General features: G+C 44.2%; 1 pseudogene across 1 annotated transcript; it reads left to right on the top strand.

Moving 5' to 3' along the window:
- Positions 1-27,429: 27,429 nt before the first annotated feature.
- LOC116900010 lies at positions 27,430-31,738 on the top strand (annotated as a pseudogene). The gene is made up of 3 exons (XR_004387909.1): positions 27,430-27,470; positions 28,214-28,559; positions 30,561-31,738. The product of XR_004387909.1 is annotated as a histo-blood group ABO system transferase 2-like (transcript).
- Positions 31,739-65,136: the final 33,398 nt, after the last annotated feature.

Here is a 65,136-nt window from a genome sequence, read left to right as displayed (position 1 = left end):
GGTTAGAGCATGACAGCAGAGGGGAAGCACACAGTCCCTGTGAGATGAGATGTGGATGACACTGCCTGTGTCCTTGGGGATACCTGTCTCAGGACACCTGGTTCCTGCACCACACCTCGTCTGCAGAGTTCTTCCCCCGCCCACAGGTGTGCAGAGCTGGGTATTGTCTCCTGAGGGATAGGTCTGCTGTCGCCTGAGGTCAGGCTGTGCCTAACAACTTGCTGTGCAGAGCCCTGAACCATCCTGGGTCCTGATATGAACCTCAGAGGGTGAGCAGAGGAATAAGGAAGGGGCTGGCAGTGGGTGCCCTCCATTGATTGCTTACCATCTGGACCAGGCTTTATTGCTACAGGGGTCAGAGGCTCAGAGGTGGCAGGGACAGGAATCCTGAGTGTCCTGGGATCTGTGATTCTGCATGTGTACTGTTGAGAGGTGGGTAAGTGGGGCAGAGACTAGCATCTTATTGGAAAGTCCTAATTTGACTAAGGCAGAACTGCTGTGGGAGGTCATTGAATGCAAGCGATCTGTCTGTTCTTTTACTGAACATACTCGTCTCCACCTGCCTAGGTACACCAGAACAGAGGTGGTGGTCAGTGACTATGAATCAAGCCTTTCGGGAGCTCATAAGAGTCTGGGCCACCTGTGGAGAGAAGGGGAAGAAGGGCAAGGGTAGCAGTCCCAGGTGGCCGAGTTGCTGGTAATCCTACAGGGCTAGAGAGGAGGGGTGATGGAAGGAAAGATGGGGCTGGCCCCCCAGCCCTCACCTGGTCAAGCCATGATCATTTTGATAGCAAAACAATATTGAGGGTATTACACAAAGAAACACAAAAACAAAGCAAAATTAATCTTGGAAGAGAATTCCTTTTTTTCCAGAAGTGTGTGCTACCTGTGAGGAATACGTGGGAGTACAAAGTCCACTTAGTTTTCACTCTAGCTCCAGTGGTGACCGTGTGTGACCCCACCCATGGGCCTGGACCTAACAATCCGGTGACGCTGGCTAATTCTTTATCAGCACAAAGGGTAAGGGCATGATAGACTCCACAGGCATGTACAGTGGAGTTTTAGAAGATAGGCGAGGCTATGACTTTTGATAACTAACCACCTTAGATAGCAAACACCCGTTTTTCACTCTCCATCTTTTCTTGCTGTGTTAAAATACATAAAATAAAATAATCATCTTAAACATTTACCCTCATGACAAAGAAGACAGAGTTTTCTTATTTAGTTTTCCTGCATGATGTGTGCACATGGCCATGTGTGAAGGGTTCAGAGGGCAACTCTGTGGAAGTGATTTTCTGCTAACTCATGGGTTCCAGAGCTCAGACTCAGGCCGTCAAGTGTAGGCAGGAAGGCTCTCCCTACTGTGCCATTTTATTGGCCAATCTTAGCAATTTTAAGTGAAAAGTTCAGTGTCTTTAAATTCATTCACTTTAAGTAGGACTGCATAACTTTCTATTTTGGTGAATTTGATGTGGGGAGGAAGCTCAGTGCTGCCCTCCAATACCCCAGGGAGGCTCCTGAGGCCCTGGTCCAGTGTGGATGCAGCGAGACCGTCATAATTTCTATGCTGGACAAAGGATGGTTCAGTTTCTGGGATGGACCTTTGGATGAGATTGAGGTTGGGTTAGGAAACAAGTTGTTTCCAATTTGTGCTTGAAGCCCCTGGGTTGGGCAGCAGGAGTGGGGGCAGGGATGCTCAGGGATCCACTAAGGGGCTGAGGGGCAAGGGAGCAAAGATAACGCATAAAGGAGGGACCTGGGCAGGAAAGTCAGGGTTGCATGGAGGACTGAGGTCAGTCTTGGTTGGTGGCTGAACTCTCAGGGGACAGAAAGAGAAAAGACAGCAAGGCTGGCAGGTGCCAGGGCAGCTGCTTTAGAGGCAGGCAGGGAGGATGAACACCTGGGAGAAAGGCCGGGGCTCTGGCCCTGGGAAGAGTTTTCAATTTTTTCCTACAAAGGCCAGGCCAGGCATGGGTGGGGTGGGTAGATAGAGCAAATGTCACTTTAAAGAAAACCACAGACCAGGTTCATTATTGTTTTCCTCATGTGAGAAACTACTAGAACACAATGTATAGCAAGGCAGAGGGAGTGGCCTAGCATTTCTTAAGCTGTAGCCCAGGTTAATAAAAAATGTGAATGTTCCAGATAAAGGGGAGAGGAAGGAACCTTGGGAACAAAAGAGGTGTGCTGTGGGTATTGTAGAGTCTCATCACTGGGCTAATGATGTAAGATCTGTTCTGGAAAAGAGGATAAATGTGTTTGTTATGAGACATAGAAAGAATATAAAGAAGTAACTTGGGTGGCCTCGAAAAGGACAATAACTTCTCATTTTTCGTAGCCAAATTGATCTTTTATATCATTTTCTTATGCAGTATGAAATTAAGTCAATATGTGGTATAAAAGACCTCGGAGATGACAAATTTGTTGTTCATCTTGTGATGTTAAGGGTAGGGGTCAATTATGCTAGAATGCCTGTAGGAAGTCCAGGTGTGTTCCAAATGTAAAGGTATGCTATTAAGCCATATTCAACTTTTGTCATTTCAATATTTTGAAAAGCTTTCTTATTCATTATACAATGAAATGAGATTAAGCACTGAGGATACACATCGAGTTAGAATCTCCATTAGCGACATTCAAAAATGGGGTGAGGGGGTTGGTCTCTAGCTGTGGAAATGTATTAATATCACAAAATAGCTTTGGAAAATTATTTCATGTTTTAAAAGACGAGGTTTGAAGCTGTCTCTTGTGAGGGTTTAGGTAGGGAACATGCACCCACAATGCATCTCAGCTATCGGAAGGGTGGTGTGTAGATTATTTTATTTTACCTGTGTAATTTACAGAATAACCTTTTCAAGGCAACTAAAAACACACTGGTAATGTTTGCACAGTGGATTTTCTACTGTAGGTGAAATGCATATTATCCTATAATGTATAACATAAACTTGAAGATGTTTTTGCAACAAGGCTTCTGCCACCAACTTTGACCTTTGTTGGAGTTGTTAATCTCTCTCTGAGGAAGAAATTTCTACTGGTGTCCCTGTAGAAGTTGCCTATGGTTGAGAGCAGGTACAAAATGATAAACATTTTTCATACTGTTAGGGTATTAAATATAAAAGCATTCTCTGAAATCTCTCACGATAAGAGGTGAATCTGTAGGAGTGGCTGTGGGGGAGCAAACAACATGGTTGCAAAGGCCCTACGTGCTGCATGCAAGTCTTGTAGTGACTGTCATTTTTCTGATTTTGTTGGTATGGTGAAAATAGGATTCCAAAGACTGTTGGAGGGTTCTCTATGCCCTTCATCCAGTTCTTGCTAGAGCAAGACTTTCAGATGTTCCATTTCCTTCTTTTGTTGGCCACTGATCAACCGAAACTGAGGAATCGGTCAACACTGTGGTAGGAAAAACACACATCTAGGTTGGTGTGTCACCAGACAGCATTCCAACACGTTTGGATATCATGAACCAAACTGAGCATTTTAACCCCAAATCTCAAGGGAGAACACTTAACCATCTTAATTTTCCCCAACCATAGGAGCTTAGGTACCTCAATGCTATCAGAAAAGACAGTAACTTATACTTGAGATGACAACTCTCATTACCCATATATTAACAGGATCATCTGCCAAAAACAGCTGTATAGATTCTGTATGTCCTTCCTGACTTCTCTATTTTAGCATCTCAGAACTCTTTGTTTTCACTTAGTTGGGGATCCAATACCAACACCAATACCATTATCAATACCAACACCAACACCAACACCGATACCAATCTAAGTGGAGGACTGTGACAGAGTATGACATTTTTGCGGCAACAATATTGGTAAGACCAGACAAGGTTTTATCACTTACATAAAGAGTTAAAGAGGGTTGTTCCCTGGTGATGTGATGTGATCTCTTGTGGTTTGGTTTTAGTTCTATTTGTATTGGTTCAGCTCCCTAAAACACACAGGAACCTGCACTCTGCCTGTAAGGGCCAATAGTAAACTCATGGTTATATTAGTTTCTGATTATATTATAATAAAGTGTTTTCAACATTATCCAAATAAAAATAGCTAAGAATAGTCAAAGTTTAACAGTACACATATACTTTATATATTCTTCAAAACCATTAGAAATCCACAGAATTTAAAGTCATGTCATTATCATTAGATTTTTGACCAAGAGACATGTCTGCTCCTGAAAGCGCCCCCTTCACAGTTCAAAGAAGACATTGAGCATCGTAACCTCCATATGGAGTTACTCCAGTTGTGACAAGGTAGCCACTGGGCAAGAATTGCCCTCGTTCATCTACAGACAAAAAATACTGTCCAGGAAAGAACTCGTGATGCAGGTTACTTGACAGCTTATCTTTACCAAGAGAGGGAAAGCTAAGCCTTTGTAGCTCCTGCTTCACTTAGTTCTGTCAGCTGGATCTGTGCCAGAAGGCTGAAGACAGATGCTCAATGTTTAGAGGAAGGGGGCCTGTCCATGTAGTTAGCTGTCTCTGCAAGTGGTTAAGTTTCGAAGGCTATATCTTTGTGCTTCCTATGTATTTGGGTGACGTTTAATTTGTCCTTGGATCTCTGATGGGGTTGAAGACTAGTTATAGACTCACAATCAAACTTAACGTTGTTTATCGTTAAGGAAGATGATGTAGATTTGAAAGGATGGTTTTCAGACCGTAATGCAAGTTAAAATCAAAACAAAATTCAGGTATAGAATTCCAAACTCTTTAAGTTAGAATAATGTATGTAAATTGACAAAATTGATGGGCTGGATGTTATTAGTGTATATCATACCTTATAGTTTACATATCAGTTATTACTATAGTCAATGTATATCTGAGAGAAAAGATGTTTTTAACGGATGAAGCCTGTGAGATGTTGTGGATTGGTTCTAATGCTATTTGTATCAATTCAGCTCCCCAATCACAAAGGAACATGCGTGTCTGCCTGTAAGATGCTGAGGGTCCCTGAGCCCCATTGGCTCTAATTGGTAAACAAATTTTCCAGTGGCCAATGGCTGCGCATGGAGACAGAGGGGGACTTTAGATTTGTGAGCAAGGGAACAATGGGTAGGAGGAGGTTGGAGAATCACCATTGCTGGGAAAGGAGACGGTGCTGGCCTGAGAAATGGAGGGCAGAGAGACAGACACTGCCAACATGGCAGAGTGTGGCCCATAATGGCTGTGTCTGTTATGGCCAAGATAGAATGCAGATTTTAATAAGTAATAATTCAGGAATATCGGATGGGAGAGTGTGTTAGCTGGGGGGAGGTTTGGAAATGCCTAGCCATTGCACTGTTTAAGGCATATTAAAATAGAAGACTCTGTGTGTGTGTGTGTGTGTGTGTGTGTGTGTGTGTGTGTATGTGTGTGTGTGTGTCTTTCATTTGTGAATCCAAAGCATTTGCACAGGTAGTAAGGAGCTCAAGTGTACCCACTGGTGACTTTAAAGTGGATTAATTGGGTTGGGGATTTAGTTCAGTGGTTAGAGCGCTTGCCTAGGGAAGGCGCAAGGCCCTGGGTTCGGTCCCCAGCTCGAAAAAAAAAAAAAAAAAAAAAAGAACTAAAGTGGATTAATCTATTACTGCTTCAGTGACCACATGATATGACACTTCCTACGCCACAGAGCCCTTATTATAAACTTCTTTGTTCATGGTGACATAAGGTAGTAAGAGCAGTTGAGGAATAGAGCATTCCTTGTCAATAGACAGCATTCTTCTTGAAGACATTAGTGCCTTAATTTCTAGTCTAAAATCTTCATCAATTACACCAGCAGTACCGGGAACCACCATTAAACCTATACTACCATCCCCCCAAATAACCCCTCTGGGGCTTGGGGAATAGGTCCCCAAGTTCCTGTAGGCACTGCTTGTATGCCCACTGCATTTGTACAAATCATATTCCCAGCTGCTGGCAGGTCTAATCCTGTGCCCCCTGAGGTTGATGCATGGAGAGGTGAAATGTTTCATTGTCCATTACCCCCTGACTTGTTGATAACTTTATTCTGGTGCCGCAGGCATAGAAGAAAGGAGCTGTCAATCTTTATCAAGCATGTTCTCCACTGATTGGCCAACAAGTGCAGAATTGGCATGTTAAAATTCCCGTTACCTGTTAGGGAGCCAAGGAGGCATCTGTACAATCAGTCCTTCTGCAGGTGTCCTGGCTTACCACATCTAAAGCAAATCAGCCCACCTGGTCTCAGTTCTTGCTAGTAACAGACAAAATGTTTTTGTTGGCTGAGTTTGTTGACAGGTGGCTACCTATCTTTTTCACTGACTTTGTAAGGCAAAAAAGAAAGTCAACAAAAGATTCTGAAAGGACCATTAACATTTTGAGGAAGGTATGGGTAGGTTTCAGGCCGTTTTGTCATGATCACAGTGTAGTCACTAAAATAGGTCTCTTTCTCAGGAAAGGCTCTTGACAGGGAGCAGTGTTGGTGGCAGTGGTGTCCCCATCCCCTGAGAGGGCACATTACCAGCTGAATGAGGGAAGCGTGCAGAGAGGTTCTTCCCTGGACCCTCATCTGAGCCACTTCAGGAAGCTGTTGTCTAACCAGTTAATGCTTCATGGAAATTCCTTACCAGAAATGTGTCTTAATTGATTTTAGATTTTGCCAAGTTGGCTGATATGTTTAACCACCACAGAAGGGTTGGCAACTTTTATGTGGTTGGATTTTATGAATTCTTTGTGCACTTTGGATGATAGTTCTTTATCAAGTAATGTCTTTTGCAATCAGTTTATGAGTTGTCTTTCCTTTGCTCCTTTGTTAGAGCAGAAAAATATAATTTTAAGGAAAGGCAGCTTTCAGCCATCTTTTTCATATACCTATCCTTGAAGTTGTATCTAAAATGTCATCATCAAAACTCCCATCGTCTCTGTTTTCTCCTGAGTAACTGAGTAACGTTAGTAACTGACTTGCATGTAACTGAGAACTGTATGGAGTTAACTATTACAAAGTCTGGGTAGTGTCTTCCTTGTTTGCTTCACATGGTAATGTTCAAGGGGTCAAGCTCTGTTATTTCTCCACAATATTGGCCTCAATATTTTGCTTAAGGTCAGTGCACCGACATTTCTAGGTCTATTTCTGGGCTCTCTATTCTGCCCCATTGACCTATTTGTCCAGTCTTTCAAATATCATGCTTCCTCAGGTAATTTGAGTCCTCAGGATCTATCCTTCATCACTATGTTGTTTGTCCTGGGACCTTTACCTTCCTGACATAAAATTTAAAATCAGTCTTTTGTTGAGTCAGAGTGTCTTATCTTAGGCTGATGTAGGAATCACTAGGTAGCCAAGGATGGCCTTGAAATCTTGATTCTCCTGCATCCACCTTGTTTTACTGCTGTGAACAGACACCATGACAAAGGCAACTCTTATACGGACAACATTTAATTGGGGCTGGCTTAAAGGCTCAGAGGTGCAGTCCATTATCATCAAGGCAGCATCTAGGCAGGCATGGTCCAGGAGGAGCTGAGAGTTCCACATCTTCATCTGAAGGCTGATAGCAGAATACTTGCTTCCAGGCAGTTAGGAGTCTTAAAGCCCATACCCACAGCAACACACCTACTCCAACAGGACCACACCTTCTAATAGTGCCAATCCCTTGGTCGAGCTTATACAAACCATCAGACACCTGCAAAGTGCTGGAATCTACCTAGTTTTGTGCATCGTAGGAAAACCACTCTAGCAGCTGAGACAAACTTCCAGCTCTCAATCAGTCTTTTGATATTTACGAAAGAACCTGCTAGGATTTTGATGGTGCTCTATTGACTCTATCGAAGTCTGGGATGGGCAGGTATCTCGACAGCTTTGAGATGTCTCACGTATAAACTGTGGTCTCTTTCTACTCATGTGGCATGAGATAGAAGGCAGAATGGATCCTTGTGACTGGCCTGGCTGGTGTCCAGTTCCCTTGTGAGCAGGCCAGGCAGTAGAAGCCTGGGAAGGAGCAGCTGACTAGGAGAGAAGTGAAGGTTGGTGGTGAGACCCTAAGGCTTCAGGTTTCTGGCACATAGCATGCAGTGCAAGATTGAGACCCTGGGTCCCACATCCAACAGGAGTGGGAGGGTGAAGGCTGACAGCCATTAGAGGAGTAAAAATATGGGTTAAAAATTAATCAAGTTGCGGGGCCACCAAACTCCATTCTGCTTGACCCTGTCACATCTGGGTGATTCTGTGTTCTCACCTGCTAAAAGTGGTTTAGGAGAATACGGCCAAGAAGCAGAAGTGTAAACAGGTCTCTAATAGCCTTGGAAGTACCACCCAGAACAGGGCACTGGCTGGTACCTTGGCCTTTGAGCACTAGCTCCTCCTCCCTGAAGATACCCTTCAGGTATGGTGTCTGCCTGCCTAGAGGCCCTATCAGACAGAGGACAAAATCTAGGTCACCAGACAGGACCGTGGGGTTGGAGATGCAGAGGGTTGCTGCTGAGTCCTGTGAACTGGAATTGCAGTGCGTAACCAGCCGCTAGAGTTAACGACTTTTCAGGGAGCTGAGGTTCTCTAGGTAGGAACTGCTCAGGTCACTCTGGAGTGGGACCAATGGGGGTAGGAGCACGCCCTGGGTGGGGGTATGTGCCCCAGGATAAAGGACTGAATGCCACAGGCCGGGAGGGGCGGTGCTTCTTGTGCACCACGTGGACCTCTGGAGCAGCCAGCTTGGGCTCTGTTTGCGGAACGCTGGTTAGTAAGAGGCGCCGGGTGCCGGAGGGTCTGTGTTCCTGGGCGCTATTCCTCCCTGCCTGTATCCTTCGGGCGTTGAACTCGGGTGCTGCAGCAGAGCAATGAAGGATCTGCGGTTCGGTGAGTGACCCTATCAGGGCTGCGGTAAGCAGCAAGATCTGTTTTACCTGGAAAAGCTTCTGGTTTCCGCAGGGAACTGGGAGTTAAACCCAGAGTGAGCTTAGAGGAAAGGAGAGGGAGAGAGGGGATCCCTGAAAGTCAGGCGAGGACCCTCCCCTACCTGAGGTGCATCAGGCTTTTCTTAATAAAAGTTTTATCGTCTTGTCACACCTTCTGGTGCTTCTGTTTTCCTCATATAGGACATTTTGTATTTCTCTTTGTCCAGATTGCTCCTTTTCCAGTTAATTTAGGCTGTCTTGAGATCTCTTCTGCCACACCATTAATTCAAAATGCTTCAATTTAACCTCAGGTATATATTTTGGACAAGTGCAGAAAGCAGGCGCATTCATCACCAAAATGTCTCAAGAGTGGCCCTCGGGCCACTCACCAGTATTCTTCCCTTCTGAAACTTGAGCTGGGCTCTCATGGTTTCTATCGCTCTCAGCTGCTGTCTTCCGTGCTCCTACTCAGATGCACATTAAATCCCCTTAGAGAGTTCAAATGCTTTTCTAGTCTGAAGTTGCAGAGTTCACATTCGGCCAACAACAGCATGGCCAGGCCTGTCACAGCAATACCCCGTTCCCTGGTCTCAGCTTCCGTCTTAGTCACTGTTCTTTCTATTCCTGTGAAGAGACAGCATGACCATAGGAAGTCTGACAGAAGAAAGCATTTCTTTGGGGCTTGCTTACAGTTTCAGAGGCTTATAGTCCATTATCATCATGGTGACACCCATGGCTTTGGAGCAGTATCTGAGAGATTGGGCCTGACATTTGCCTTTGAAACCCCCAGTGACACAGCCACTCCAACAAGGCCACACCTACTCTAATGAAGCCTCACCACCTAAATCTTCTCAAATAGTGCCCGTCCCTGGTGACTAAAGAGTCAGATACATGAGTCTACGTGGATCATTCTTATTCAAACTACCACAGTCCAGTTTCCCAGATATGATTTTATGATGCCCATAGAATCCTATACTCTCAACTCACACCCATAGTCTTATAGCGTGCTAGGGTAATTTCATTTTTATTTCGAGGAATAAGGCATTTGTCATTCAGTGCTGGATGGGTGGTGCTGGACAGATGATGGAGCATTGGCAAAGCATTGGCAAAAACCTCCAACCAACAAACAACCCCCCACCCTGATTTTTACAACATGGAGTCACTCAGAGCAGGACACACATGATTCCAACAGTCACAGTGTTGGTGCTCAGTCAGCCATGCTGTCCTTGGGCTCACTGTTGTGTCAGGAAGCTCTTGGGTTGTGAAGGGGCGAGGCACTCCCTTGTTGCTAAGGGAAGGTTTGGAGAGACACAGTGGGAAGTGTGAATGGAGCTGTGGTTATGTAACTGCAACCTCTGCTCTGTCATTGCTTTCCTAGGCTCTTCTCTGTCCTTTGTCCCTGCACCCTGTCCTTTATTTATCCTTTTCCTTCCCAATACACATGTGACTCCAGTTCATGATATGGTCCAAGCATGTAATGGACAACTTGACATCTAACATCAAGCCTTGAAGATGCTCAGAGTTTTTTGAAGAGTCGCCTATTCTTAGGTGACTCCCATTGTTTAATCTCTACTTATTTCCTGTGAAATTTGCTGAACACTGGTTGTATCAGCAAGTCAGGGACCGGGAAGTATTCCTGCCACACTGAGCAGGAATAGAACATAGGCTTACAGACATGAGTCCGTGTGAGAGGCCTGGCGTGTGCGAACCTAGGAAGTAAGTGTGCTATGAGAAGAGCCACTGCCGGGAAGGCCCAGACCCAGAAGCAGGTGCACTGTGCTGGGAGATAGAGAGGAAGTCCATCAGAGAAAGTAAGCCTGGGGTTTAGATGCAGTGGAGGCTCGTGAGCTGGTTAGGCATGGCTGCTGCATGGAATGTCTTCTTAGTAACTGCTGGCTCCTGGAGAACTGACCAACCAGGAGTTTAGGAAAGTGACTGCTTGCTGGGTTTCCCTCTCTGCTCTGGGTTTCCTTGGAGCTTAATAAAAAGGCTAATTGAACATCTTGGGAGTGATCACTGTATGAGGAGACCTGCTTGTCCAGGGCTTGGTTGAACACACTTATAAACTCAATTCCATGGGGAAGTAGTGAGTGATGCTTGGTGATAATTGAAAACAGCGTAAGAGCAGCTTACATTGATGGATTTCTGTATGTTGAACCATCCCTGCATTCCTGGGTTGAAGCCTACTTGATCATGGTTGATTGTTTTGATGTGTTCTTGGATTCAGTTTGTGAGAATTTTACTGAGTATTTTTGCACCGATATTCATAAGAGAAATTGCTCTGTAGTTCTCTTTCTTTGATGGTTTATTTTGTGGTTTAGGTATCAGTGTAACTGTGGCTTGATAGAAAGAATTGAGTAGAGTTCCTTCTGTTTCTATTTTGTGGCATAATTTGAGGAGTATTGGTATTAGATCTTCTTTGAAAATCTGATAGAATTCTGCACTAAAATCATCTGGCCCTGGACTTTTTTGGTTGGGAGACTTTTAATGACTGCTTCTATTTCCTTTGGGGTTATGGGGCTGTTTAGATGATTTATCTGATCCTGATTTTAAACTTTGGTACTTTTTATCTGTCTAGGAAATCATCCATTTCATCCAGGTTTTCCAGTTTTGTTGATTATAAACTTTTGTAGTAGGATCTGATTTTTTTTAATTTCCTCAGTTTCTGTTGTTATGTCTCCTTTTTTTTATTCCTAATTTTGTTAATTCTGACACTGTTTCTGTGCCCTCTGGTTAGTCTGGCTAAGGGTTTATCTATCTTGTTGATTTTCTCAAAGAACCAGATCCTAGTTTTGTTGATTTTTTTTGTATAGCTCTTTTTATTTTTAGTTTGTTGATTATAGCCCTGAGTTTGATTATTTCTTGTCAATTACTCCTCTTGGGTGTATTTGCTTCGTTTTGTTCTAGAGCTTTCATGTGTGCTGTCAAGCTGCTAATGTATGCTCTCTCCAGTCTCTTTGTGGAGGCATTCAGAGCCATGAGTATTCCTCTTAGCACTGCTTTCATTGTGTCCCATAAGTTTGGTATGTTGTGCTTTCATTTTCACTACATTCTAAAAAGTCTATAATCTCTTTATTTCCTCCCTGACCAAATTATCATTAAGTAAATAGTTGTTCGGCTTCCATGTGTATGTGGGTTTTCTGTTGTTTTGTTGCTATTGAAGACCAGCCTTAGTCCTTGGTGTCCATAGAATACATGGGATTAATTCAGTGTTCTTGTATCTGTTGAGGCCTGTTTCGTGACCAATTATATGGTCAATTTTGGAGAACATTCCATGAGGTGCTGAGAAGAAGGTATATTCTTTTGTTTTAAGATGAAATCTTCTGTAGATGTCTGTTAAATCCATTTGGTTCATAACTTATTTTAGTTTCACCGTGTCTTTGTTTAGTTTCTGTTTCCATGATCTGTGCATTGGTAAGAATGGGGTGTTGAAATCTCCTACTATTATTGTATGTTGTTTAATATGTGCTTTGAGGTTCAGTAACATTTCTTTTACAATGGTTCTCCTTGCATTTGGGCATAGATGCTCAGAATTGAGAGTTTATCTTGGTGGATTTTTTTCTTTGATGAGTATGTAGTGTCTTCCACCTTTTTTTGATAACTTTTGCTTGAAAGACTATTTTGTTGGAAATTAGAATGGCTACTCCAGCTTTTTTCTTGTGACCATTTGCTTGGGAAAAAGGGGGAATAACAATCAAAATGTATATAAGAAATACTCAAGTTAGTAAAGTAAAAAAAAAATTTCCCATCCTTTTATTCTGAGGTAATGTCTATCTTTGACTCTGAGGTGTGTTTTCTGTATGCAGCAAAATTCTGGATCCTGTTTATGTATTCAGTCTGTTACACTATTCTTTTTATGTTATTTAGAAAATACTTTATTAGTTTTTGTAATCAAACCCACATAGATAAGACCTTGCATATTTAATACAGTTTGTTACCCATGTACACATGGAAAAAAATGAATTCAACATTTATAAACCAATATGATTGTTAATTTCTGTACAATGCTAACTCAATACAGTAAACTGGGGTACTTTTTTCCAAATTTGATAGCATGGCTAAAGTTTCCAAAAATTTAAATATATATATATGTATATATATGTATATATATATTTATATTCAATGATAGCAATGTGTTGTGCATCAACAGCAGCCACAGCTTTTCCAGGTTCTGCAGTCTTTTGAACAAAATTGTAGAGACATCCAGCACACTCCATTAAAAAAAAGTAAAAAACAAAACCCCAGAAAACAGCACAGTTCTGTTACTCTTGTGGTACCTGGCACCATTTTTTTCTTAACGTTAGCTTCTCAATTGTCATCTGGAAAGAACACATTCTGAAGAACATCATTAAAAACAGGTCTGATAAAGCACGGTCACTACTACGTATCATGAAGTAGGTACAAACTATTTTACATTCACAGAGGTATGGTACAGTACTGTCCACCATCTATAGTACTAGAGGATACAGTTTAAAAGGCATACCCTATGCCTTTGTTTTGGGGAATCAAGTCCCTTGATATTGAGAGATATTAGGGACCAATGATTGTTGCTTCCTGTTCCTTTTGTTGTTAGAGGTGGAATTATGTTTATGTTTTTCTCTTCTTTTTTTGTGAAAAGATTAATTACTTGACTTTTCTTGGGTGTAGTTTCTCTCCATGTATTGGACTTTTCCTTCTATTGTCCTCTGAAGGGCTAGATTTGAGGAAAGATATTTTTTTAATTTGGTTTTGTCTTGGAATACCTTGGTTTCTCCATCTATTGTCATTTTAAATTTCCTGGGTATAGTAGCCTGGGCTGCCATTTTTGTTCTCTTAGAGTGCTCAGGTCTTCTGGCTTAGAGTCTCTGGTGAGAAGTCTGGTGTAATTCTGGTAGGTCTGCCTTTATATGTTACTTGTCCTTTTTCCCTTACTGCTTTTAATATTCTTTCTTTGTTTTGTGCATTTGGTGTTTTAATTATTATGTGACAGGAGGAATTTCTTTTCTGGTCCAGTTTATTTGGAGTTCTGCAGGCTTCTTGTATGTTCATGGGCATCTCTTTCTTTAGGTTAGGGAAGTTTTCTTCTATAATTTTGTTGAAGATGTTTGCTGGCCCTTTGAATTGGAAATCTTCACTTTATTCTATACCTATTATTATCAGGTTTTGTCTTTTCATTGTGTCCTGGGTTTCTTGCATGTTTTGAGATAGGAACATTTTGCTTTTTGTATTTTCCTTGACTGTTGTTGTGTTGATGTCCTTTAGTGTATCTTCTGCCACTAAGATTCTCTCTTCTTTCTCTTGTATTCTCTTGGTGACGCTTGCATCTGTGACCCCCGTTTTCATGCCTAGGATTTCCATCTCCAGGGATGTCTTCCTTTGAGCTTCCTTTAATGATTCTATTTCCATTTTTAGATCTTTGAACAGTTTTGTTCATTTCCTTCACCTGTTTGTGTTCCCCTGTAACTCTTTAAGTGATTTATGTGTTTCCTCTTTAAGGGCTTCTACTTGTTTACTTGTGTTCTCCTGAACTTCTTTAAGGGAGAACACAATTTTAATTTCTTTTCATAATTTCTTTATGTCCTTCTTAAAGTCCTCTATCATCTTTGTGAAATGAGAGTTAAGATCTGAATCTTGCATTATAGGTGTGTTGGGGTATCCAGGACTTGCTATGGTGGGAGAACTGTTTCTGTTGCTTATTATATTAGACTTGCCTCTTGCCATCTGGTTATTTCTGGTGTTAGCTGGCCTCCCTGTCTCTGCCTGGAGCCTCCCTGTCTCCCTTCCTGCAATCCTGCAATCATGTGATCCTACGATCTTGGATGTGTCAGAATACCTGGGGAGTAGAGCTGCAACTGGGATGTGGGCCGTATGCGTTCAGGTCCAGCGCCGGGGCTCTGCTTCTGGCACAGGTGGGAACTGGAAGGTGAGCTGGTAGGGAATATGTGTCCCTAATTGCAGGGGTCCCTGTACACCTGGGTATTGGGGTGGGGGTTGGGGTTTCACCTGTGAAGCTGGATGTGTCAATTTACCTGGCGAGTTGAGCTGCAACTGGGATGTGGGCTGTGTCTCATCAGGTCCAGCACTGGGGCTCTGTCGTGGCTCAGGTGGGAACAGGAAGGCGCCCTATTTTCTTTAAGTACATTAAGTGTTTAGAAAGCAGATATATTACTGAGAAATTATTCCTGCTCCCACAGCTAATCTTGTTCCTGGAGGCCAGACATCCCAAGTCCTTGTTGATTGCAATTATCTCCCTACTTTCTGATTATGCACCTGGGGTCACATCTGGGGTTTTGGCTTCAGTCAGTGTCACAGGTAGTCAGACTCACATTTCTTTCCTGAGTATTTTCTATGAGCATTGGCACTTCTCTTTCATTTTAATTTTATTCATTTATCTCTCATGAATTTTTGTTTGTTTTTTCTTTTTCAAGCAGGATTTCTCATGTAACAACCATGGCTATCCTGGAACTAACTTTATAGACCAGGCTGGCTCTGTTCTCAGAGACCCAACTGTCTCTGCCTCCTGAGTGTTGGGAATAAAGGTGTAAGTCACCACTACCTGGCTCGTTTCTCGGCATCTGATCAGCTACTGTTTTTTTTTTTTTTTTTAATTTTTTCAGAGAATTAATGTTGTGGCTTTTGATTTTGTCTTTGTTTCTTTCTGGCTTATTGAGTGTTGCTCTCATCTTTATTATCTGTTTCCTTTACTTTTGGTATAATTTTACACTTTTTCTGTTTGTGGTGTCATCAGAAGTGAGCTTGGCTGTTCTGTGTGCACCCACATCCCCACGCACTCACACATTCACATGCATGCACATATGCATGCTTGGCACACACACACACACACACACACACACACACACACACCCTTTCTTAAAACCACTGACTGAATATTTCAGCATGGATGGTGAAGGGCTCATGAAGCCCCACCTCTGCCTAATGGTAACTCACAGCTGTGGGGAGGGAAGAGTCCACTTTCTTGAGGAAGACAGCCCGGAGAAGCTACTCATGCTCCCATAGACGATCCTACATCCAAGAGCATACAGGTAGTACTAAGTGGACTTAGTGGGTTTTAAAAGGAACACACTTGTGTGGAAAGTGGCTAAGGGCAGCAGGAGGGGATTAGAGAAAGAGACTTTTCTTCTGTTTTCTTGATCCTGAGTCACTGTCAGCCCCAGACCTTTAGCTTGGCTGTAGGCACCCCCCTTCGTTTTCTCTTGTCTGTGTCTATTTTCTCAGACTTTGTTAATTATGCCATAAATGTTTATCTATGGTCTCGGTGTCGTGAACGTTCATTTATTTATGTTACAGTGTGTCATCACTTCTTTCAAATCAACAAGAAAGAATGTCCCTCTGGCCTTAAATTAAGCTGCGCACCTGCTGTTCATTTTCTCAGTTTCTTCTCTGCAGGCTCCTGACAGCTGGCTTCCCCTCTCTGTGGTGTGGCCTCAGTTTCCCTGATCCTCTATACTTCTGTTTTCATGTCTCATCTCTACGTGTGACAGGCTCAGCAACTACGTCAGCTGAACAAGGTTTCATGAACCAAAGTCAATGCCTAACTTGGTTTTATTAGTATGATACTTTTTAAAAGTTATTAAACATCAAAATGAAAATAGTATCATTTTCAGTAACATCTGAAGACAAGAGTGGTTAGTGACAAACTAATGCCTATACATTGAATATTGGTTACAGAACTGAATACGGTCACCCCATGCATAGGTGGGAAGATCTAATGTTGCTAAGCTGCCTTCTGCCTAGGCTGGTGGTTGGAGCTAGCATCACACCAAGCAAAACTCTGGGGAAATTTTTATAGAAATCAACAAACTGACTTTAAACCTTAAATGAAAATTCAAAGGTTTGAAAATAAACAAATAGTCAAAGGTTTCAAAATATTTTTAAAAGCAAAAGCATAGCTGGAGGAATTGCCCGTCAGGTTATATCACACGGCCACAGTTGTCACTGCAGGTTGGGGTCAGGGTAGACTACAGCTCCATAGACTGGATGCATAGTCCAATCTTGGCCCCACATACTAGTCAAGTGGTTTTAGGTTTAAAGATTTAATTTTATTACTTTAAAATTATGTGGATGTGTATGTGTCTGTCTGTGGTTGTGCTCACAGGTACCTGTGGAGATCAGAGGTATTGGCAGACCCTCTTAGAGCTCAAATTATGGGAGACTGTTTGCCACCTGATGGGTAATGAGAATTGAATTTGGGTCCTCAGCTATGCAATGTGCTCTCTGAACTGCTGAGCTGTCTCGTCAGCTTGATTGCTTAGAGAAAATAGTTTTTCTTATTTTAGATTTACTTTTTATTGTTTGAGGATTTCATACATGCATATACATGTTTTGATCAAATCAACCGCTTATCCCTCTAGCTCCTGTCTATTCCCCTCCTACTACCTGCAGCATATTCCACATAAGATTCCACACAAATGTGGTTCTTTTAAAACCCATTAAGTCCACTTAGTACCACTTGTATATGCCTGGATGTAGGGTCAGCTATGGGAGCATGAGTAGCTTCTCAGGGGCTGTCTTCCTGAAGAAAGAAGACTCTTCCCTTCCCACAGTTGTGAGTTGTAAATGGCTCCTTAGGTAGAGGTGGGCCTTTGTGAACCCTTCACCATCCATGCTGGGATTTTCAGTCAGTGGTTTTTAAGAAAGGTGTGGTGTCTGTGTCTGTGTCTGTGTGTGTGTGTGTGTGTGTGTGTGTGTGTGTGTGCATGCATGTGAATGTGTGAGTGCATGGGAGTGTGGGCACGCTTGCACGCCTATGAGAGCCAGTTCAAAGCATCAGGTGTTCTCTCTCTACCGATTATCACTCTCTATCGATTCTTTTGAGTTAGGGTCTCTCTATCTTGTGGCTCAAGTTTCTCAATTAGGCTGGAAGGCAACAAACCCCAGTGATTCTCAAAGAATTCACATGACCTTGTGGTGAGTCTCAGCAGCATTGTGTTATATAAGCAGTCAGACAAGGCAGCACATGTGTCCCATGCCTACTATGTAGATGAGGAAGGAAATGTAGGGTCATAGACAGCAAGGGGGGTTGTTCAAAGTTTATCAAACTTTATCTAAAACGGGCACATTTTATTATAGAGAAATTATACTCCAAAGAAGTTTTTTTAATTTTTATTTTTAAGCTGGTGGCTCATATCTTCAGGAGGCAGAGACAGGTGGACCTCACTGAGTTTGAGGCCAGCCTGCTCTGTAGGGTAAGTTCCAGAACAGCCAGGGCTATACAAAGAAACCCTGTCTCAAACAATCATGAAGAAAGTGCTTTTTTCATCTATTATTTTTACTTTATTTGTGTGTGTGTGTTTTGCCTGCATATATGTGTACCGTGTGTGTTCAGTGCCTGTGGAGGCCAGAAGAGGGCATTGGATACTGTGGGACTGGACTTAATGACAGTTGTGAGCTGACAGGTGGATGTGAACCTTGGTCCTCTGGAAGAGCAGTCCGTGCTCTTAACAGTAGAGCCATCTCTTCAATCCAAAAATTAAAAAGGAGCAACTATTTCAAAATTGGACAAAAACTCCTGTCAGTTAGGTTTCTCTACAGCTAAACTAGTAACTGTACAAGGGGGTGGGGTGGGCAGAACATAATGAGAACAAATAAAGTTTAAATGTTGCCTTCTCATTATATGATTCTAGGATCCTTTAGAAATCAGGGGTTCTGTGCTGGAGAGATTGCTCAGTCATTAAAGGCTAGACTCATAGCCAAAAATATAAGAAATCAGGGGTTCCATTATGAGGGGATTTGGAGACGTGGAGAGAAAAATCTAAGAAGTGACAAATGTGATGACTTGGGGGATAAAGGTCGTTTTGGCCAAATGTGATGACCTGAGTTCAATCCCTAGAACTCACATCATAAAAGGAGAAATACGACCCCCCCCCCAAATTGTCCTCTGACCTCTCTGTGCTCTGTTTCATTCACAGGAGCACACACACACACACACACACACACACACACACACACACACACACTAAATAAATACAAAAATGTTTAATACAAATTACCACATCGGGTAGGTGAAAAGGGAAAGTTACTGGCTGGGATGGGGACATGTCATGTGAGTGTGGGTGCCCATGAAGGTCAGAGGACAACCATGGGTATCCATCCTTGCCTTGTGTTTGTTTGAGGCAGGTTTTCTTCTCTTCTTCCTCACTGTATATGCCTGGCTAACTGGCCTGTGAGCTCTCATGAATTTTCCCATTTTCCTTTCCCACCTCATCGTAGGAGTGTTGGGATTACCCAATGTCTGGTATTTACATAGGCTCTGGGAATAGGAACGAGGTCCTCATGCTTGTGTGGCTGTGGCAAAAACCTCATCCACCACCAAGACTTCTCCAGAGCTGGCATATGAATCTATTTATATGTATATCTTTTAGGATTATGTGGACTTGATTATGAGAACACATAACGTCAAGAGACATCAAAATCATCTGAAGTGTTGGGGGCATAGGTCAGTGGTAGAACTCTTACCTAGTACACATTATCTCTGGGTTTCAACCTTCACACGTCAGAGAATTTCACTAGAATGAGGAATTGCTGTCCCTGTGTATGGGGTCAGAGGGGAACTGGTCCTAGCTTCCTGTAAAGGAGCCAGCAGTGACAAGGTATTCATTTTGGTTTATTTCAGTTGACCATGGAGGGAGTGCTCAGAGTCATGAGGATGTGAGGGCCCAAGGGGACCCCAAAGATTTAGGGGAACAGCTGCAGTCACGAGCAGGAAGTGATAACCTTCTTTCCTCTCTGTGCTCAGTGGTGCTGGAGCTCTAGCCAGAACTGGGGCTGCCTGAGATACAGTGGTGGCTGCAGGACACAGGACAACCTCTGGATCTCAGGACAGGCCTGGAGGGGGGTCAGGGCTGAGAAGCCAGTGAGTAACCGGATCCTGTTCTGCTGTTTTACAGGAAGACTGAAATGCTCCTCACTTCATCTTGGAGTCCTTCCCCTCACGGTGCTCGTCTTAGTCTTTTTTTGGTAAGAAGCCAGTTTGGTAAGGGACAGCTGAGACCCTGATGGGGACAGTGAGCTGCATGCATTTCTACTACCATAGCAATGACGAGGGTGCTCTTGGCTTGACACCCACAGAGGCATGACCAGCTTTGCTTGTCCACATAGTGAAGCCTCTGATCCCCCAGTGGGGAATGGGGCTGGACACCCAGTCTTTTGGTTAACTCTGAGGGTGGGCCTTGGGGAAAGAGAGGAGGGCAGGCCTGGTGGAGTTCAGCCCTCTCTCAATGTAAATGGTCCATGAACCCTCAGAGAGCAAGACACTGCCATGTCTACTGGGGCTTCTGTAGACACAGCCAAGGAATACTCTTTGATATGGTCTTGGGTTGTAGGTGTCTGGCATGGAGTCGGGGCCGTCTGCAGCACCAGAGTTGTCCCTGTGCAGACCTTGCTCCCGGGCACCTCCTCTTGCCATCTTTTCTTCCAGTGGGGTCAGCTTGCTTTTCCCTGTTGCCTGGCTCCTCCACTGGGATATTCTGTGCTCACGGTGCTGGATTCAGTGGTGCATTTGGAAGGAGGGACAGAGAGCTGGTGTCAGGTCTGTGTCCTGAACAGCAGCCCCTGTGTATATCCTTCCCACAGCTTCTTGGGCCTGGGCCTCAGAAGCCAGGAATGGGGGCACCCAGGAGCAGTGAATAGGTGAGTGGGCATTAAGACACACACAGAGACACACACAGACACACAGATGCACATATGTGTATGTGTCATGTCTGTATGTGTGTATGTGTCATAGGTATGATATGCATGTGTGATCATGTGTAGGGGGATGGATTACTGGCTGGATGAAGTTTTTGGTCCATGGTGCCTTTGTGTCTGCAGTTTCTGCTGCCCCCTGCTGTCTTAAATGGGCATCTGTGTTCTCTGATTTCAGCCTCATCCTCCCTCTGTACCTGCCTGGGCAGCTCCAAGAGCTTCTGCTCCTCACCCACCTTCCCAGCAGCCGGCTGAGTGCAATGCCTTTTCCCTGCTACAACCAGACCCACGTTGGAGACCCTCTCCACCCCACCAATTCCAGATCCTGTCGGTCTGTCTTTTGGGAAGGCATCCCCTGGCTTTGCCTGCTTTCCGGAGCCTTCTGTGGCCTTGCACCAGCCACATGCTTGTCTGTATTAAGCCTACTTTCCTTCTAGTAGCTAATGATCCTTCAGAACAGAAGGTAGGAGGATTTCTGAGATTGGATCCACCCTGTTGACACTCTCCAGCAGCCAGTCCCTCCGTGTTCCCTCCAAGCCAAGTATGCTGTTGAACTGGGGCTCTGGCCTTGGTTTTTGTCTATGCTGTGCTTCCAAGTAGACTACACAGCCTCCCTACTACCCTACATTCTTACTCCCACCAGTTCCCTCTTGTGTCAGCTTTACACTCTGCAAAGCACTCACCTTCATTTGTCTTGGGACACAGTTCCACCTTTTATGGCAGTCTCTCTAGAGGTCCCTGGTTTTAAGTGTATGAGTGTGTTGCCTGCCTTTATGTCTGTATACCACATTTATGTTGAAAGATCCCCAAAGAGAGACCCTTACTCAAGTCTCAGGAAGTCGCGGACCCCAGACACAGAGAGACCATTTTGGATGTAACAAGCAGAGGTGAGGTTTATTATGGAGAACTCCAGGCTGATACGTATCCCACGCAGGAGACAGAGGTGTCGACCCCGAGTGGCTAGGAGAAGGGCGTTTTAAAGGAAGAAGTCGCAAGCTCCAGGAGATGAGGAGATGTCAAAAGGAAATACCAAAAATGTCACAAGGGGAAACTCCCAAAGTCACAGGACTGTTCTTAAGACTCTAGGGTTTTAATGAGGGGAAAGGTCAAGCATTCTCCTGAGAATGGATCCTTTATTGTCCTTTAGGGTAAATGTTTGTCAGAGTTGATGAGGCATCGGCATCTGAAACACATCTGTTTGGGCTTGGCTAGCCGGTTTCCTGGAATACTCTCTGCAGGGCACAATGGCTGGAGGGCAGAAAGGGGACTTGAACAAACATCACAGGGGCAGAACAAAACCCATTACTCTTTTACTCAGTCTGGTGATAAGCAGGAGGGTCAGTGTCTCTGCCAGTTCTCCTGCACTTTTAACAATCTGTCTTCCTGAGTCAGATCCTGTTGCTGAGTTTTGAGCTAATTTAAAACTCTATCTTTCAACATCAGTGCCCAAACAGGCCAGAAAAGGGTCCAAGGTCCCCTGGAATTGGAATCAGACTGCTGTGGGTCTCCAGGTGAATGCTGGGAACTGACCTTAGCAATTCTGCAAGAGTAGCCAGGGCTCTTACTGCCCAGCACCATTCTAGCCCTGCTCTCTGGTTTGCACACCATCATAGGGCATGCAGCTTGCTAGCAGAAGTGGTTTTCATCCCTTGGGGATTGACATCTTTTGTGGGGACAGCTCAGTGCCATACATTGGCCCAGGCCCTTTGTGGAAACACTTTACACTGATGATAGGACTGGTTCCTGACAAAGACAGAGAGCCAGGACCTGTGCCACCAGCAGGGACAGGACCAAGGCAGGCTGCAGGCCCAGGTGGTGCTCAGCATCTCCCAGGGATAGGTGTGTTCAGTTTCATCCAGCTTGTGAATTAAAGTAGTCCTTAGATTGCCCAGGCTTCAGCGGGGTAGGTGGCGGGACATGTCCAGTGATTTCTTCTTTCTACCTTCTGTCAAGGAAGACTGTGATCTTCCTACTTTGGTTCATCCTTGGATCCCAGGATCATGAGCAGACAGGGTGGGTTGCTTACCACTGCTCATGTAGGTCTGTTGCCTGGTGCATGGCAGACAGTGATGTGCATCTGAAAGAACAAATGAAAGAACCCCAAAATTTTGGGGAGACTCTCGCTCCAGTCTCGGGATGGCGGCATGCCCCAGGAAACTCGAGAAGCTGATCTTGATGTAATAACAAGAGGCAGCTTTATTAACGAGATCTCGGGCTGACACGCCACGCATCTCACACAGGAGATAGAGGAGCCAAGGACCTCTTCAGGCAGGGGTTTATATAGGGGAAGCCAGGGGATTTCGTGCAGTTACACAGGATTGGCTAATTCGAAGGACTCACAGTTACTTTTGGCGCGGGATTACATCAGCAAAGAGAACGTGCTATCTAGCCACTCAGCAATGTGGGGTGGGATGATTCATCTCACTCGGCAGGGGGATGACCCATCCTCAGGGAGTGAAGGAAGGGGAGGGGGAGGTTCCAGCCCGTGAGCCCTATCTCAAATTCCCTCAGGCATGTCTGAACTTTGTTTGTGACTAACTCTTTGAAATTTAACTCTTCATTCCCCTCTACTTGTTGTGAGTAGTTCTAATCTTAGAACTACATGGAGAACTCAGCTTCATCTAGCATAACAGCTTGGTATTGTTGTCTTAACATGAGGATTCTAATCTGGACACTATCTAAGCCTATACACCAAGGTCATGACTAGCTTTTAGAACTTCCAAACTTATACAGATTGTGATCCCTGAGGCACAGTTCCAAGAAGTATTAGGAGTACTAACATATGTAATGTTACATCATTTGTAATAGAAATCAAGCCTATCTCCACACCTATCCCGTTGGAACCCAGGGCAAACATGCTGAGTGTCCCTCTAGGTCCCGGCTCTCAGCCCCAACAGCTAGTACGCGGCTGGTGAGGGCTGAGAATTGACGGCTGTCAGGGTGGTCAGCAGCACCAGGTACGGTTCTTTCCAGCGAGGCTCGAGTATCTGGGCTCAGTGTAGCTGCAGTCTCCGACCTGGAACTGATGACATGTCTCCGAGGTCTCCGGGGCATAGGCTGCTGTCAGCTGTGAGCAGATTTCTTTCTGTATCACCTGTAGGTCTTTTAGCCTGGCACATAAATCATTATTACTATGACATGTTGGCTCAGTAACATCATCTAATACAGTCAGGGGAGCTGAGGCCCCATATAAGATCTCAAAGGGGGTAAGGCTGAATCTGGAAGGGGTATTTCTTGCTCTAAAGAGAGCAAGAGAGAAGGAGTGTCACCCAGTCTACGCCAGTCTCCATGGTCAATTTAATTTGGTCAGGGTCTCTTTTAGAGTTTTATTTATTTACTCTACCTGTCCTGAACTTTGAGGTCTGTAGATACAATGTAATTTCCAATTGACCTCTGAATACTTGGCCACACCCTGGCTTACCTTGGCAACGAAAGTAGGGCCATTGTCTGACCAGATTACCTTGGGCACTCCAGACTGGGGGAAGATTTCTTCCAGTATCTTCTTGATGACTATCGAGGCTGTCTCTTGCAGTTGTTGGCTTCACCAGGGCATCCAAGAGATAGTAAAGGCATCTGCAGTGCTGATGTGCTTCATTTATGAAGAGAACTGTTCCCATCTGTGGACAAGGTCCTCGGCTTTCAGCAGGGGTCAATCAGCCAGTTGCAGAGGTCTTTCCTCCACCCATGGGCTTCTGCCAGTGCTTGACACTCATGTTGCAGTGGCTCCAGGTCAGGATTGGGCAGCAAGGTGACCAGATTGCCCCCAACAGGTGGAGGATCTAGTTCATGGCAGCTGACCAGTGGTCCCATCTTTTGGGACATTCTATTCAAAGGCAAAACATCAGCCACTCTATCACAGTTTAAGTCCTGGCTTGGGTGATAATTGTTAGTACCTGGCTGGCAGGAGTGATGTGTTCCAGGCAGAAAAGCACTAAGCCACACATCTCCCAGCATCAGGTACTGGTGCACTGAGACAGGTCTTAAGCTCCACATACACAGTCTGCAGATATGCATACACATGGCCTCACCCAGCCATTTTAGCCCACGCAAGCCATTTTGGAGAGCAAATTTAGGACCAAGAAGCTCTCCAGTGGCCCCTCTTGTTCTTCTTGGGCAATCCCTGACCCAGTGTCCTTTTTCTTTGTATTAGGCACACTGATCTTTAGCCAGGAATTCTCTTCCGTTGCCAGGTACTATCTTCCTCGGTTCCCTAACTACTGTGGCCAGTATATGTTCCTCTCTTGTCTTTTATCTCTCTTTAGCTCTCTAACTTCCCCTTCTTTTTGTCTCTTTTCTTCCCTAGCTTCCTGCTCTTTTTACCTCTTTCTTTTTCAACTTTACTTTCTCTGTAACTTATACTAACTCTCAGCAACTTAACTTAACCCTTTAAATTTCTGTAACTTTCTCTTCATATCCTTTCCTTATCTTAGCCAGATTGGTGGGGCATTTTCCAGCCCCTCAGAGACCCACCCTTGGAGCCTGGCGGCAGACCTGGCACTCCCTACCTTTAGGCGTACTGAAGTCAACAGGCAGAAGTGAGGGCCTTCCATCCATGTCTGGAACATTCTTTCTGGCCTCTCATAGGATTCCGTCTTTCCTCAGTGGTAAAGAAGACCTGTAACAGTTACTAACAAGCATCTCAAATGGGATGGTGAGAAAACAAGAGAATCTTGAGAATAGAGGTCTACTGAAGAGGGCAAACAGCATTTAGTCACACAGCTAAACCAGGAGGCCTTTCTTGGACAAAAAGGCCATTGTACAAATAAGCACAAGCTTTGTCTATGAAACAGAAAGGCGAGCAGAGAGGCAGCCGATCTGTTATTGACTATCTCTCTAGACTTAGATTTTCCCTCAAGGAGTATCTCTCTTCAGTGTCAGCTCCGTGGCTTTGCCTCTCAAGAGAACCAGCCTCCAAATGACACTAGGCTTCTAGTAACAACTAATAACAAAAGGATGGAGAGATGGTTAGAACCTGGGTGCTAGATGCCAGGTGGCTGACAAAAGAATTGTAACCAGTTCACCTGGGGCTATCAGGACCTCAGTAGCAGCCCTTTACCAAACTGTCTCACTGGGTTAAAGGCCCATGGAAAAGAAAACATTAATCCTGACCTTGGTCACCGCCAAAGCCTGAATTCTAAATTTTGACTGGCAAAACAAAGTTCTTCACAGTTGGTTGTAGATTCTTTTTGAAACTATTTTCGGGGCTTCTCTGCCCCCACAACCTGGGGCATCTCTCTTCGGGGAGGAGGCTCAAGAGAGAAAGATAAAACTCCTGGCAGAAAACAATTTCTCTCAAGCAAATTATTTTCAACTTTTAACTTAAGCACCAAGAGAACCAAGTAAAACTCTTTGACAAACAGTTTCATGATTTCAAACACAGTCGTCAGTCCAAGATTTTAAACAGTCGTCTGTCCAAAGTCCAAAAACGAAACAAAAGCCAAAAAAAAAAAAAAAAAAAACACTCGACAATACCACGGAAAACAAACCAGACACACAAGACCAAGAGAAAGCATCTTATAACCAATTTCCACAGATGCCTGGTACCTTCAGTACCTGGCCCAAACTGCAGCTTAACCTTAGCTGCTTCTGGGATGAGATGGACCATCTGATTCTACCTCCCAACAGAATTCCAGAGTGTCCTCTTGCCCTAACATCCGTCCAATGGTCCACCATCAAAGACAAAGGGGTTATCACAGTCTGCCCCATGGCAAACAAAAAGAACACCAAACACAGAAACAGAATACAGACAACAGACACTAACAAGTCCAAGCACACTTGTCCGCGCCTATACTTAAATAGGCAGCTGAACTGGACCTCCGACGACGGAGTGGGATTTTTCGTCCACTCCCGCCTAGGTAAAAGGAGCACTCTGTCTCCTTTGTTCCAGAAAACCACAGTCAGGTCCTCCTGACTGCCCACAGCCGGGCTCTCCCGACTGTTCTCCGCCCATGGAACGTCTTCCATGGCCATAGTTTGCGGGACCGGGGCGTCCCCCCTTCTGCGGCCAGAGGATCCTTACGAATCGCAAAAGCAGCTGCACAAAGTGGGATTCCACTTCCACTCTCTAAGTACTGACCAGAGTGAGATTCCACCGGTACCGAGACACACATAAACACGAGACACACATAAACACACACAGCAGAACCAAAACAGAGACAGACATAGACTGACAAATGTGGCGCCGCTCACACAGAAACACTCAGACAAACATCCAACTCACCTCCAAGGGGTCTTCGGAGTCTGGGGTGGTCTCGAAGATCCCGGACGAGTCCCCAAATAAAAGATCCCCGAAGAGAGACCCTTTCTAAAGTCTCGGGAAATCACGGACCCCAGACACAGAGAGACCATTTTGGATGTAATAAGCAAAGGCAAAGTTTATTATGGAGATCTATTATGGGGATCTCCGGGTCGACACATATCCTGCGCAGGATACAGAGGTGTCAACCCCGAAGCTCAAAAGTCAGGGGTTTATATAGGGAAGGCTAGGGGGTTTGGCGCGGTTACACACAATTGGCTAATTTCTGGCGCAGCTATAAGTGATTGGCTCATTTAAACATGGCAGTGAGATTACAGCACAGCAGGAGAGTACGTATTGACTGGAGCGTACAGGATTTTAGGAGCTAGGGGTGTATCAGGGTTTGAAGGACATCTGGTTAAGGTGTGACTCTGAGTAAGCTGGGGGAAGTGCCTTTCTGCCAGATGGTTTGGGTCAGTCCTGATAACTCGGGCTGGTTCCTGCATTCCTTTTCTTTATCTTTATGGTCTGTTAGTTCTAGCGGCAGGGCGGGGCTGCCTGGACTTGCTTTTCACAGTGTTTAGTCCTGAGTCTGAATTTTGAAACTTATTCTTTTAACTTCATATTTTTATCTGAAAGAACAAATGAAAGAACCCCAAAATTTTGGGGAGACTCTTGCTCCAGTCTCGGGATGGCGGCATGCCCCAGGAAACTCGAGAAGCTGATCTTGATGTAATAACAAGAGGCAGCTTTATTAACGAGATCTCGGGCTGACACGCCACGCATCTCACGCAGGAGATAGAGGAGCCGACGACCACGAGCCTCTTCAGGCAGGGGTTTATATAGGGGAAGCCAGGGAATTTCGCACGGTTACACAGGATTGGCTAATTCAAAGGACTCACAGTTACTTTTGGTGCGGGATTACATCAGCAAAGAGTACAAGCTATCTAGACGCTCAGCAATGTGGGGTGGGATGATTCATCTCACTCGGCAGGGGGATGACCCATCCTCAGGGAGTGAAGGGAGGGGAGGGGGGTTCCAGCCCGTGAGCCCTATCTCAAATTCCCTCAGGCATGTCAAAGAGTTGTGACTAACTCTTTGAAATTTAACTCTTCACATCCAATAACCCTCCTGTCAACTTGGGTTCTGCTGTTTTCTTTTTCAGGAAGGCCTATCCCCAGCCACGGGTGCTGACACCCACGTGAGTAGATTTAGTCACTGCATGTGTAGAGCAGGAGTCCTAAAGGACGATGTGCTTGCCCCGGGGAATAGTTCAGTAGCATAACTGAAGGCCTGAGTTAGTCTCAGGAAAAAATTAAACTCAGGAAAAGCCCAAAGACCTGATTCTAATTCTCCTTGACCAACTTTCATCAGCTGTCTTAGGGTAGTTTGATTCAGGTCTGGGGCGCAGATCATCTTCTGCCTCTTCCTTCACATTTGGACCCCTGCTGCTTATTTTCTGTTTCCGTCATCAGGGATTTTCAAGGCTGTGGAGGGAGATGTGGTGATGGTGAACCCAGTGGCCTTTATGGCTGCGGTGGGGATAGTGAGAATCGCTGCTGCTTGGTTGGCACAACCCCGTTCTGGGTGGGTGACCAGCCTTGGGGGCAGCTGCGGGTGTGGGATCTGAGACGGGTCCCTGCAGCCATGTTTGGTCACATCTTCCCGGTGGCTCTCTCCTCATGTAGTAGGACAGATGTTCTTGTCCTGACTCCTTGGCTGGCTCCCATCGTCTGGGAGGGGACCTTGACATTGACATACTGAGCGAGCAGTTCAGGCTTCGAACACCACGATCGGACTGACTGTGTTTGCCGTCAAAAAGTAAGCATCTTGGGATGGGGAGATGGATAGTGGGAAAAGCACTTGCCTCAGGTACATGAGGACATGAGTTTTATCCCTAACACCCATGAAAAAGCTGGGAATGGTGGCAGCACCTGTAATCTCAGCTGTGGGGAGAGCGGAGAGACAAGTGGATCCAGCCTACTTGTTGGACAGGCTATCCAAACAGTGAGCTTTAGAGTCAATGAAGGGACCCTGTCTGAAGAACAGATAAGATGGATGACAAAAGATACCCAAAGTCAACTTCTGGCCTTTACACATGCACGCAGGCAGGTAAACATGAGAATATACAATACATGAGCGCCCTCACATATGCACACACAATGGTCAAGTGGAGGCACAGTATATCAACCTCCGCGCTTGTATTTAGGATGAAGCAGGGGAGGGGTTTGTTCACTCTGCCACCTTCCTGAGCTCTGGTGGGCCAACAGGTGAAGGAAGCCGTCTCTGCCTCTTCCCAGAGCCTCAGGCCAGCTGCCCTTCCTGCTGTGCTATAAGCCAGGTGCCATTCGCATCCCTCAGGCTCCACGTTGGTCTCTTCATCCATAGAGCTGGCAGGAAAGGACAGGAGGCCAGCAGAGCAATGGCCACCAATGTGCCCTCAGATGCAGGACAAGGTGGACATCAAGGGTTGGGTGAAACATTTAACTTTCTCAGCCTTGGGGACCGTGGGTAGACCTGTGAAGCCCTGAGACGCCGGGTCAGGCTGACTTTAGGCCACAGGCAAGACCTGTGCCCTGTGGGAAGCAGGACAGGGCAGCATTACAGTGTGGAAGGCTGTGGGTGCTGAGAGAAGCCATTCGTGCACATGAGAAAGACATTGTGCTTCCCTGCAGTGCTGGGTGAGACCCAAGGATAGTTCTGAGTCCTTTGAACTAAACAGACTTGAGAGATGTTTAGGGATTGGTTGGAGGGACCTTAGGAACCTTGCGAATGTCTGGGCGCCTAGGAACCAAGGACTTCTTAGTAAGAAGACACAAGCACAACCTTCTTTGGGTGCTGCTGAGTACCTCAGCAAGAACCCTGCCAGGTGTGGGTAGCTGCTTTGTCTGTGGAAAGAAGGCCTCTGAAGGGATTAGCTGGGAACCCCACGGTCACCTGTATGCAGGGAAAACTGCTACTTGCTTATTTCTGGCATTTAAGTGGGGGCTTTGCACATTTGCCAGGTGGGGACACATGGTCCTGGGGGTCATCCAGAGAGGGGCAGCCATATGAAGCAGGTGAAATCTTGGGCTGGGAGATGACTTAGAACCTGGGATCTAAGGCTTTTTTCCTTGGACCTAGGGTTTGTTTTAGGCTTGCCCTTGTTTCATGGGTGCCTTTCACCCTTTTCCAGTCTACCCTGTGAGACCAATTCTTGTTCTGGTGGAGTTCATGGGGGAAGACTCTCAGGAACGTATGTGAGTTACCCAGTGCCTTTTCTGAAGGTACCATACATCTTCTGAGGAGGAAGGTCTGGGATATGGAGACCTGTTGCTCTCCTGAGACAAGTCCCTGCAACATGCCACAGAGGAGGGGTGCAGGTTCTGGCCCAAGTATCCATTCAGTTCCACTGGGGATTGAAGTGGGTCTCTATGAGTAGAGGCTCTGCTCAGGGCAATGCAAGTGTATGAGGCATGGTGGGTACTGGGATGGAGCTGTCATTGTGGGAGGGTGTTTGTGGCAGACTCACAGAGAGGTGGCTTGCCACAGAGTTGCCAAGACAACAGATACCTGTGGCAGATATGCCTGGAACTCCAGTTGAGGAATCAGCCCTGCTGCCTGGCTTAAGGCTTCCAGGTTTCTAGCTCAGTGTTCCTTGTTAAGACGGTGCTGATGTTCCAACCTTCTGCAGCAAACGAGGGTTAGAACAGCAGTGTAGCCAGGACAGAGGAAGGATCAAACCTCCAGGTAGCCATGGTTTCCACGGCCTGCCGCTATGCACCGATAAGTTCTGTTTTAGCTGTGTTAAACCTCTCTGTACCCCCATGTCCTCCCTCACAGGTATGTGGTGTTCCTGAAACTCTTCCTGGAGACGGCAGAGCAGCACTTCATGGTGGGACACAAGGTCATCTACTATGTGTTCACTGACCGGCCAGCTGATGTCCCACAGGTTGCCCTGGGCGCAGGACGGCGGCTGGTGGTGCTAACTGTGCGCAACTACACCCGCTGGCAGGACGTGTCCATGCACAGGATGGAGGTGATCAGCCACTTCTCAGAGCAGCGCTTTCAGCATGAGGTGGACTACCTCGTGTGTGCAGATGTGGACATGAAGTTCAGGGACCACGTGGGTGTGGAGATCCTCTCAGCGCTCTTTGGCACCCTGCATCCTGGCTTCTACCGTGGCCACGAGAGTCCTTTACCTATGCGCGGCCACAGTCCCAGGCCTACATCCCCTGGGACCAGGGTGACTTTTACTATATGGGAGCCTTCTTTGGGGGGTCAGTGCTGGAGGTGCACCATCTCACCAAGGCCTGCCACCAGGCTATGCTGGAGGACCAGGCCAATGGCATTGAGGCCGTGTGGCATGACGAGAGCCATCTGAACAAGTACCTGCTATACCATAAGCCGACAAAGGTGCTGTCCCCAGAGTACATGTGGGACCAGCAGCTGCTGGGCTGGCCCTCCATCATGAAGAAGCTGAGATGTGTGGCTGTGCCCAAGAACCATCAGGCGATCAGGAACCGATAGGTGAATCCCTATTGGAGAGGACAGGCCATAGCCAGGGGCACTCCAGCCTGTGCTGGAACTGAAAAGATTTGAGAGACAATTGTCACCCTCTATCCCACCTCAGAGTCCAGCAGGCCCAGTGTCACTTGGCTTACCACCCACTTGAGTCCTGGAGTGGCAACCATCTTCAGCTCCACTATGTGCCCCTGAGCTCCTTGCATTGAGTGGCATGGTGTGTGGAATCTTCAGAACATGGAGAGACTCTGTTACATAGTTAACTGAGGGCTGGTGCATCCTCCCTCGGGCTTGGTGCTTTCTCTTCAGGGAGGCTTGACAGAGGACCCGTGCCCATAGGAACAGGCAGGAGCGCAGGGAGAGTCAGCCTGCAGTCGACAGAGGTGCGTAGCTCCCGTTCAGCTCATTCGGGGCAGATCACCCCTAATTTTTGGTTTATTTGGGAATAGGTATCTATCCATTCCTGGGAATAAATGCATTTCTAGGCGATATAGGAAGTTTTTTGTTTCCTTTTTTCTTTTCGTGAGGTCCTTGGGATTGAACCTCATGGATGCTAGTCAGGTATGGTATCACTGAGGTGCTTTCCCTCGAGACTCCATATTAGAGGCACATGCTGACTGAACGTGCTGAGTCCACACCCACATGATCACTGAACATCGCCACACACCAGGTAATCCAGTATTTCTGTACTCTAGCCTTCATTTAAAGTCTCCAATATAAAGGGATTGTAACTTTTTTCTTTTGTAGTGTTGGGATGAGACTGAGTTCCCAGCCTCAAAATTTACACTTTTGGGGGCTGTGGTGGGGTATCGCTGCTTGATTCAAGCTGCTTTCAGCCTTACTGTGATGGCCTTTGAGCTCCTGATCCTCCTGCCCCTGCCTCCGGAGTGCTGGGATTCCAAGCCGCCATACCTAACTCTGCTGGAGTGTTTTCTTTTCTCATCTTCTTTTGTACCTCTTTTTTTATTAGATAGTTTATGTATTTACATTTCAAATGTTACCCCCTTTCCCAGTCCCCCTCTCCCATGTCCTTGCCCCTTGCTTCTATGAGGATGCTCCCCCTCCCACCCACTCCCACCTCAACACCCTGGCATTCCCCTACACTATGGAAACATGGTCTCAGTTTTTCTAAAACCCCATTTATCTTGTTCCAAAATGGCTTCTGAGCACAGAAGTACTTTTGTGCTTGTTTGTTTTTCCATTTTTCCCATTTGAGAACTTTATTTTTTGGTGACAGGATCCCTGTGTATCTCTACATCAGGATGGCCTGGAACTCAGAGATCTATCTCCCTCTGCTTGTCACCACACCTGACCAGAATATATTTTTAACTGTCTATTGATTCTTTGTGAATTTCACATCATGCGCCCCAATCCCACTCATCTCCCTATCCCTCCTCTGTTACTTAGGCTCCCAACTGTTAGCCTTTCCTTTAGGCTCCACCCACCCGTTACTTAGCAACAGCTTGTATCTCCACTGCCAGGTACAAGCCAGGAGCCAGACATATAAGAAAACCTCTCGTTACCCCTCTCCCTGTCATGTCACTGTCCAGTCTCCTGCTCTCTTCCTTGCTCTCTTTCTCTCCTCGTTTCTCTGCCTCTACCCCCTTTTCTGGGTTCCCTTCCCACCAATATACTTCGTTTTATTCTAATCCTGTCGCATAGCTAATTCCTCAGGGCCCCACCTTGGCTGGGCCCACCAAGGTGTTCCCTCCCACCACATCTGGTGCCTAAAGGCTCGGTGTTTAGAAAGGCGCTGTCAGGCTCGCCATTCGCTCACCAGTCCACCCACCAAAACAATTAGGAAAGCTTCCTTCCTTTTTTCTTTTTCCTGTTAAGATCTCCCAGAGTTCCAGGGACTTACCTTTTCATGTACAGATCTCTGATACTCTCACATGCACAGGCACTTTCAGCCGCAGCCCTTAAGGCTTACTTCAGTCCGACCCTCTTCGCCTGTGCCTATCCCATTACGCTTGGAGCTGCAACTCTGCGATTTCCACAGGACCTGCTGGGATATTGCACCTCTTCCCGCTCTTCTCTTACTCAAATCTTTCCTGTGGATGGGACCCCTTTCTGGAGCTTGGTCCCCTGCCTTCTGGCTTTTCAGAAGTCCTGGTACCAGGCCCAAGTCTCCTTAGCTGGGCTAAGCTCTGACCCCTGTTGAGTGCGTGATGATCTGCTGAATGATTGGTATTTACATGGGATGCCTCTTAAAAAATCTCAGTCCTCAATTTATTCACCTTTCTAATACAATTTCTACAAATAATACGAGCGATCGGGAAGTGGAAAGCGATTCTTTAAGCCCTGTCTCTTCCTGCCTGGTCTCACTCCTGAGAAGCATGGATCACTGTCCGACTTAATTCCAAATTCTACTGAGATCGATTCCCTCCACGCGGCACCGGCTCTCAGCTTGCCCGTGTGCACCCGCGTTTGTCACCCCACCCTCCAAGTTTTATTTCTGATTTCCCAATTCTCAAACAACTTTTATACTTAACTCCTCTGCTTATCCTTAAACTTCTATTTCCTAAAACTTTTAAATCTAATTTCTTTCCATTATGCTTATACAAAAAACTTTAACTGTGAAATAGCAATTATAAACTTTTTAATCCCAATTAACTGTTTATTATAGAAATCTCCTTCCAGACTAAGAAAACAGCAAGGCTTATATTTTAAATCAACATGGATTTTTGTATGATAAAAATTTAAAGTTTTATATATGTTATATATAGTATATATCATTATATATGAAAGATTTATTATTTATTTATTTTATGTATGAATACACTGTCTTCATGACATGTAGCTGTCTTCAGACACACCAGAAGAGGGCATCAGATCCCATTAAAGATGGTTGTGAGCCACCATGTGGTTGCTGGGATTTGAACTCAGGACCTCTGGAAGAGCAGTCAGTGCTCTTAAAAACTGAGCCATCTCTCCAGCCCTCAAAGTTATATTTGTACAACAGTCTATGTATACAATTTAACCTGGTTTAAAATGTTTCTTATATGATGATAAAATTTTAAGATCATAGAGGTCCATCCAGATTAACAAAAGCTAATTTAATGTGCGTCTAACCATCTGTCTCTTTGTTAGCACAAAGCCAATGCATGCTTGGGTAAATGAATGCTGTTCTTTTCAGATGCTGTTTAAACATATATAAGCTTAAAATTATTTAGTACTGTTGTACTGCTCTTTTATGGTGTTTTAAAAATATGTTATTGCTCACCATTTTCAAACTCAAATATGTTTTTAAAGTCCAGGCCAAAACAGTAATTAAAATCTCATGTTCAGGTAATCTTAAGTCACATGACATTCCATCCTGGGATGTAACCAACCAATGACCAGTTGCCATCGTTGCTAAAGCTGGGAAAGGCAGCGCTATAGCCTCACCGCCACCCTGGTTGAAGTCAGTCACATCTTTGTTGTGGGAAGTCCTCAATTCATTGACGTCTTGCTTAAGTGCAGCAACTGGTGACCTAAACAGACTAGGAATGGAGGGCACCAAAGATACTTTAGATTTTTTTTTTTTTTTTTTAAAGATTTATTTTATTTATTATATATAAGTACACTGTAGCTGTCCTCAGACACACCAGAAGAGGGCATCAGATCCCATTACAGATGGTTGTGAGCCACCATGTGGTTGCTGGGAATTGAACTCAGGACCTCTGGAAGGGCAGTCGGTGCTCTTAACCGCTGAGCCATCTCTCCAGCCCGATACTTTAGATTCTTATAGGACTTCTATCCTGTCTGGGTAAATTGTCAGAATGTTGCTCTATGTTTTCACTCTTTAAAAGATTGTTTATTTTAATATCACTTTAGAGGTTTACAACATTAAAAGGTATAAAGATCACTGCCTTAAAGATGGTTAGCCTTGTATTTGCTGTTATTTTATAATGTAGCTTTGTACTTTTATAAGCTATAGATACACCATGTAGTAAGCTATAGATACATCATGGGAAGATTAAAGTTTCTCAATCACTTTGTAAACTATGCTTATAAATGTAAAAGTTTTGTTTTGATACTAAATTAGCTTTAACTCAAAAATCATAATTTTTAAAGCTCCAATCTAACAGGCTTTGGTTTCAAAAGTTACTATTACAGGCTTTAGTCTCAAAAGTTACAGAAACACTTCTAGTCTCATAAAAGCTACTATAATTAAAAATACAAGTTGATAGTCAGTAACCCTATAAATGGCCATATTCTCTAATTTGTTCAAAATGTAGTTAAAGCCATGCTTAGAACCAATGCAGCTAATTAGAATATTAAGCTTTAGTCTCCTGTTTTGTATTTGCTCGTTACACCTAGAGCAGATAACTAAAATCAGACACAGATTGTCTAGCTCAGACATGCTCAATTGTTACTGGCTCTCAATCCTGTCAGAGAGCTGCTGAATATGGCATTAAATGTGTACGCTTATGATGACAGAGACTCCCAAATCCTAACTGTGATCCCCAAGGTCTCCAAGAAGATATGGGCACAGTGACAAAGGATTCTGCCTGGCTTGTAGTACACCAAACATCAGACAACACTATTTCAATTCCTTGCCCACTGCTAGGGCTTGGCCTCAACTGTGGACAAACAGAGGACACCCAGAGAATTGAATGTCTCATATTGCCTCAGTCAAGGTGATGCCATTTCTCCCGTGTTCCTCCTCCACAGGAAAAAGCCTCTCATCTTTTGGGCCTGACGACCACAATGCCTCTGCCTGAGTTGTGATGGGGACCACAGGGACCTGAGAAACCTCTGTCATTTTAATTAATATACGACATCTAGGTTATAATTAATCCTTCTCAGGTCTCTGATTACTTTGACGTCTAAACTAACTGTAGCTTGACAGCTAGAGAACAGGTGATAGCTTCTTGCCCCATGGTAATCCACCACCATGTAGCTTATTGATCAATGAATTAGCTGGTTGAGACTACCAGGTCTCTCAGACAGGCAGACAGGTTTGCCTGGCCCACCGGCTTCATGATAAAAGATGCACAGGTTTCGGGTGTAACCGCTTGCTGCGTCCTTATCTGAAGACTCAGTTTTTGGTGACTGCTCCACAATGACCAACCACCTATGTCCTGTGAAAAACAATTAGATGGAAAAGGATATAAACTTTATGCAAGGTCTGAGGATGTGAAAACCTAAGTTATGAGGACTAAGAAAATATCCGAGGGTCTAGGAAGGTGTTTTGAGGTCAGCAATTGCAAGATATAAAGGTTGGAGGACATAAACCTTGATGATGACGGAAAAGAATCTAAGATATAAAAATGCTGTGGCTTCCTTCCCTCACCATGCCATTGTTATGTTAAGACCTCAAAAGTTCAGAACCATAACACTAATTAACGGAGTTTTGAACATTATTAGCCTTAACTCTGCTGTACGATCCATTTTTATAATCACTAACTCACAACTTTAAGTTTCCTTTGGTTGTCTTTTAACTATAGACTTAAGGTGTTTCTCATGCTAAAACTATACAATCACCTATCATAGTCACCAGTTCAAGATTTTAAGTTTGCTTTGGTTTTTAAACATAGGCTTAAAGATTTTTCTCATTATGCTAGATTTATGTACATTCAGTCTTCTGGATAGAGGGGGAAAAGCCCTTCCTGCCTCTTCTGCTCCATGAAAGGTTTTTGTCTTCCTGAGTTTGCCTTAAAGACTATTCATGCAGTTAACAAAGTTTTTCTCTTCTATAAACTTAAAAAAATGATTCTTATAAACTCCAAGAAACACACTCAGATTGACCTCTTATGGGTCATGTGAGCTCCATCCGGGTGAGTACCTCTTCAATCAATAGCCTAAGTTCCCAGATTTTGCCTATTGCAGAGGGTAGGATTCCTTCCCAGTTCCCTGGCTTGGGGACTTCTCCAACCATGAAGACTATGGGCCTAAAGGTTTTAAATGTACACCTGAGAAAAAGTTTTTCTCTCAAGCCTACTTAGCTTTATTTTCTGCCTTTAATAATGTATATTTGTTTCAGCATCCTGGCAAGTCCAGGTATTTTCTCAAAATCTGAATCCAGGACAGCACCAGAGAAGCAAACCACAGAAGCTCTGGTTTGCCTTCACAGATGCTTCTCCTGGGCCTGCACTTTCTTAGCCACAGATGGGTCCACAGACCCTGGACAGCAGTGAAACAGCCAGCTCTCTTAGGACATGACCAGGATCCCCATCCCAGTTAGGTTTTCATAATACAACCCTCACCCCAAAGTCAGCAGGAAGTAGTTACGGAACACAACGAGCCCACTCCTGCCTCATCATCACCTCTTTCTAGTTCTTCATTTTAGTTAAGACAAAATGGAGGAATATTAGCATTCCCACCAGGCTCCACCAAACAGTTACCTAGCAAAAGCTCGTATCTCCATCTGCCAGGTATGAACCAGGGGCTAGGCTAGGCATATGAGAAGACCACTTGTTCTCTTCTCTCTCTCTCTCTCTCTCTCTCTCTCTCTCTCTCTCTCTCTCTCTCTCTCTCTCTCTCCCCACATGTCCCTGGCTGGTCTCTTCCTCCCTTCCTCTCTTTCTGTCCTTCTCCCTTTTCCTTCCCCCTCCTTTCTCTGCTTCTACCCCCTTCTCCAGGTCCTCTTCCTGCCAATAAACTTCCTTTTATACTAACCTTGTTGTATGGCTGATTCCACGGGGGAACACGTTGGCTGGGCCTGCCGAGGTGCTCCCTCCTGCTGTATCACCACTGCTCTTTTATAAAATACAGCATTTATAGCTGGCCTCTGCCCTTGCAACCTCCCCCAAATGTGATGAAAAATAAAAATGAAAGCAAACCCCCAGAGCGTCTCATTGTGGAAGCTGTAGTGTGCTGCACTGTGTCGTATGTCACACGGGATAGCTTTTTGTTCACACATCTTTACTTGCTAATGTGCATTGCAATGAGCCAGTGATCTGCTGTAAGGCTTCTGCTGTGCTGTCAATGCTGCATCTTCATTCGGGACTCTCCTTGGATATCCTGTTGTTGCCCTGTGTCAGGATATTCTGCAGTTTTGGCTCCGTAAAACCTTTTCACGACTTAGACAATGCCATGCTATCCTGGATTATTTGACTGATTTGCAAACTCATTTGAGAGACATGCAGTCATACCTGGAGGTGCAAGGGAGGAAATGGAGACCCTGAGGAGAGGAAACAGGGGCAGGTGATGGCTGAACTGCTCAGTGCTCACCTTCTCTCCTACAGGAGAATGGCTCCTGCCACACAAATGCTGTAGGTAACCAGGGTTTCATTCCCAGAGGAATGGATTCTCCTAGCAAATTCCTGCTTTGGAGATCTGCAGAGACTGAATTTTGAGAATGATCAATAGGGGGCACAAGACATCAGCAGAAGGGTATTCCGACCGGGCATAGACACAGAGAATTATCGTTGTGTGCTTACAGGTGTGACCTTCCGTCCCTATGCATCTCACACTTTTGTGACTCCCATCATTTGGCTTCCATTTGCACAGCCTGGCCCTGTAAGGCTGACATCTGAGTGAACCTCACAACACTGGGCTTATCTATGAGCCATTTCCCCTGTGATTCATACCTGTGTGTCCTCAGGTCTGTGGCTCGTGTCTGTCCATGTGAGTTCTATGTACTTTATATCTGTGTGAGTCTGTTCATGAGACTCACAGCCACGTGACTTCCACCTGTGGGAGAGGCCAGTGTCTGAGCATGGAAGTGGGTGTCTGGGCAGCCCCTGTCCCTGGCCACATCCCTGCAATTTCCTTTGGTCTTCACAGTTTCCAAACTTTTCTCCTAAAGCCAGGTGACAGGGGATGTGGTGTTGATCTAAATGCCTCCAGTGACAGAAAGCCTCTGGAGAATACTGGTGCAGGGTGACGGTTAGTGGACAGGACCATCGCCTCAGTGTCTGCCAGTCTGTAGGGTGGGTTGAGAGGGCAGCCATCATGTGCTGAGGCACAGACATCAGCAGGTGTGGCCCAAAGCTCAGGTTGGATGTTTCAGTTGGTGCACGTCCATGACATGCATAGAAGCCATGCTTGCCTTGGAAGTCCCTGACACAGCACATGGAAGACCTGCATAGTGGCTACACCCACTGGGGCAGGCGTGAGGCCAGTGTTCCTCACAGAGCATCTCTTGTCCAGGACCTCAGGCCAATGATGAGAGATGAGCTCTGACCTCAGATCACAGCTGAGGCAGGCAGCACAGTGAGTGTGGAGCCTCTCAGGTCGTGATCCCAATAATCTGCAGGGCAGTGAGGGCCCGGCTGGGGCTCTGTAGTGTGGCATTGGACTTGAGAACCTTTTTGATCCTATGGTTGAGTATCTGCTCTATTGGTCATTTCCCCTTAAAGTTGGCAACAGCTGATATCAAATACTTGTGACCAGGAGAGCCAGCACTGTCTACGTCGTTCCATGGCTAGAGACTGAGCCCCTAACAGGATCAGGAGCAGGGCTGTATTTGGCTCTTTGTGACTGAGCTGCTCTAGCTGTGACCTCTACAAGTGTGATTCCTCTAGTTTTTCCAGAGAATAATGATTGGGGAAGGGCTACTTCTCAGGTGTGTTGGGTTCTTTGGAACAGGAGACTCATCTGACAACTCTGACTTTGTGGAGGAACCCGGTAGGAGCTCTGGAGGTTGTGGAAACCGGGGATTATCCAGACTGGGTGTCAGGACACTGGGGATCTTTTCTGAAAGGTCAGGTGGCTTGTTCAGGCGTCCACCTGCAGATGGGGGCAAACACGTGGTGTACATCATAAAGTATCCAGTCAAGGACTACTGTATCCTCCATGGAGGGGAGAACCTGTGGGAGCATCAGGTCTGAGGGTCACACCTGTGGCAGAGTCAAGTTATCTCTTGTAATTTGGCTATCCTCTTCTGTCGTGTAAGAATATACTGGTGTCTGAGACCCACGTGGCCTTGCCCCTCCGCTAGACTGAGGATCTAAGGTTGCCCATCCTTGTTCTCCTCTAAGGGAAAGCTAGGAAATACAAACTGTGACATGGATACCATAAACATCACCATTGTGTCAAAGTTCTCATAGCAGAGAAAAGATCCTGATTACTGTGGGCATTGTCAGAGGAGAGGAATGGGAAAAGAAACAGGGGCCAGCATATAAAACCGAGCCCCAAGCAGAAACTTGCCATCATTACCATTCAAGGGCTCAGAAGCTCCTAAGATTCCCCAATGACCAGGCAAATGTGAACACAGAACAGGGCATGGAACGGAGCCCCTAGTACAGGTTGAGGTCGTTGCTGACACTCCAATCCTGCACATGGGAGGCATAGGCATGCGGAGGGAGCGCCCCGGTTGGCTGCTGTGGATACCTGCAGTTATTACTCACTGCACTCCTTTGGTAGCTGGACTCCTCTTGAAGCCACAAGACTCTGGCACGCACGGGTATGAGAAAGGTGTCCCTCCCCTTCTCCACACTAGCAGCTTCTCCGTCCTTTAGGCCAGAAGGGAGTTCTATCAGCTCCTCATCTCTACCCACGAAAATCCGGTTTCTCTTTGGTCTCAGCTGTAGACGGTGACACCTGCCCTCATTCTCTCAAACCAAGAAGCTCTAGGGAGCTTCAAGAATGTTGAAAGACTATTTTATTTCCCCTTCTGAGTGAGACGCAAGTGTCTTCTGTTGGGCCCTTCTTGTTTAGTTTCTTTGGGTCTGTGAATTGTAGCATGGGTGTCCTGTACTGTATGGCTAACATCCACTGAAGTGAACACATACCATGCAGGTCTCTTCGGGTTTGGGTTACCTCACTCAGGATGATATATTCTAGTTTCACACATTTACCTGCAAATTTCATGATGTCTTTGTTTTTAATAGTATTCCATCCTGTAAATGAACCACAACTTCTTTTTTTATCTTTATTAACTTGAGTATTTCTTAATTACATTTTGATTGTTATTTGCCTTCCCGGTTTCCGGGCCAACATCCCCCTAACCCCTCCCCCTCCCCTTCTATATAGGCTTCCCCTCCCCATCCTCCCCCCATTACCACCCTCCCCCCAACAGTCACGTTCACTGGGGGTTCAGTCTTGGCAGGACAAGGGCTTCCCCTTCCACTGGTGCTCTTACTAGGCTATTCATTGCTACCTATGAGGTTGGAGCCCAGGTTCAGTCCATGTATAGTCTTTGGGTAGTGGCTTAGAACCTGGAAGCTCTGGTTGCTTGGTATTGTTGTTCATATGGGGTCTCGAGCCCCTTCAAGCTCTTCCAGTCCATTCTCTGAGTCCTTCAACAGGGGTCCCGTTCTCAGTTCAGTGGTTTGCTGCTGGCATTTGCCTATGTATTTGCTGTATTCTGGCTGTGTTTCTTAGGAGAGAGCTACATCCGGTTCCTGTTGGCCTGCACTTCTTTGCTTCATCCATCTTGTCTAATTGAGTGACTGTATATGTATGGGCCACATGTGGGGCAGGCTCTGAATGGGTGTTCCTTCTGCCTCTGTTTTAATCTTTGCTTCTCTATTCCCTGCCAAGGATATTGTTGTTCCCCTTTTAAAGAAGGAGTGAAGCATTCGCATTTTGATCATCTGTCTTGAGTTTCATGTGTTCTGTGCATCTAGGGCAATTCAAGCATTTGGGCTAATAGCCACTTATCAATGAGTGCATACCATGTGTGTTTTTCTGTGATTGGGTTACCTCACTCAGGATGATGTTTTCCAGTTCCCTCCATTTGCCTATGAATTTCATAAAGTCATTGTTTTTGATAGCTGAGTAGTATTCCATTGTGTAGATGTACCACATTTTCTGTATCCATTCCTCTGTTGAAGGGCATCTGGGCTCTTTCCAGCTTCTGGCTATTATAAATACGGCTGCTATGAACATAGTAGAGCACGTGTCTTTGTTATATGTTGGGGCATCTTTTGGGTATATGCCCAAGAGAGGTACAGCTGGGTCCTCAGGCAGTTCAATGTCCAATTTTCTGAGGAACCTCCAGACTGATTTCCAGAATGGTTGTACCAGTCTGCAATCCCACCAACGAGTGTTCCTCTTTCTCCACATCCTCGCCAGCATTTGCTGTCACCTGAGTTTTTGATCTTGGCCATTCTCACTGGTGTGAGGTGAAATCTCAGGGTTGTTTTGATTTGCATTTCCCTTATGACTAAAGATGTTGAACATTTCTTTAGGTGTTTCTCAGCCATTCGGCATTCCTCAGCTGTGAATTCTTTGTTTAGCTCTGAACCCCATTTTTTAATAGGGTTATTTGTCTCCCTGTGGTCTAACTTCTTGAGTTCTTTGTATATTTTGGATATAAGGCCTCTATCTGTTGTAGGATTGGTAAAGATCTTTTCCCAATCTGTTGGTGCCATTTTGTCCTAACCACAGTGTCCTTTGCCTTACAGAAGCTTTGCAGTTTCATGAGATCCCATTTGTCGATTCTTAATCTTAGAGTATAAGCCATTGGTGTTTTGTTCGGGAAATTTTCTCCAGTGCCCATGTGTTTGAGATGCTTCCCCACTTTTTCTTCTATTAGTTTGAGTGTATCTGGTTTGAGATGGAGGTCCTGGATCCACTTGGACTTAAGATTTGTACAGGGTGATAAGCATGGATCGATCTGCATTCTTCTACATGTTGACCTCCAGTTGAACCAGCACCATTTGCTGAAAATGCTATCTTTTTTCCATTGGATGGTTTTGGCTCCTTTGTCAAAAACCAAGTGACCATAGGTGTGTGGGTTCATTTCTGGGTCTTCAGTTCTATTCCACTGGTCTATCTTTCTGTCTCTGTACCAATACCATGCAGTTTTTTTCACTACTGCTCTGTAATACTGCTTGAGTTCAGGGATAGTGATTCCCCCTGAAGTCTTTTTATTGTTGAGGATAGTTTTAGCTATCCTGGGTTTTTTTGTTGTTCCGGATGAATTTGAAAATTGTTCTATCTAACTCTTTGAAGAAGTGGATTGGTATTTTGATGGGGATTGCATTGAATCTGTATATTGCCTTTGGTAAAATGGCCATTTTTACTATGTTAATCCTGCCAATCATGAGCATGGGAGATCTTTCCATCTTCTGAGGTCTTCTTCAATTTCTTTCTTCAGAGGCTTGAAGTTCTTATTGTACAGATCTTTTACTTGCTTGGTTAAAGTCATACCGAGGTATTTTATATTTGGGACTATTATGAAGGGTGTCTCCCTAATTTCTTTCTCGGCTTGTTTCTCTTTTGTGTAGAGGAAGACTACTGATTTATTTGAGTTAATTTTATACCCAGCCACTTTGCTGAAGTTGTCTATCAGCTTTAGTAGTTCTCTGGTAGAACTTTTGGGATCACTTAAATATACTATCATAACATCTGCAAATAGTGATATTTTGACTTCTTCTTTTCCAATCTGTATCCCCTTGACCTCCTTTTGTTGTCTGATTGCTCTGGCTAGAACTTCAAGAACTATATTGAATAAGTAGTGAGAGAGTGGGCAGCCTTGTGTAGTCCCTGATTTTAGTGGGATTGCTTCAAGTTTCTCTCATTTAGTTTAATGTTAGCTACTGGTTTGCTGTATATGGCTTTTATTATGTTTAGGTATGGGCCTTGAATTCCTATTCTTTCCAGCACTTTTATCTTGAAGGGATGTTGAATTTTGTCAAATGCTTTCTCAGCATTTAATGAAATGATCATGTGGTTTTGTTCCTTAAGTTTGTTTATATAATGGATTACATTGATGGTTTTCCATATATTAAACCATCCCTACATGCCTGGGATGAAGCATACTTGATCATGGTGGATGATTGTTTTGATGTGCTCTTGGATTCGGTTTGCCAGAATTTTATTGAGTATTTTTGCATCGATATTCATAAGGGAAATTGGTCTGAAGTTCTCTTTCTTTGTTGGGTCTTTGTGTGGTTTAGGTATAAGAGTAATTGTGGCTTCATAGAAGGGAATTTGGTAGTGCTCCATCTGTTTCAATTTTGTGGAATAGTTTGGATAGTATTGGTATGAGGTCTTCTATGAAGGTCTGATAGATTTCTGCACTAAATCCGTCTGGACCTTGGGTCTTTTTGGTTGGGAGACCTTTAATGACTGCTTCTATTTTGTTAGGAGATATGGGTTGTTCAAATGGTTTATCTGTTCCTGATTTAACTTCGGTACCTGGTATCTGTCTAGGAAATTGTCCATTTTCTGCAGATTTTCAAGTTTTGTTGAATATAGGCTTTTGTAGTAGGATATGATGATTTTTTGAATTTCCTCTGATTCTGTAGATATGTCTCCCTTTTCATTTATGATTTTAATTTGTACATACTCTCTGTGTCCTCTGGTTAGTCTTGCTAAGGGTTTATCTATCTTGTTGATTTTCTCAAAGAACCAACTTTTGGTTCTGTTGATTCTTTGTATAGTCCTTCTTGTTTCTACTTAGTTGATTTCAGCTCTGAGTTTGATTATTTCCTGCCTTCTACTCCTCCTGGGTGTATTTGCTTCTTTTTGTTCTAGAGCTTTTAGGTGTGCTGTCAAGCTGCTGACACATACTCTCTCCTGTTTCTTTCTGCAGGTACTCTGAGCTATGAGTTTTCCTCTTATCATAGCTTTCATTGTGTCCCATAAGTTTGGGTATGTTGTACATTCATTTTCATTAAATTCTAAGAAGTCTTTAATTTCTTTCTTTATTTCTTCCTTCACCAGATTATCATTGAGTAGAGCATTGTTCACCTTCCATGTATATGTGGGCGTTCTTCCCTTATTGTTATTGAAGACCAGCTTTAGCCCGTGGTGGTCTGATAGGACGCATGGGATTATTTCTATCTTTCTGTATCTATTGAGGCCTGTTTTATGACCAATTATATGGTCAATTTTGGAGAAATTCTCATGAGGTGCTCAGAAGAATTTATGTCCTTTTGCTTTAGGATAGAATGTTCTATAAATATCTGTTAAGTCCATTTGGCTCATGACTTCTCTTAGTCTGTCTACGTCTCTGTTTAATTTCTGTTTCCATGACCTGTCCATTGATGAGAGTGGGGTGTTGAAGTCTCCTACTATTATTGTGTGATGTGCAATGTGTGTTTTGAGCTTTAGTAAGCTTTCTTGTAGGTATGTAGGTGCCCTTGTATTTGGAGCATAGATATTTAGGATTGAGAGTTCATCTTGGTGGATTTTTCCTTTGATGAATATGAAGTGCCCTTCCTAATCTTTTTTGATGAGTTTTAATTGAAAATCGATTTTATTGGATATTAGAATGGCTATTCCAGCTTGCTTCTTCCAACCATTTGCTTGGAAAGTTGTTTTCCAGCCTTTCACTCTGAGGTAGTGTCTGTCTTTGTGTCTGAGGTGTTTCCTGTAGGCAGCAGAGTGCAGGGTCCTCATTGTGTATCCAGTTTGTTAATTTATGTCTTTTTATTGGGGAGTTGAGACCATTGATGTTGAGAGATATTAAGGAATAGTGATTATTGCTTCCTGTTATATTCATATTTGGATGTGAGGTTATGTTTGTTTGCTTTTCTTCTCTTTGTTTTATTGCCAAGACGATTAGTTTCTTGCTTTTTCTAGGGTGTAGCTTGCCTCCTTATGTTGGGCTTTACCATTTATTATCCTTTGTAGCGCTTGATTTGTAGAAAGACATTGTGTACATTTGGTTTTGTCATGGAATATCTTGGTTTCTCCATCTATGTTAATTGAGAGTTTTGCAGGATACAGTAACCTGGGCTGGCATTTGTGTTCTCTTAGGGTCTGTATGACATCTGTCCGGGATCTTCTGGCTTTCATAGTCTCTGGCAAGAAGTCTGGTGAGATTCTGATAGGTCTGCCTTTACATGTTACTTGATCTTTTTCCCTAACTGCTTTTAATATTCTTTCTTTATTTTGTGCATTTGGTGTTTTGACTATTATGTGACAGAAGGATTTTCTTTTCTGGTCCAATCTATTTGGAGTTCTGTAGCTTCTTGTATGTTTAAAGGCTCTTTCTTTAGGTTAGGGAAGTTTTCTTCTATGATTTTGTTGAAGATATTTACTGGTCTTTTGAGCTGGGAGTCTTCACTCTCTTCTCTACCTATTATTCTTAGGTTTGATCTTCTCATTGAGTCCTGGATTTCCCGTATGTTTTGGACCAGTAGCTTTTTCCATTTTCCATTATCTTTGACAGTTGTGTCGATGATTTCTATGGAATCTTCTGCTCCTGAGATTCTCTCTTCTATCTCTTGTATTCTGTTGTTGATGCTTGTATGTATGGCTCCTTGTCTCTTCCTTTGGTTTTCTATATCCAGGGTTGTTTCCCTGTGTCCTTTCTTCTTTGCTTCTATTTCCATTTTTAGTTCCTTCAACTGTTTGATTGTGTTTTCCTGGAATTCTTTCAGGGATTTTTGTGATTCCTCTCTGTAGGCTTCTACTTGTTTATTTATGTTTTCCTGAATTTCTCTAAGGGAGTTCTTCATGTCTTTCTTGAACTCCTCCAGCATCATGATCAAATATGATTTTAAATCTAGATCTTGCTTTTCTGGTGTGTTTGGATATTCCGTGTTTGCTTTGGTGGGAGAATTGGGCTCCGATGTTGCCATGTAGTCTTGGTTTCTGTTGCTTGGTTCCTGCACTTGCCTCTCGCCATCAGATTATCTCTGGTGTTACTTTGTTCTGCTATTTCTTACAGTGGCTAGACTGTCCTATAGGCCTGTTTTTCAGGAGTGCTGTAGACCTGTTTTCTTTCAGCCAGTTTTGGGAACAAAGTGTTCTGCTTTCAGGCGTCTAGTTTTTCCTGTCTACTGGTCTTCAGCTGTTCCTGTGGGTCTGTGTCCTGAGTTCACCAGGCAGATTGCTTGGAGCAGAAAAGTTGGTTTTACCTGTGGTCCTGTGGCTCAAGTTTGCTCGTGGGTGTTGCTTTTGAGCTCTCCATGAGGGCGGCAACCAGGAAGGCCTGTGCTGCCTTTTCTGAGAGACCCTGTCTACCGGGGTCCCAGATGGCATTAGGTGTTTTCCTCTGGAGTCAGAAATGTGGGCAGAGTATAATCTCTTCTGGCTTCCCAGGCATGTCTGCCTCTCTGAATGTTTAGCTCTCCCTCCCATGGAATTTGGGTGCAGAGAACTGTTGACCCATTCCCTTCACGTCCCGGTTGTGTCTGGAGCATGGGGTACCTGCAGCTGCATTGCCCCTATCTTCTGGTTTCCAGAGGCCGTATACAGTGTCTTCTTGGGCCGGGGATATAGGCAGGGGTGGGCAGTATTGGTGGTCTTTTCTGCTCTGCAGTCTCAGGAGTGCCCACCTGTCCGGGTGTTGAGCTCTCTCTCCCACGGGCTTTGGGAGCAGTGAGCTGCGGGCGGGGATCCCAGACAGCATTCTTATCCATTCTTGCTATGCTTCTGTCCAGGGATCATTTCTCTCTGTGACATATGGACATGGGATGTTGTGGTCAGCCTAGGGCACTGGCTTTTTCTCTACTGTCCAATTTGCTGAGTAGAGCCCCTGAGATTCCAGAATCACCTTTTCTAATCCAGCTTTCACTGCCTTGCCCTGATGGCTTCACATATTATCTCTGTTTTTCAGTCATACATGATCATGTTGCACATCTCGTTGTTAGGGTGCTCCTTTGAAGTCTTGGGTGAGAGATTCCATCTAGGGTGATTGACAAGTTCAGATGTCTGGTGTTTCTGCTACATTCTGACATGTTTCAGTGTCATTGTTGTCACACAGCAATCTCTCATCCATTTTTGCCTCAAGCTGTGCAGGTAGAAGAGGTTGTTAACTTGTGTGAAAAAATGTGGAGTCACTTTTTGTTGAACATTTTCACAAAATAGGGTAACAGGTCAAAGCAGTTACTACAAAAATAGAATAATTCAAGACTAGCCTGAAAGTTGATATTGCCTGAAACATGGAGGTTCCTGTAGCATCCTTGCTTGGTGTCGTCACCATACTGCAGCATGAATGAAATCCCCACCAAACAAGTAAGTCCATAAATGTTCAGTTCAGCTTAACTCAAACTGCCAGGACGTCAGCTGAATGTAGCTAGGATGTCTATTGTGGGGTGACACGAGGGACTTCTAGCACTGACCTCATCCTCTCCTCACCTTAGAAGCTTAGTCTTTCTTGCATGCAGAGTCCAGTCTTTGGAGACTTCTAGAATGATCCACTGAGCTGTGTGTACAGTGTTGTAGGTCCTTTCTACTACACAGCTCCCAACCTTTCCCAATTTCCTTTGCATCCCAGTTTCTAAGCCTAGAATACATATCCTTAGGCTGCTCAGGGCAAAGATCGAACTTCCTGGTAGATTTTCTTGACACTCTGAAAAAACACACAATACACACAATTTGAGGGATGAGGGGATTATCTGGCTCATCATTCTGGAGACCCCAATCATGATGTTGGGGAAAGCAGAGTGCCTGAAATAGCTCAACCATATCAGTGGGCATGGCTTGTTCACATCATGGTGCATTAGGAAGCAGAGGGCTCAGAGCTGACCCAGAGGCAGATTCCATTGACACCCCATGTGTTCTCGTGAGACCAGAGTGGAAAGTTTTCATATTTTCCAACAAAGTGTTCCCAGTGGGGGGCTAGTGTTCAAACCTCTGATTCTGTGGGGTCATTTCAGATTAAAATCAGGATATCCAGGAAACTAACACACAGAGAGACAGTTGTACAAAGGCACAGATGAGCACACATGCAGACCCTCATACATCCTGCACATGTACACACAAAAACAGAAGTGCCCACACAGTTACATACACTCAGAAATGACCATACACTCACAAGGACACAGGTTACATAGAGACACAAACATTTGCATACACATGCATAAGCACCACTATATTGTATCTGATATTGTATCTCAGAAATGTTCACATATAGTATTAAATACACACAGGCACAAATGAACACACTCGCTTGAACAGGCACAGACTGAAATGGCAGAGTCAGTTGTACATATGACCATGCAGACACATATGTCAATGTGCTCTCTCACACAGCTACACACACATGTATGCACACATGCATGCATGCATGCACACACATACGCACACACTTACACATGCACATAGAGACTGGATAATGCATTTATTCAGTGGTGTGGCATAGATCAGAGGACAAAGGAGAGGTGGAGACCCCATGTAGCTTCAGTCTGGTCCGACTTCAGTCTTATCTCATGGAAAGAAGGGTGAAGTCCTGAGAAAAGGGTGACTTTAGTTTTGGGGGCACATTCTAGGGGTCTAACTATCAGGTTGCTGTGGAGCAGCAGACAAGATATTGAGAGCTAATGTAGGATGCAGAAAGCAAGACAACACAGGAGCCATGGTACAGGAGGAAGAGACAACTCACTTCTCATTGGGGTAGGGAATAACTGGGTATCGCCATAGGGATATTGTCTGGAGAGGGTCCAGATTCTGTGCTTTGAATTGGAAGCTAAGAGAGTCATGTGGGTGTGAGGAGTCAGTTTCTGGTGGAAATGGGGCCTGGGTATGGGAGTGGTGGGGACACAGGAGCCATTGTTATCCTTCTGGCTCTGGGTTCTCAGGTGTCACTACCCATTCCAATAACATTCTTTCTCCTGACAAGGTTTCCTGAGAATGAGTCAAAGAACAAGTAAGATCAAGTTACAGAAATTAACACCATGTATTCATGAGGTGCAAACAAAACAGTGCAACCATCCTATAGCATGGATGAGGGCTTCGTGCAGATTAGGTGTCAAACAGTGCAAGATATACATGCTGCAGGGAGGCCAGGAGCACAGAGGCACCATGGTGACCATGCAGCTGCTCTTGTGGACTGTGGGTCTGACCCTGCCCTTTGTGGTGCAAGCAGGTGAAAGGCCTGCATGACTGTAGCTCCTATAATAAGGGGTGGGTGTCTATGGTCATGAGTCTAGATTGGATAATAGTCACAGATCTGTTGATGGTTTTCACAGGTGGAGATCTGTGCAGAGCTCAGTGTTATCCACTAAGATCTGTATTCCAGAATGGCATTTTTCTGCAATCTTTAGAGCGAGTTCATCTACAGGTTGAGGGATGTGTTGAAAATATCTGTATCCACTTGAATGAAATCACTTCACAGGAGGGGACTCTTATTCAGTTCAGTAGCAAGAACAAAAACTCACTTCAAAACCTCAATGGTGTGCTTATTGATCTTGTTTTGTTCACAATAATTTTATTGCAAATATGTCCTCCAAATGTGTCTTCATGCTTTATACAGCCTCAGTCACAAAGGAAAACTTTTTTCTTGAAGTTGGTACTGGTTACTGCAGAGACTCATTAATGGCCAAATTGTTGAGGACATATAACTCTTACAATATATGAAAGAAAATCTGTTTTCTACTTTACCTCCTGCTAAGGCTCAGTGAACTTCAGAGAATACTGAGCAGAAAGAGCATACAAGCCACAAGAACGGGTTGAGCATTGTGTACTTATGTCTTTCAGATTGAAATATTCCACTATGGAGAGAATTGCGGGAGGTCCACAAAACTCACAAAAAATCTACATGATTCATGACCTTTCCCTTTCATCAAGATTGTATAAACAATAAACAATGCAAGAAAAGAGGAGACCCTGTAGTGAAGCAGCCTTGGTTTGGTGGAGGGAGATCAAGCTATTTAGCTTACATAAAGCATCACCAATGGCCAAGGATCTTTTTATTATGCAGCCTCCTAAGTCACGTGCACTCCTCAAACTAGCCTCTCACACTGTCCTCAAAAAAATCAGTGGGTCAGATGGATAGATTTGGGTGAAAAAGATTCCTTGTTTATTGTCATTTCCAAGTCTGGAATGAAGACACTCACATTATCTCCAGGATAAGTCATACAACATTACACACCTTTAATCTCAGCACTTTGGAAAAGAAGCAGGATGTTCTTTCTGAGTTTGAGACAAATCTAGTTTACATGGAAATTTCCAGGTCAGCCGGGTTTAAATTGGGAGACCCTGTCTCCAAACAAACTCCCCAAATCTTAGTATTGATCTAAAACAGTTGAGCTTTCATTAGAGTTTTGTTTTCAATGCATGTTTACCTTCCACATTTTATACATCTTAGTCTGTGTTACCTGTATAGTTTTGTTACCCAAATATTTTTTGTGGTATCATTCATAGGTAGATCTTCCCCAAATTTGACCTAGAGAGGGTCATCTAGTCCTTGAATACTGACCAATCACAGAAAAGCCAAGGTAATTACAATTACTCAGAGAGCTGCATCCAGGTCTGCATTGCTTAAGCATGATGAGGATGGTCAGGCAATCTTCCTCACTTCACCTATGTCACTGCTCCTAGGTAATTCAAAGCTAGGTTCTTCCCAGGATTCCATGAATTTCCTGAATGCAGCAATTTCTCTGTAGGAACCTGCAGATATTTGCAAATCCAAGGCCATCATCTGGTCCTGCCCAATCTAGTGTCTACCCAAATTTTCCTAAACCAGTATCAGACATCTTATGAAGCTACTTGACATTGGTCACATATCACTTGTACTTCCAAGCTATCACAGAACTCTACAGGACTTCTGGGTACCAAGCTAATAAGTGTCTGGTAAACAATACCTAGGTGTCTAATTCCAATATCTTTTTAACCTTAGAACTAAGAAAGCCTGCCACATACAAGTAGAACTCAGAAAAATTGCTAAATGCTTTATTGGATGCAGATGGAGTTGGGGTCAAAAGTTAAAAGGTAAAGAAGGAGGGTTGGAATTCCAATGGGTAGTACTAATCAAGGAAGGATGAAGACCCAGATTAAACATTCATTAAGATCACAATAAGGAACCTGCTGGTAAAGGAAGATTACATTGGGAAATGCAGTAGAGTGGAATGTGGTCCAGAAGGAAGAGTAGTCCAGTGAGGTCAAGGCCATGTCCTAATGGCAAAGATGACTCAGCATTTGTGGTTCTTGTGGGCTGTGACAAAGAGAGGTACACAACTGAGAGATTCCCTCATCTTACCATGGGAATAGCAGTTAGAGAGTAGGTACCTAGGAGTTGGGTGCATATAAGGATGTTCCTTTCAGCAAGCTTCTGGGAGATCCATTCTAAGAATAAATGTGCCACAGAACTATCCTGATTTTTTTGAATTTTTAGATCTCTAAACATGTCTAGTGGGTATAGAATTAGACTAAGTGGATAGAGCATGGTATAGAAAAGACTCCGGGAATAGAAAAGACAGATTTTCTAGGTATCCAGGAAATTATGCTTGAGGACACCTCCTGGCATGTTCACTGCTTCCTGGCTAAGTAGGTTCCCTACAGAGTAGGAGCAAGGCAGCATGGTTAAAAACCACATAGAAGCATCAACCCTGGAATTGAGGTATCTTTCAGTGTTTCTTCATAGTATTACTCCGTCATGTATGGGAACACAAAGTTCTGTAAAACCAAGAAAAATAATATCAAATATAAGAGGGGGTCCAGGATAAAGACCCAGATTATACATGCAGCTTGGATGGCCCCATGATTAAGATCACAAGAAGGGGCCTGCTGGGAAAGGAAGACACATGGTTACATAAGAATCCTCAAATCATGGGGGAAACAAGGAGACACGGGCAAGAGGCAGAGCCGAGCATCCTCTTGCCCCTCTGCTCAGGTACAATGATGTCTTCTTGAAGAAGTCCTTTGCATTGTATGAATTCCTTAAATTCTTCCAAGGCCTCCAGGTTTTCTTTTGGACACTTTCCTATGAGCAGAATACAGATAAGCTGGTGGAGGTCTTACTACACAGCCCTACTGAAAGCCACTGACACAAAGACAAAAAGACTTCCCAGAGTAGAGCCTTCAAACTGGAGCAAATGGGAGCAAGACAGGAGGAGAATTTAGAGTGAACATGAAGGTGCAAAATGGTGATAGTTGGATAGCTTCTCCACAGGAAATGGGTATAACTGGCACACAGGGCCGCAGTATGACCAAAATATAGGTGACATCCTAAGCAGCAGAGTAACATCACACTCTAGCCAGGGAAGAAGCTTTTGTTTCAAAGTCACTAGTCTGCCTCCTGTCCCTAGGTAACATTGACCATAAAAGGTCTGTTAGGACACTGCTCTGCCTGCCATGAAAGCTGAGATGGCAGGAAGTGACATGTACATGACTGGGGAGGACTTCTGCCCTATTATTTAGTGCCCAAGGTCATATCTGCTCATATCCCATATCTGAAAGTTCTGTATAGACCTCTGCTTCCCACTTCAGAGTATCACACTGACCACATAGAACATTTTGCAGAGCTGCTCAAAGACCACCTAGGGCAATTTATACTGCCTTTTGCAAGTTGTAAACCCTATGCATTCAAATAGCTAATGGTAGTAGGGAGCATGTGTGGGAGCTATGTTCTCTGCTGTTCCTTACCTATGAGGTGTCCTTCTTGAAATTTTTCTCAAATGGAATGCTTTCCATGTAAACAATGTAGTGGTCCTTCACTGGCAGCTCATAGATGTAGAAAAAGTTATGACAAAAAAATGAAGATTAAAAAGAAATGGATTTGTAGTATCTTTTTCAAAGACAAACTCAGAGGACACTAAGGAACAGTCTAGAAAGTTTCAACAATGACTGATGAACACCCACCCAACTAACTCCAGTCCTTGCTGTAACCTTGTCACAAGACAGAGTTTTCTCCAGAAAAGGTGTCATTCCCAGCTATGAAGTCAGAACCATGGATGTCAGGGAAGATGGATGCTGGACCTGACTGGCAGCTTACCATCTACCCTGCCCTTCCTTCTTCCTAAATCCCAAGCTTCAGTCTCCATAGACTAGACAGTAGGCTTCTAAAGGGAAGCATAGCCTCTTCTGTGAACTAGTCCATGATTTCTGAAATCACCTGGGAATTAACTGGTTAGACTTGTCTGAAAAGTAAGCAGGGCGTGGGTGCTCCAACCCAGAAGTATGCTTTGCCAAAGATAGTCACATGCAGTCAGAATCAAATGCAGTTAGTTAATAACTCAATATAAACTATAATCTCATGGGAGATGTTTGCCTGACCATGACAATGGTCATGACATTGATTATATTAATTTATTACAGAAGATTCATGTTAATCGTGGGCAGAAACATTGTGAAGGTACTAGACCCTTATTGTGTACAATGGTGAAAGCCATCTGAACACTTTCATGAGTGCATTCATTGCTCTCGTCTGACTATGGCATAATGTGAACAGATCATTCATGCTCAGGCTGCCTGAAATGCCCTACCATTATGGACTGAACCTTTAGCTGTGAGCTAAATAAATACTTTCTCCCTTAAACAGGGTTGATTATAATGGTTTATCACAGCAACAGGAGAAGAAACGAGACAGGGACTCACAGGTACTATATTGACCAGACTCCTCTGTTCTCTGCATGTGAAGTAGTACCTTAATACACTGTCCACCAGACTTGGAAAACAGGAAACTGAACTGTAGCCTATTCAGAACATGTCTATTCTCTACTGAGATTTCCTCGTTCCTCATTCTTAGCACAATGACTTCTGAAATCCCATACTAACCTTTTCTAAGTTTTAGGATGCTAAGACTGTAGCCCTTGCAAGGAAGGAGTTTTTCTTTGATCAGTATACAAAACATAGAGGAGAGAAAGATGAAAAAATGGATCAGGGACACTCACATGAAAGTGTTCCTGATCTCCAAGATTCCTTCTTTTGGGCATGTGAGGCTATGAGGGAATACAACCACAGTTTGCTCCCCTGTCTGTCTCCTTTGACTCACTCCAGCCTTTAGGAACCAAATACCTGAGAGCTAGAGATGACAGAGCCCTGAGCCCACACATGACCATCCCAATGCCTCATCCAGGTTGCCCATAGGTGTGCTGCCTGAGTATATATTCCTGGGTCCAATATTCCCTCTTCTCCCAGGATGATAAGGTTCCACTCTCCAACCACATACTCCTTACAATTAGATTAGAACTGCCTTTGGTGGCCCAACAGACATGGAACTTGATTATCTTTAAAGACTGAAAACAGCTGGGATTTTAGGAACCAAGACAAATGTTCTGCCAAGTGAGATTTTCTCATTCTAAGTATCACTGCTCAAGGACTCATCTCTGCTCCGATTCTGTGGACCAGGAGACCTGTGTTAGATAACAGCATTCTCTGCTGAGTATCAGAGGAATTAAACCCTCATGAGTGCTAGGCATAGTCCTCAGGCACTGGCCTGTCCCGGAGCTAGTAGGACAGTCAGCGAGGGTGCAGAGGATACCTGGAAGAGAATGGGGGACAAGAGAAGTGAAGAAGGACACCAACACAAGAGTCTGATCAAGGTGACAATATTATTTTTTCCCAAGGCTGAATTTATACCATAATAGGGGTAACAGAGATAGGGGAGAAGTGGGAAACATTTATGCAGGCCAAGGACACAGCTCTCTTGTGGTCAGCTGATGTCAACAGGATGTTGGTTTCTCAGAAAGGTTACAGATCATATCATTGGGCATCCTGATGTTAGATATATTTCTCAGCAAGGTCACAACTTTGTCATATCACTATTCATCCTGACCACCAGATTTGTATCAGTCTTCTGCAGCTGGCTGGGGATTTTCCATGAACCCAGTCATACTTAACTATACTATTAGCATCAATAATGGAGGGTTTTAAGGCCATCGCTCCCAACACTGGCCAACTGTCAAAAACTTTCACATACACTTCTACACCACCCCTACTCTGCCACACTTTCTTTTCATCTGAGAGGAAGGGCAGGTCATCCTCGGCCTATGGAATAGCCAACAGTCCAAACTGACAGCCAGGAGCAGGCACTTCATTTCCAGGCTGTGTGGTCTCAGACAACACAGGTTGCTGGCATGACACAATGAGGCTGTGTTGGCTCCTCAGAGAATGCTCTTTATGGCCATCAATTACACTGGCCACACTCCTTTTTGGTCATCTGTCATGGCCAAATCCATATTCATAATGGGAGTGGATGTTGTTCCTGTTGGGACCTGGTGGTCATTTACTTCCACCTCTGGACAAAAGATCTGCAATGTTGTCACCATCTAAGGGTGCTACAGATGAAGGAGTCCAAAAAGTATGAGTGACTCAGGTGTGGGGTGGGGGCACAGTCTGCACTCTGGGCCAGTAAAGCAGTGCTGCATTAATTCCCTTGCCATCATTAGCCCTGTTCTCGTGCTTCAGATAGCCATGGGCTAGCCATGATATTTTATTGGCTCCTGCTGCTCAGAAAGAGACACTTGGCTTCTCCATCATGAAGAGTCCTGCTGATTTCTAGGGCCCCTACTGTTCTAAGATCACAATTCACTGCTTCTCATAGCTGGCAGATCCACCCTGGATGTGGGTATGGTCACTGTGTGATGGTTTAGGATTGCCTTAAATAATGCCTTTTAAAATTTTATTAATCATTTTATTAATTCATATTTTAAGTGATATACCCCTTCCCAGTTACCCCTCCAAAACTTCCCGTCCTATTCCTCCTTTCCCCTTCTCTTATGCCTCTGTGAGGAAGATCCTCCACCCATTCACCCATTCCCACCTCACCACTCTAACATCCCCTTAGGCTGGGGCATCAAACCTCCACAAGACCAAGGACCTCTCCTCCCATTGATGTCAGATAAGGCCATCCTCTGCTACATATGTATCTGGAGCCCTGGAGCCCTCCATTGTATACTCTTTGATAGGTGGTTTAGTCTCTGGGAGCTCTGCATGCTCCAGTTAATTTATATTGTTCTTATGATGGGGTTGCAATACTCTTTAGCTCCTTCAGTCCTTCCCCTAGCTCTTCCATTTGGGGTCCCTGGGCTCAGTCTAATGGTTGGCTGTATCATTGGTCAGGTGCTACCCAATGCTCCTGTCAGCAAGTGTTTCTTGGGATCAGCAATAGTGTTGGGTTTTGTGCCTGCAGATGGGATGGATCCCTAGGTTGGGTAGTCTCTGGTTCTAAGAGGCTCCTAGCCACACTCAAGTTCTCAGTTACCCAAAACACTGCACTCTGGACCCAGCCCTTGCTGTGCTCTCCTATAGAGCATTTCTTACTCTCAGATACCTAGCTCTTTACCTCTACCCAAAAACCACCTCCTCTGTTACATGTTAAGTTCCTGAGGTGTAGGGCTTTGATGCCTATGTGTCATAGTATTATCCTGAAGCTGGAAAAGCTCCAGCTACAAGTCCGTGAGTCTGATTATGTGTTCACTCTATGATATGTTAGAATTTCCATCTGTGTGACACCTGAGGGCCTCCTGACAGGACTGGTGGATCCCTATCACACCCTGGACCACTGAGGCCCCGACACACCTATGACCTAAGTTTACCCTCTCATTTTTTAACACTGACAAGCCACCAAGATGACCCAATGTCTAGTTACCTTTGGATAAAAAGGGGAAAACAGGGGCGGGGTACATGAAGGCCAAGTCCTTTTTGCATCCAGACTTCATGGATGAGCTGTCTTGCTTGCCCTCTCTGTGATTCAAGCCAGATCCCTCACCAATGGGAATGCTGTCTTCTTCTTCTCAACTCTGCACTTCTTGGTCCTCATTGTCCTGATCTACAGCCCAGCTGACCCAGGCTCTGGAGACAGGTGCTGGTCCTACAGTAGTGTCTTTGTGCCTCTTTGGACCCAGGTTGAACAGCATCACATAATAAACAATATTAATGACCACTCTCTGACAAGCCTTGTCTCTTGGTGATATGCTAATATGACCTATTCTTTGACCCAAGCATGCAACGTGCCACTGAGCAAAAGTCATCCTCAAAGCAGAAAGGGTGGGACCTGTGATCTTTAGAGTCAAAGAATAATGGGAAGGTGGAGTCTCATGTAGCATGCCAAAGACTATTTTTGTTTGTTCTTTGGTTGATTGCACCCAAATATATACTTCAGCATGTGGATCACTGACAAAATCACTGGTGTATGTAATTCCATCTGTTAAAAAAGCAATGAGAAACAATAACAACAGGTGACTGACAAATCATGAGTGCCATGTCTAGTATGATGAGAAGCCTCTGCCCTCCTATCCACCTCCTGCCTTTCCCTCTGTCCCAGTGAACTGACTTCTGCCAACTATGTTCAGAGACCCAAAAGGAAAAGTGATGAGAGAATCCATCGTGAGGAAAGACTTTCAGTCAGTCCCATGTGACTGAGGCAAGGCATAATGTGGAAATCTCAGACCATACATTTTCTTAGGGGCCAAAATCACAGTTGGTTGTGGTCAATCCACGGAAATAATATGAAGAGATGTTAAGGAAGGAGAGAGGATGCCCTGTCCACAGAGATGCATGGCCTAAGGCATTTCTCTGAGTGGCTCCATTTCATCTGGTGGTGGTTTTTACAGAGTCCCCCAATTCCACAACTCCTTGGCTCACCAATTCTGGTCACATTCTTCACTACCCATAAATGTGAAACTTATCATGGTCATCTTTTAGATGTTGCTAAGTCCTAGGTACCTTATGGAGTCTTTCATGGCATTTATACATAGGTAGGTCTGTTGTTTAGGATAAAAGTGCATTGCAAATAGATGGGGATCAGTTCTGAGATGAATATCAGTCGCTCCTGGAAGATACCCTGAGCGGTAGGGACAAGAGATTGTTCCCCTATAGACTTCATTATTTTGAGGCTAAACATGAATAATCCTGCTTGGTTATTGGGTGCTTGGTTCCAGAATAAAGAAAATCTGAAGCATGAGGGTCAGTATAAGAAGTGGAGGATTGTTGTTGTAAAAATATAAAAATAAAAAAAGTATTGTCTTTTTCCTCACTTGGTCCTGCACCACGGTGCCCCAAGATATCTGCTAGATATCTTGGCGGAAACACATCCCAACTCCTCAGCTGCCGCACACTTTCCTACACTCAAACCGTCACATAAAAGAACACACAACACAATGATCTTAGATCCAACTGATAAGATATAATTGCCCTGCCAAGCAACCAGAGCTTCCAGGGATTAAGCCACTACCTAAAGACTATACATGGACTGACCCTGGACTCTGACCTCACAGGTAGCAATGAATATCCTAGTAAGAGCACCAGTGGAAGGGAAGCCCTGGGTCCTGCTAAGACTGAACCCCCAGTGAACTAGACTGTTGGGGGGGAGGCGGCAATGGGGGAGGTGGGGAGGAACACCCATAAGGAAGGGGGGGGGAGGGGATGTTTGCCCGAAACCAGGAAAGGGAACAACACTCGAAATGTATATAAGAAATACTCAAGTTAATAAAAAAAAAAAAATAAACTCTTGAGTAGACTAAAAAAAAAAAACAATCTCTTAGAAAACAGGAAACTGAGGGAACCACCTGATATGAAAGCACCCCCAAATAACACTTGCTTCATAAATTATATATCAAGCATTGATTTTTATTTTTAGAATTGTATTTGATATCTATATTTTTACAAGTTAAAAGGTATTTTTCTGCAAAATAACTGAGCTTCAGAAAGAGAATAACTTGCCTGACTTAGAGGAACACCATTAATAAGATAATACAGAAAGCTGACTACAGCCTTGAAGTAAAATAAAAGGGGCAAGCAGTGTTTGGGGAAACTATCATTTTTCAAATATTGATGTTTAAGAACAGTCATATTGACTTTTTTTCACTATTTTTCAATAAAGCAATACCTTTAAACTCAAAACAAACAAACAAACAAACAAACAAAGATATAATTGCTCACTTAAACATATAAGCCCGGTACCATCCATCCCTTAGGAACATTAATAACAACCTGTAAATACACAGAGCAGAATCTTAACATCACCTGTTATGGCCTCTCACCCTCTCCTTTCTCCTGTCTCTTCCTTTCTCTCCTAGTTCCTCCTCTTCCTTCAAACTTCTCTTCCGCCCACCTTCCTTCTCCTCCAATGACAGGCCTCCTTCTATCCTGTACCTGCCCCTCACCTGTACTTTACAGATTCAATGGGGAGAAGTTTCTGGTGAAGTCACCTGATTCTGGAGTAAGTGACTAGACAGCTGTCCTTGGGGCAGAGGAATTAGCATCAAAATACAGAGAACTCCAGGGCAAACCACAACAGAGGATCTTTGAAGACTCTGATACCCTGTGTACTAGAAGACAAGGCCAGGCGCATGACTGTTGGCTTCCTGCCTTGGGTCCTGCTTGCTGCTCCTCTGTATTTCTAAGACACACTATGCTGAGGCCCAAATGTGCCCTATGTTAGAACACTCAGCTAATAAAGGGAGTTACAAAAAGGATATGAGGAGTCTGGTATGGTGCTGCACATGTTAATCTCATCACTTAGAAAGTGAGGCAGGGGGTTGGGGATTTAGCTCAGTGGTAGAGCGTTTGCCTAGCAAGCGCAAGGCCCTGGGTTCAGTCCCCAGCCCCAAAAAAAAAAAAAAAAAAGAACCAAAAAAAAAAAAGAAAGTGAGGCAGGAGGAAAATGTGTGTACTGAGGACCTCAGATACAAACTGAGTTTTAAGCCAGCATCAGCTAGCTACACAAGACAAACTAGGCAGATGTTCTCCTCCTGGAATTCCTGGGACAAGGCCATAACCATATCAATGCAGCTATTTCAGTACTAAGGACGTCTGACTTGATATATGTTTTCTCATCCTGGGGTTCCCAGGACAAGGACCAAGGATATCTGACTTGGCAGATGTTTCTCTTCTGGAGTTCCCAGGACAAGGCTATAGCTATGTCAACACAGCTATGTCAGTACCAAGGACATCTAACTTGATATAGGTTTTCTCATCCTGGGGCACAATCTATAGTGGTCAGTCAGCTTCCTGGAGATGTTTCCTGTCTTGTAATTGCCCTGCAGTAAATATGTCCTATACCATCTGTTCTTATGGTCTGGCAGCTTCCTAGAGAGTGGGTGGGAATGTGCTTTCTCTACTTTCTGGTCTATTGTCTTGCATCTAGAGGCTAAGCAAGGGCCAGCTTAAAAGATTCTCATTCTTTTCTTTTTCTTTTTCTTTTTCTTTTTTTTAAATTACTTTTTTTTAATTAACTTAAGTATTTCTTATTTACATTTCGAGTATTATTCCCTTTCCCGGTTTCTGGGCCAACATCCCCCTAACCCCTCCCCCTCCCCTTCCTTATGGGTGTTCCCCTCCCCATCCTCCCCCATTGTCACCCCCCCCAACAATCTAGTTCACTGGGGTTCAGTCTTAGCAGGACCCAGGGCTTCCCCTTCCACTGGTGATCTTACTAGGATATTCATTGCTACCTATGAGGTCAGAGTCCAGGGTCAGTCCATATAGTCTTTAGGTAGTAGCTTAGTCCCTGGAAGTTCTGGTTGCTTGGCATTGTTGTTCATAAGGGGTCTCGAGCCACTTCAAGCTCTTCCAGTTCTTCCTCTGAGAAATGGCTGCACTAATATCGAACGGGGATCCTTAATAGCAGCAGTACATCAGGACACTTATCCCTCTGGAACTATAGGTCCAAAATATACCCTTCCTTTTCTAGGTTGCCTTGGTGTTGGTGTTTTTATCACAGAAGTAAAAGAGTAACCAAGACAGAATTTTGTACCAGAAAAAGGAAATCATTATGATAGACCAGACAATGTGTTTTTGGGTGGATTGTGGTGGCACTAGAAATATGGTCAGGAAAAGTCATTGGCTGATCAGAGCTCAGTGGTTCTTCTGTGTGAAATTGAAAGGAAGAAAATTCTGAGAGCAAGGCACAAAATGAAGAAATGACTTGTGAAAATTGAATGAGAAGCAAATGATCTTAGCCAGGCTATTGTGTAATACTTGGAACTAATAATTCATGGGGTCTGATGATCTGGAGCTTAAGAATAGATTAGCCAGAGACCTTCATCAATAATGTGAAAGCACTGCTTCACTCAGACAACCAATGCTGATTAATGGAGCTGAGTAATTGCCAGTGATTGAGAAGAGACTAGAATCACTGAGATAATCTTCTGGCAGTATTTCCTCAGAGTCAGCACACAGAAGCTGTGGTCTAAAGTGGGGCAAAGGCTGCATATGATGCTTTCATCTAATGTGTAAGAGTCTCCCACATTGTGTTGGGTTAATGCAAGTTTTTTATTGGTTTATTTATTTACATTTCAAATGTCCCCACTTCCTGGTTTCTCCTCTGCAACTCCCCTAACCCATCCCCCCTCCCCTGACTCTATGAGGGTCCTCTCCCCACCACCCACTCACCCACTCTGGTCTCATGGACTTCGCATCTCCCTAGACTGGAACGTTGAGCCTCTACAGGAACGAGGGCCTCCCCTCCCACGGATGCCACTTATTCATTTCATTTTACATGTGAGGGTTTTGCCTGCATATATGTCTGTGCATCATGTAAATGCCTGGTGCTAACAAACAACAAAAAAGGGATGCCCTGGAAATGAAATTAGAGTTGAGTTTGCATTACCATGTAGGTACTGAGAATCAATCACCAGTCCTCTGCAAGAGCGTTAAGTGTTCTTAACTAATGAGCCAGCTCTCCAGTTCCCTGGCTTTAAAGGTATGAAGAGGTTGTGGAGAGAACCTGAGTCTTGGCATTATAATTCAGGGCTGGAGACTCTGAAAGAAGGCCAGAGACCATTCGTGAGGGAAGTGTAGTCTCAGTTGGTATGGAGATCCCAGGACCTTCAAAATACCAGTACCGTCTGTGATTGCTTTCAAGAGAGCATCCAGTGTGGGATGGAGGCTGGCCTGAGCCTGTGAAATGAGTTATTTGTTCTGTAGAGGGCAGAGGCAGAGGAGTGCACTATTTGCCAAGGCCCCTTTGAGCCTAGAGAATTCTAAGTGGGTCCCAGGCATCAAGCACTTTTACACTGTTGAAGTTTGGTTGTACTTTCATTTAGGTGCAAGTATTTCTTCCCCTTTTGAACAAAAAGTATTTAACCATTTGAGGGAGTTTCTTGTTTATTTTTTATAAGAGCCCACAGTTGTAAGACTTTGAAGGAAACATTGGTTTTTAAAAAGAATTTGATTTTTTCAGTGTTGGAATTTTTGGAAGCTGTAGAATTCTATATCTTTTCAGTTTTATGTTTTAGTATTAATGTCAACCTGTCTGCTTGGGAACAAATGAGAAAGGAAATTGATGTGCTTGTGCATCAAGTTGATAAGTGGTCCAATCTGTTGGTTTGTTTGGATGTCAGCTTGATACAGACCTAGATGTTAAGAAGGAATCACAACTGAGGGATTTCCTCCATCAGACTGGCAAATAACCGATCTGCAAAGCATGCTGTTAATTAACAAATGACGAGGAAGAACAACATTCACTGTCAGAAGTGCCACCCCTCAGCAGTCAGTACTGGGTAGTATACTAAAGCAGGCCGGGAAAGTAATGAGAGCATTTAGTGAGCAGCACTGCTCCCTACATGGGTTCTGCTTGCACTCTCCTCTCCAGGGCCATGCCTTAAGTTCTTTGATCTTGTTTTGTCAACTGTAAGTTGTAAGAATAAATAAACCCTTTACTCCACCAACTTTTATTGGGTCAGGTTTTTTTCAATGAAACAGATATCAATCCCTGATTTTCCTGATGAGCAAGGAACAGCATAGTGATTTCCAACTGGATCAGTGAGAGTGTAAAGGGGAATAAAAGAGATAGATGTAGAGAAATGAAAAAGAGACTCTATGTGGAGATGGTGTGAATGTCTCTATGGAAGAATGCAGTGAGTCTAAAATTAAAACCAAAACTGACAAGTGACTTGGCCAAAAACCCAGGATGGAACAACTCTCCACCATGCTGGAACCAGCCAAGTGCAAGAGATCCCACTACAACAGAACGGTTTCCTCCACTGACCTCTGATAACCACCTTTTGTGACACTAGCTCTCCTTACACTTCTGTTGCTAACTGTTCATTGTATTAACTGTCCCTCCTCAGTCTACTGTGTGTTCCATTCATGATTACTTAATTATATATTATTACAAGTATGACACATGCCATTAGGAAGCCCCAAATGGAGCAAGTTGGGCAACAGCTAAGGGGAACAAATGGTTGGGAGATTCAATGGAATTGCCCAAGTCAGCTACACAAAGGGGCCATTGAAATGTAGTTGAAAGAAGTGAAGGAAATGAGCCAAAAAGAAGGACAAGAGAACGGCAGAAGGAAGGAACATTCAGTAGAGACTGGAAGAACCAAGGGAATCCTGGCTGAGCCAGAAACAGACTGGAGGGGAAGGAAAGTAAAGGAAGATGCCGTAACCAGATAGAGAAAGAATAGAAGAAATAGCAATAATCTGTGGTCACTCTGAGGACTTTATGTTTACTGTGAGTGAAATGGGGAAAGGGGAATGTCTTGACACATTGAGGATGTGACATTAACTGTTTTATTTTATACTTATATCCTCAAAATTTAAAGTTAGTATACAGAGTAATGAGTGTAATTGTGGTATATTTATTTAAATATGTGTGTTGCTTTGATTTGTACTGTTCTGATGATATTCTTCTATGTGCCTATTTACCTGTCCAGGAGGAGGTGGAGAATTCATTAAATCTGAAGCTGAAGCAGGAGGCAGGTACCTTCATCCCTCCACAAATGTTATATGATCTTCTGCCCAGGCTGTCTACAGTCTTCTGGGTCTACAACATGCTACAGAGTGAGAGTGTCAACTGAAGAGGGGACTCAGTGTTGGATGGTGTTTGCTGGGGCAAACGTGAAGAAATGTTTTGCTCAAGTGAACACAGTTTAAAAAATAAGGCAAATTCATGAAAGAACAGGAACCCAGTCCACACTACACATGCTCAGTTTGTCAGGTGATAAGTGACATTCAATTTTCTGGGATACCTCTCTAAGAAGACCTGTGAGTGCCAAAATACCTCTTTCCTCCTCTAAGATTGTGCTCAGCTCTGATCATCTGCTTTCACCTTATTACACAAATCTTGGACCCATTAGACTGTCACATATGTGCCCAGAATAGGGACCAGCTTTATTGAAAGAAGGCATGGGGGAAATCTGGGCACTGGGATCTAACCAAAAGCATTCTGCATTCAAGTGTAGAAGGTAGCAGGTGGCAGCTCCTGGTTTCTGAATCTGCTGTGCAGAGCTTGCTCTATACACTAGGGCTCTAAGATCACTCTCAGGACTCTATTTGTAGAACCAAAAAGTGACAGAGATCTCTAAAGAGTGCCTCTCTGGTCATGTCTAACATGGACATCCTGACATGAAAGAGAAAATGAGGAGCAACTCAATCTCTACCATCACAAGACAGATTAAATATGTTTGCTCTGTTCTGGCCCATATCCACCACAAACGTTTCATACAACCTGGTA

Source organism: Rattus rattus, chromosome 5 (genome assembly GCF_011064425.1).
Source record: "Rattus rattus isolate New Zealand chromosome 5, Rrattus_CSIRO_v1, whole genome shotgun sequence".
In the NCBI taxonomy this organism is placed as follows: domain Eukaryota; kingdom Metazoa; phylum Chordata; class Mammalia; order Rodentia; family Muridae; genus Rattus; species Rattus rattus.
This window is presented reverse-complemented; position numbering and strand designations above follow the sequence as displayed.